The 53,273-nt window shown below is 38.9% G+C and overlaps 1 protein-coding gene and 1 long non-coding RNA gene across 6 annotated transcripts; one reads left to right on the top strand and one right to left on the bottom strand.

Annotated features, from left to right (window-relative positions):
* Nucleotides 1–10,322: 10,322 nt before the first annotated feature.
* On the bottom strand, nt 10,323–52,317 carry mical2a (microtubule associated monooxygenase, calponin and LIM domain containing 2a). Of its 5 annotated transcripts, XM_088077585.1 has the most exons (24): nt 52,161–52,317; nt 42,112–42,480; nt 35,993–36,200; nt 34,911–35,027; nt 33,632–33,733; nt 31,240–31,395; nt 30,856–30,956; nt 30,016–30,273; nt 29,738–29,853; nt 29,027–29,153; nt 28,849–28,939; nt 27,103–27,250; nt 25,394–25,593; nt 23,838–23,941; nt 23,556–23,624; nt 23,332–23,466; nt 22,867–22,971; nt 20,906–21,160; nt 19,273–19,380; nt 15,970–16,150; nt 15,774–15,850; nt 15,594–15,690; nt 13,697–13,770; nt 10,323–10,580 (listed from the first exon to the last, which is right to left on the bottom strand). In XM_088077585.1, the coding sequence occupies exons 2-23, from the start codon at nt 42,370–42,372 to the stop codon at nt 13,739–13,741; spliced, it is 3,048 nt and encodes a 1,015-aa protein (XP_087933711.1). In that variant the 5' UTR covers nt 42,373–42,480; nt 52,161–52,317; the 3' UTR covers nt 10,323–10,580; nt 13,697–13,738. The 5 variants fall into 5 exon arrangements, with proteins under 5 accessions (XP_087933711.1, XP_042344122.2, XP_042344199.2 ...); XM_042488188.2 differs by lacking the exons at nt 10,323–10,580; nt 13,697–13,770 and having other exon boundaries at nt 13,807–15,690; XM_042488265.2 differs by lacking the exons at nt 10,323–10,580; nt 13,697–13,770; nt 22,867–22,971 and having other exon boundaries at nt 13,807–15,690.
* LOC121944762 (uncharacterized) lies at nt 32,281–35,006 on the top strand. Its single transcript, XR_006105925.2, has 3 exons — nt 32,281–32,512; nt 33,639–33,763; nt 34,602–35,006. It is a non-coding gene; the product is annotated as an uncharacterized LOC121944762 (long non-coding RNA).
* Nucleotides 52,318–53,273: the final 956 nt, after the last annotated feature.

Genomic DNA, 53,273 nt, shown 5'->3' on the forward strand with positions numbered 1-53,273 from the left:
AGATAAGAGAAAAACATCTTATCTTCACAGTTCACAAATTGTTGCCACGTGCAAAAATAAGTTTCACATTTGAAGAACTTTATAATGCATTATTATCATATAATCAAACTTAGATTATGTTTTGGAGTAATTATGATGAATGAATTATTGAATTTCAGGACTAAAGAAATACACTTGATCCAGTGATCCCAATCATTGTAATTTTAGTGACTGTGCGTCCCTCTACTGACCAGTGCTGGAATGTAACTAAGTATATTTACTGAAGTGCTTCCGCACAAATTTGAGGAACTTTTAGTTTACTTGAGTATTTTAAACTCATGTTATTTTCAAATTCTACTCCATTAAACTTCAGAGGGAAATATTACACTTTTTACTCAACTAAAATAATTTGATAACTTACTAGTTTGTTTACATCTTATTTTTTTTAGATAAGAAAATTAATCAGCAACTATTATTGTAATTGATTAAATTATTTTTCATGCAAAAAAAAAGCTTCTCATATATGTATGCAGACTTTTTCTTTTAGATCTTTTAATTATTTGACTAATTAATTACATGTTTTACTAAACACAAGAGTACTTTTACTTTTAATACTTCAATACATTTCCCTGATGGTACTTACATACTTTCACTTAAGTAGTCTTTTAATTCAGTTCGTACTTTTAGTACTTTGGCTATGTATAGGATCTGAATACGTCCTCCATCACTGCTGCTGACACAGCAAATGTTTTGACATTGCTTGGTTTTTGAATTTCCTTTAACACCGGTACTGACACTCTAGAAAATCACATTTACTTAAGGCTGATTAAACAGTACATCAGTTTTACTACTGTTAAAGTTTTTCTTCTCACAGCCTTTGTTTGGTGCCATCTCTCCGGTCTCTGCACACAACACAAAACCTGCCCTTTTGTGAGCAAGTGGGATTCATCACTGAGCACACCTGGGTAAGAGCAGATTTGGATTGTTTAAAAATGTCTGGTGCATCTGGAGTTTACTTCCCTTATATTTTCTCTGACCAGAAAATTAAGAGAATTTAAGAGAATGTTGCTTCATGAGGCCGGTTGTCTGCAGTGGTAGTTGAGGGGGTGGCTCTACTACTAGGATGGGATGGTTACCAAGGAGGAAGTGGGTATACTCTGAAAGTACAATATGAAATCCTGGTGTCATGATGCAGCTTCATTTTGGTCGCCATGGTAACCCATGCTGTATTTGTACCAGTTTACGAGGATCTGATCAACACATTAAACATCCCACTTCCCAACCAGTCAACTCTGGAATTTTTGAATCACCATTCCTTCATGTTCCTAATATTAAAACAAATTATTGCCCTCGCATAAAAGTGAAGACTAATGAACCGGATTGCAGTGAACTCAAATTGTCTCGTCGCACACAAAGCCTGTTGGCAGTGTGCCATGCTCTCAGACTTGCCCTCCACTCTGGTCACTAAGCAGAGTTCCATTCAAAAGCAGGTAGGTCTATAGTTGACCATCAATGGTCCTAATGAATGAAAATTACTGTTGCATGGAGCATTGTGCAGAAATGTACAACAGTGACTGGTTCAGTGTGTAGCCGATCATGTTCAATATGTCATCACTGCAGACTTTTTAAATATGTGGTGATAGCAAAACTGTATTTTTGTACAATTAATGAAATGAGAAATTCACACACAGTTAGAGTCAATATATATTTCATTTTCTGCGGATTAGAGGTCCATTTTTATGTGAGTTCATGTAGAATTTGGGACACTTTCTCATAGATTACCAAGAAAAGCACCTAAAATTCTACTTTAAATGTTAATTTAGACATGGGTGCAGCCAGGGATTTCAGGGCCCTATGAAAAGATATTACTCTGGGTCCGACTACGACAGGCCACATGAATCCCGCGCAAAAACAGCAACTACACCTTCAGAACTGGATCAACCCATTAAAAAAAAACCCCAAAAAAGTAAGCACATTAAAATATAAAAATATTATAAATATAAATATCAAAAAATCTGTTAATGATGGTATGTTAATAAATTTCTTTTGAAAAAAAAATCCTACTGTTCCAATAATTTTAGGGCCTACACTAAAAACACTAAAAATGTCTGTAATAATACAAGGTGGCACACAATAGCATAACTCATAATTTTCAGGCACCTTGTAGCCTAAAAAATATGCTCTTTTGTTCCATTTAACCTGAATACATTAAGTACTCACTCAAAGGCCTTTCCCACACAAGTTAAGTGTATTTTGTTGTTATACTCGTATTATTTTCACTGTAGTACTCTTAGTACCAAAAAGAGAAAATCAACATGCAACTTAGCTTTTGCAAATTTTCATGCAAATTGTGGGGCCACCGCTGACCATGATTTTTCTTTATCTCTTTGCTCTGCCCAGTACCTGCTATAAGAGAATGATCAAAATGAAAGTTTCATTCAAAGCACATTTGTAATAATACAAAAACATATTCAGTGACTGGCTGCTAATATTTAGAGAGCCTAAGATGTAAAATCTTATTCGTCCCATTTTACCTTATGTACCTGACTTGTCTCAAAAGTACATTTTTATAGGCTATCTGCTGATTTTGTACAGAATTGGTTAGTTTGGAAAGATGCCACAAGAAGCTTTTTGGGTATGGGTTAGTGGTCTTATTTTATTCTGTTTTTAGTTCTTTAATTTATTTTTAATTCATATATGTGATTCTTCTAATGCTTTACTTTTAGCATTATCATTTATTTGAATTTTAACACATTTTTGGCAGTTCTGATTCACGTCTTTGTGTTTTTTTCTATTGGTTTATTCTTCATCTTAATTACTATTAATGGATTTTATCCACTTTTATGGTCAGTTGCTGGCTTTGTGTTATGCCTGTAACTCCTGCCTTTGACATTATGCAGCACATTGTGCTTCCCCCTGGAGTGAAATGTGATGTATATCAATAAAGTTTTGCCTATTTGCTTTTTGCTCCAGCATGTAAATTTGAAGTTCTAAGTATCATTGTATTTTTTGTTTGAGAATTAACTGTAAATATGTTAATAAAGCTATTCTACCTCAAATGACACATGTTGATACAAAGTACCCAAGAAAATATTCTACATGCTGTTACAAGCACGTATATACACATACATTATTTTTTTGTAGAGGTTACTTGATTAATTTAAATTCTAACAAAATCCTCACAATTGCACTTTTGAATGTTTCAATGCTACAGCCATTTGGGTGTTTTATTTGTCACAGTTTTAAACAGTTTGCATACCTGCTAGTCGCCTACAAATCTCTTTATCTCTGCGGCAGCTCAGTTGTCTATTCAACAGAAGACTCTGCCAGTAGGACACAGACATTAAAGACAGATTATTGCATAACCAATGTTTAAAATGTGATTATAACCAGATGTGCACGCAGATTATATCTGAGGCAGAGGATTTTGTGATATCACACAGATGCATGCTTTTAGAACAGAGCTTTATGTCCTGCCATCAAAGAGAATCAGCACACCATCAAATTTCTGCCATCTGGCAAAAATTAGTTGGATCTACAGTACGATACAGTCCTCCTGCAGAAATGGCGGTTTTAGCTGCTACTTGTAAACGTTTATAATAAAGAATTTAAAAGATTTGAAAAGATTGTAAAATATCATTTCTGGCAAACAATCTCAGCAGTGAAATAAATGTAATTTTAAATAAAGAGGAGCATTGCAAACAACAAACATGCATGTTCAAAGAGCACTGACGATAGTCTAACGTCTGGTAAAGTCTCCTGTTCTGAGGGCTCAGCACAAATCAATAACAAACACATACGAGTTCCTGAACCTCTAATAGACATAAACTACTCCTCCTCAGTGTCGGCCCCGACAAGCTTACCTTTCTGTGGGTGTTTTTCTTAACTGCTGCCAGAACTGCTGTTGTCCTCTATAAAGGACAGACAGGGCCATGGTCTTAGCATGTGCAGAAAGGCTTATTTGATATGAATACAGAGGTATATAAAGGCAGATACAGGAGTGTAATTACACCTAATGGCTGGAAATGCTCCTGTTCAAGACATCTTGGTGTATGATGTCTGATTATGGGTGATCATTTTCTGCTTTTTCGTGAAAAAGCACAGCTCCTAGGTCCTTGGCTGTACTGATGATAGTGGTTCAGAACAATGGGCTATTGAAGTGCATTGTCACCATCCCAGCTTAAATGTCAGAGGATAAGGCTGGCAAGAAATCCAGGGCTCAATTTATAGTAGCATGCTCAACCAAAACTAAGACCACCTGGTATGATGCTATGAACTGGAACAACCCTTCAACTCCATCACACACACACACACACACACACACAAAAACATATATATATATATATATATATATATATATATATATATATATATATATATATATATATATATATATATATATATATATATATATATATATATATATACACACACACACATATACATACACATATACATACATGTGTGTGTGTAAAAAGAAAAGAAAAAATCAGTCAATCAACGATATTGTCAATGCATTTGATGAGTCATCGAAACTCATCAAATACTACTAAGTAGGGACTAATTAGGAAAATGCAGAACAAATGGGCCTTTCTGAGCAATGCCCTCCACCTTCACTCGACACTCAGTATTTTACTCTATAATCAGACATACACTCACCACTCTCCCACCAGGTAATCATTGACTGATTTGTCATAACAAGAAAAGCACAGATGAAGCTAATAAAATTAACGATGATCACCGAGCAGGCAGTGAGACTGCACGCAGCTCTGCAACTGACTCACCTACATGTAAAGGCAGTACATCAAAGGAAGACTGGAAAGTGTGTAGCCTAAAATGCACCAAACAATCCCTAAGTGTTAATATTATCAACTAGCGCTGTGTTTTCCTGCTTTGACATGTTAAAATGTCTGGAGTGAAACAAAAAATCTACATAACAATTAAGGGTTTTTTTGCCATAGATTGTCTGTGACCCTGTACCATTTCAGAGCCTGTTATTCCCTCTCTTACCTGCAGTTGTCTACTGATTTTCACCTTAAAGGCCTTTTTTTCACAGATGACAGTTTGACTTGTCACAGTTTGAAAAGCAAAGTTGAATTTATGATGATTAAATAAATGATGGCTGAATTTAGCTGCTGTGATTTTGGGTGCCTGTCTGGTATTATGCAAGCTTGCTCACTGTCACTGTCATTGTCACTGGAGCACTGGCTAACGTCATCAGTAGTGTCATCAGCAACACCTGTGCTTTTGACAAGTCAAAACCTGCACCTGCACACCATGTTTTCAATCACTTAATCAGCTCCACAGCATGCAGGTGCTTATACAGTACTATCATTAACTGTGTTTACATGGGACTCTTCCACTGACTTTAAATCAGAATGTGAACTCAATCCATATAAAAAGTGTCTTGTGTAAACACACATAATTTTAAAAGAAATGTGTCATCTAAACTCCTTTACGATCACTGAAAATCTATTCACTTTGTGCACAAGCTCACTCACTTGAATTCATGTTCTTGAATTAAAAATACTCTCCAGGAAAGATGCAACACTCTCACTGTCACTGTATTTATTTGTAAGTGTTCCATTTTCCTGACGGGTGCATCTTTCCTAGGGAAACCATCTTTAAATAGGTAGTTTTGACAACAGTAGTGTACCCTTATAAAATTGTTGCTGCAGCACAGCTTATAATAGTTTCAAACACTAAAGCAAAGTGCAATTTCAAAACTTGGTGGAGTGCATTTGATGTGTTACACATCCACTTAGACCTGCAGAAAGCTGGATTCCACAACTACCTGGGACACTGGCAAGAGCGATAAAACAAATGATTCCCTTTTTGATCACAGAGGGTTGACCAAAAAAGCCAGAAGTAAACAAAGAGGTCTAGAGAGGTAGAAATGCAGACTTTTCTGCCTGAGGAAGAGGCGTGCTTGTGCAGCTCGTGCCCCTCATAGAGCCCACTGCTGAAAATCTTTGTCTTTTTTAATCAAAAGCCTCCTGAAGTAAAAGTCATTAAGGGGTGCACAACAGATTACTTTATATTTTTATTTATTTTATTGAGTTATAAATTCAAACTATTGAGTGTACATACTAAGTTCAACTATTCTTTGTTGTGTATTTTACAGTTTATTTTTCTTCTTCTTCTTTTACTTCTTCTTGTATTCACCATTATTTCTAATAAAAGCAAAATAGTAGAACATCTGTTAGTCGATGCTGCTGAAACATCTCATGTGTGATGGTTTTATGTAAATAAAAAATGTAAAAATATGTATAGATGGGCTATATTGACATTTACCTTTTAAGTCCCTAAATTACCTGTATAAGGAATAGCATTAAAGTAATCATCTGTGACATTTTCCAACTGATTTACCAGAGCAGTTATTTAAGCTTTACCAATTTCATGAGAGCTTTTGATTGAGTTGTTCCCTACATGTATGTGTTTTCAGGAAGAAATCCTCCTTAAATGCCATGTGTTTAACAAGAAGAGTGTTTTCATGGTTCTGTGTCACAATTTGTACTTTCAGTGTTTTTGTGGGGGTTTTTTTTCCAGTTGCCATTTTCAGACTCCTCCCTCTCACACACTGGTTTCCAGACATTTCAAACATTGCCAGACCTACAGCACATACACTATCTCTCTTCATGATGTTTCAAAGAGGTCTGGCCAAACTCAGTGTCACTCTGAGATATCTGAATGAAATTATCCAGACTGCTTTGAATTGAACCAATGAGAATTGTCAATGGCATGCTTAGTAATCCTCTTAAAGGTCCAGTGTGTAGGATTTAGGGGCATCTACTGGCAGAAATGGTCTATAGTATTTATAAAAATGTGTTATTTAGATTCTAATCACCTTAAAATAAGAATCATTGTGTTTTTGATATCTAGAATGAGGGATCAGGTCCTCATCTAAGGAGATTGTCATGCTGCACTGTCATGTTTCTACAGTAACGCGGGACAAACCACAACACTGGCTCTAGAAAGGTCCATTTGCAGGGCGCCTGGTGACTCAGTGGATAGAGTGGCGCCCCATGTGCAGAAGCTGCATCCTCCCCGCAGCAGCCGTGGGTTCAAGTCCAGCTCTGGGTCTTTGCTGCATTTCTCTCCCTTTCACACTCAGACTGTTCTGTCAATTAAAGTAAATAAAGCCTAAAAAATCATCTTTTTTTTTTTTTTAAAAAAAAAGAAAGGTCCATTTGGATTCTCATATCAGCCACCGTGGCTCTGTTACTAGCCTTGCACACAGGAGAAGTTTAAGTTCTTCAGCCTCTGCTGGATGTCTCTAAATGCTACCACTGTTTGTGCTCTTTCTTAAAACTAACCAGTAACTTAATGCTAAGTACATAAAATCATTGTGTGGGGCGCTAATTCGTATGATATCTATTGTATGTGGATATATGTTGACCTCACACTAAAGGGTCAGAATACCCAAACGATAAAATATAGGTAATATACATTTTCACAGCTATATAGTGTCTGCCCATAGATATGCCTCTAAGATTACATCCCAGTATAATAGAAGTGAACTGAATTTGTTATGTAAAAATAAAATATTATAATTAAAACACAAAAGGAAAAGGAAGGACATTATGAATATTCAACACTATTAAGGGGCTGTGCACAAAAGCAATCATAGAAAAAAATGTTTTAGAAACTTTATCTGACAATCTGAGGCACTGTCACAACATTACATCCAAATTAGCAGCATATTTAACATGAACGGACAAGCTGCAGACTCCATTTGAGCAGCTTCGTGAAATTTTGGGGATAAGGGCAAAAATTTAAAACATTTTTTTTTTGCTTGTATTGAAGGTTGTCATGTTTGAACTTCCTGATTTGCTTTTCAAAAAAATGCAATTACAAATGTTTGTATTATGCTCTGAGCACCGGCTAAGTTCAGAAAAGGCGGCATACAATGTGTTCAAGGATCTCAAACATCAACAACATTCTTCCACTTATTAAAATGTACACTGCAGATTTTAAGAAGTGATTGCTGAATACTTTGTAGCATATTTGCACATTTGGAGTGATGAAATTTGAAATCCGCCGCTGAGAAAGAATTTCTGTATTTTGTCAAAAATCTAATATCAATGAATATCAGTTAGGTAGATTAAAAATAGACAAAAATAAAACTTTGCATCTAAACTTGCTGTAGGTAAGAGCAATCAACGTCTCTCAATTTCATAACTTTCAAATATGAAAAAGTGGAAAACTGGAATGTAATATGAGTGTTATGTCGCTTGCTGTTTTAGGTTCCTTTTTAGTGATCTTATGAAACTCTACAGTCTTATGGGGACTTACATATATATATCTCTGTTTTCCTCAACTTAGCAACAAAATACACAGCAGGACTTTTTCTGCCCTGTGATTATGATCAAAGACATTAAAAAAATTAAAAAATGAAAACACATTTCCCCTGTTGCTGCTGTCTGGTCAAACAGATCGCTCCAGGAGCTCGTTGCAGACAGAGAGGAGCCTCTCAGACCGGCAGATTTACCACACTGAGGAACTTCACTGTACGGCACTGTTTCTTTCATCTGTCCAGCAGGGCCTTAAATGTATTTCTCTGTGTCCTGTTATTTACTGTGAGATGGACTGATACGCTCTGAGTGGTTTGTTACATGAGAATTATAAGATAGAGAATGACATCGGCTGCCATTATTTCTTTTCGTATATTTGTCAAAAGGAAACAGGGAGCTTGTTCATCAGCTGTGATGCTCTGTTATGTGTGGAGCCTGTTTCTCCAGGCATTTTTTTTTTACCATGTTTGCTTGCCATTGCCATTGTCATGTCATTTAGCAGCACTTTTTAATAGCCTTACTGCAAATTATTGTAAATATGGGAAATAAAAATTGCCTTAAATTACGGCTGTTTATTACATTTTTCTCTTCAGAGGAAATGTTCAAATAGAATATAGATTATTTACTCCAGCAGTCTCCTCTCTTTGGGAGATTTGTGTTTGACAGTTTAAAAGGACAATTTGTGTGAAAGCGCTAAAATAATGCCATTATATTTTTAGATTCATCTCATCCCAGCTTTTCTATTTTTTCATAAACTTTCGCAGCTTCTGTAATTTCAATGCAATTTCAGGCTTTGATTGCTCTGTTGCTTGAATGCTAATCATTGTTACTGTATAACCTGTTTTCTATTCTGCTCTTTTTGCATTTAAGGAAAGGTTATTTAATAATAAACGGAGAGAAATGAAAAAGATGCAAGATGGCAGTAAACAGGTGGCACTCCACAAGAGATGCACACACGACAAAGTGCAGGGACTTCTGCCTCTGCAGGTTTTATAAAATCTGACCTCACATCGCTGCACCACAGTTCTGCGGGGAAAAACTAAAAACAAAAATATTCTGTGCCATTATGACTGGGGATATATTGTTAGGAATTAGTCAGAGTGCCAGCTTTGTAACCAATTTTTCTCTCAAAAATAATTTAAATATTTAGAGAATGTCTGTCCATCATGTTGTAAATACACTTTGTATCCACAGAATCATTTTTGATGGATGACAATTAGATTTGCAAACAATGTCTGCGATCCTTCAAATATCTCCCTCAGCAAGTCAAATAAATATTCCTGCTAATTACAACATCCATTGACATTTTCCGAATTCTTAACATAGAACCACCAGTTTTATTGTACTGCAGTAATTTTTATTTAATCAAATAATCATGTGCAACCCTTTCAATCCTTCTTCTGTGGACTGACAATACTTACAACCTGCAATCGTTGAATTTTTGGCCTCTTATGGGCAGCAGAACTATTCTGATCCAGGTGATATTTCTCTGCAGGCTCATTCAGTGAAGACTTGCATATTTTTTTTTCATTGTCGTTTGATGTCGTTTGTTATCATGACGTTTTGATTATTGCTGCTTTAAAGATTGGAGGTCAATATCTGCTCACTGAAAGAGATGTGAGGGCATTCATGAGTTAAGTTGTGCCTTCATGAATCTTGGGACAGAAACCATCAAAGGTTCTGCACGGCTACCTGCAGGTCTGTTGAAGTCTAGTGTACTCTCTGTGGATGTAGCTGTGAACCTCTTCTTTAGTCAGGTACCTTACCAAAGTACAGTGGCCTTGATATATTTATTCATTTTTTAATTATTTTATTTTGTGGATTAAGAGGCAAGTTTTTAGTTGTGTTGGTCAAGCTCGGCCAGAAAGATTTTTCTGTGCAATCTTTTCTGTTAAAGATTAAACTGCCAAAAAAAATTCAAAAAAAAAATTTGAAGAAACAGAAACCAGTCTGATAAACAGGCAAACTGTGTTCAGTAACAGATGTCAGCTCTGAGTTACTTTTTTGTAGAATGGCATAGAAGATTATAGGAAATAAATCTGACCCATCTTAAAATCATTCAATATATTAAAGTATTTTGTCATTTCCAAACAAAGTCAGACATCAGTTAACAACACATACATTTCATAAGAAAAAGGCAATCCAGCTCAAACACACACACACACACACACACACACACAACATTTCTAACACACTTTCAAGGAGTCAACATTAATTATTAACAATTTTATACACCAGCTTCATCAAAAATTAATCTTAACTCTCAGTCCTCTGTGGGTGAAGTAACAGCTCACTTTACGGCAGATTCTGAATGAAAAACAAGAAATAAACACTGTAAATCTGTGCATCACTGCAGACATGCACACTCCTGACCAAGAGCACAGCTTTTGTTTAAACATTAAAGGGGGAAACATATGAAATTGGGGGCGTCCTTCGCCAAAAATAATTAATAATAATAATGATAATAACTTTATTTATATAGCACCTTAAAAAACACAGTTTACAATAAACCCCAGAGTTAATAAAACAATCGAAGTTAGTCAATAATGCCAAACAAAGGTCAGACAAGAGTTAAAGCAGAATTAAATAGGAGATTCGAGGCACAAATGTAATTGAAATATACAGTAACAAAAAAGGCAGTAGACACAGAACACTGATAATAATATTTAGAAGAAAAAGTAGAAGAAGAAGAAGAAGACGGGCAGAATAGAAGATAAGTAAAAAGATAAAGTACAAGCTGAATTTAAAAGACAAAAATTAAAAGACAGATTTTGAGCCCATAATTACCTGCTTCACTCTTTATGCAGCAATTTGTGCATATTCTGCATCAATTCATAGTATAAGTATCTTATATTACATATTGAGGAGGACATATCATATATAAGAAGTTATTTTCCAAGCTCATTCAGATCATTTTATGCATATCTTTGAATTGTTCAGGATGTCTAAGATGTAACATTTAATACTAAAAGTATTGTGAATTCATGAAAATGTTAAGAGCATATAAGAAGAGAAACTTATTCAGGCAGATGATTCTAAAATCATCATTAAAAACAGATTGGTCTTTAGATTTAATTGGATAAATAGACAAATATCTTTTTGTGGAGCCAGTCTCCTAACTATATAAAATGATGTTTTGGCCTCAACATTTGCTTCGAGATTTTCAAATGTAGAGTATACAAGGACATATTGTAACATTCACATTTTGTGATCATACAACAAGCGTTCAAAGGCTAAAAACCTCTTAAGTATTGCCAAAAGAGTTAGATTTTATGTTGCAAATTGAGGGACAAGAAGAGCAGAGGAACAAAAGAGATGTATCGGTATATCTGTAAGTGTCGAGCTGACAAAGGAACAACACAGCGTAGAGGAGATCATTCATTAGTGAAGGTATGTGTCAGTTTGCTGTAGAGTGTCAAAGAGTAGAGCTAAATGAGCATTTTGGTGAATAAACAGGAGCTTCTGGTTTACATTTTGCTTTCCGCTAAACATTACAGGCAAAAATGATTGAAAATATGCACCCAGGTGTCTTCACCTTTGACTTGAACAACATTGAGGAGATGACTGGAATAACTTCTGTATTTATTACAGTTCACTGGCACAGTCATCCACTGTGATGGATTTGGTGTTTACATATCTCTACACCTTTTATTATTATCATTATTTACAGTAACAATAGAGGGAGCAGAAGTCACAATAGAAATATTAAATGGTGGACATCGTCTTTTCAAAAGTGTAATTAACCTTCAATATTTACTCTCAAAGCAAAGAGAGTGCAGAAGTTTCAACAGAATATAAGCTGGTTTTGTGGAGTCAAGGACTTTTTAAGAGTCATGTATCACAGCAAATGTCTCAAGTCAATGGAAGTTCAGTCCTCTAAGTGCATCCCTGAACAGTTTCTTACAACACGCAGATACTTTTCCATTTAAGTTTCTTAAGAGAAGAAAGAAAAATGCCACTAATGTGTTGTAGAAACCAGGTATTTATCATTCTGTTGTGCAGAGAAATAATAAAGTTATAGAGGCCAATGCACATACTGAAAGAGAACGTCTCTCTAAATGGTGCCATAATCATCCTCTGTATGGAAACATTAAGTGGTCCGTTGCTGTTATTGTCAGATCATCCTGAAAATGTGACTGCACAAATAAAAGAATTCTTAACCTTTATTCATCCGGGCTGTTGTGAAAGAGACCAATGCTCTCTTTTTCTCTGTTACAAGGTGAGATTGACAGCACAGCCAACAACATTAGTTTGTTTTTATTTAATGTTCAGGGTCTTAGAAGAGAACGCCACCGAGTCAGCCTGATACTCCTACAACGCTGACGGAGTCACGATGAAGAGAAGGGATCAGCATCGAAGCAGCAGAACCAGAGATACGGTCTTTTTTTATTCCACACGTTCTCCTTCCTTGGCCAAAACCTGATGCCTATATTACCCACAATACATCTTGACCGCCGACAGTTTGGAGATTTAGGTTTGTGAAATACTTAAAGTGGCTAGGCCAGTAGCCTCAGCAGCCTCAGATGAGTGCAAACTACAGAGGTCTGATAAGTTCACTTTTTTTCACAGACCCGGTGTCACACCTCCGCACTAAGAGCTGCATTTTGAGCATAGTCTAAAGGTTTAATGCAACTAGCTTCACATATAAAGTAGTAGACAAAGTAAGTTCTTCTCAAGACCTGTAAATAGACTTTAATGTGTGAAATCAGTTGAGCCCTCTTTTAAAACTCATCTTTGGCTCTTTTGACATCATTACATCATCATTCAACATTATATTGGTAAACCGTTGAATCTGACAGCTGAATATTGACGCTGGAAACAGAAGCTGACAAAATCTCCCCAGTTGCAGCACTTTAAGGACCCCTCATTCATGGTGGCTTTAAGCCTCAAAGTGTATTATTGAACTTGAAATCATAGTTTCTTTAAGTGCTTATTGGAAGGTCTCTGAGAAATGAAAATTTGAACGTCTACAAAACCATGTCAGTGTGCAGCTCCATCTGCTGAGGAAGGTCAGCTGCAAAACATCTACTGAATGTACCTGTGTTGGTTCATACGTATAGAACATGTCAGTCAATTGGTATTTCATGCTGAATTTGATTTGAAAAGTTGATCATTGAGAAGAAAATTGTGAAAGCGCAAAAGAGTCTGGAATAAAACATTTTACCTTCCTTTCATATTGATACTTTCATAACAATGAAGCTGAACTGCAATTTCATTCCATTCACTAAATAACTAACAAAATAGCTCTTTAACCAGGCGTAGTTAGTACCAGTTCATTCCATAGTTTAGTGTCACTTCAAACATTTTTAATCAATTCAGCGATGTTAAGTCATTTCAGACACTTTGGGTCAGTTATTTATCATAAGTATCTACAGCCACATCGCAGTTATGACACATGACCACGTGACCATGCAGGTGATCACCTTTAAAACCATCCAGCTGGCTCACACACTTCATAAAAGGCTTCAGCTGAGCGAGAGGAAAAGAGAAAAATGATCTAAAACACAGAGAGCATACAGACACAAATAACAGCTGTGAGCGCAAAAGTAGAAAATGTTTATGAAAACAAAGCAAAATACTGACATTCATAATGAAGATGATGTTGGCACCATTACACATGTTACAGTGTCCATGATCGTCACTTGTCACACAGATGTAAGAAATTAATGTTACACAAGTCCAGTCAGTGTGTATGAGTACAGGTCTTTGGCATTTTAACACACTGTAAACCAGCTCATACGACATGCAGCAGATTCAGTAATTCAACATGAAAAATTAGTTATCTGACAACAAAACAAACACCATCTTGCATGTCCAGCACATCATGCTGTAAACACCTACACAAAATAATGCCTAAAGTCTTTGCACAAATATGTAATAAAGAAAAACACTCTGAAAGTCTCTAAAGTTCTTCATGAGCATCATTAGATCGTGTATCTGAATAGAAGGCAACTATGTGGCTTCCAGTCAAAGAGGCCTGCAGCTGATCTTCCAACAACATGCTTAAAAATTACAGCAAGAGTGGCGAGCACATTCAAACACATCACAGCATGCTCACCAGCTTCTATTGTCTACAGTAAATCAGAAAATAGTCCATCAGTCTAATATTTAAAACATAATTATATGTAATGTTATGTTATGTAATGTAATGTTAAAAACTGAAGGGGTGGTGCGTCTCATTTTGCCTTCCTGGTTTTTCTGAGAGTCAACAGTAGATGGCAGCAAAGTAGAACTAAATACTGAGAGGAAAACTCACCAGACCAGAGAGATTCTTTGGCGTTATTTATACCAATAAAAACTGCTTGTGAAAGTAAACTAAATGGTATAAAAAGATAATAAGCAAATTGTTTATGTGTGTAAAACACACATACTTGCATATAAATATATATAAGAAGAAAAAAACATATGGCAGGAGCACAGCATAGTCAAAGAAAACCTGTCTGTGTTCAGCGTTAACGCGAGAAAAGTCTTTTATAGTGTGACAGTTTACTGCTGCGTCGACGAGGCAGTTCCCAAAAATAAAGTGCATCAAGTTAGTCAGTCATAACCTGAGTTAAGAAATTTTAACTACAGGATCTATTTTCCAAGACAGTTTGTAAAAGGTTGAGTTCTACAGCAACGATGATTTCAGCAGTCTCAAGCCTTTAATGCACTGACTGTGGCCTGTTTTATCTGCATTCAATTATTTAAAATCTATTTAACTTATTAACTAACCCTACAAATAATCAAACCCACTGCAAAAATATTTGGTGTAGCTTTCATTACTCCCCTGTAGTAAATTGAAAAAAGTTGCGTGCGCAACCTACAGTGTCTCTTCTTTGGCTGATGCACATGTATATCCACGACACTGACAGCAGTATCATCGTAAAAGGCAAGTAAACAGTACAAAGGTGCTTGTGCACAGCTACAAATGATATTATGATGAGAACAGTCCTGCTAATGTGCGCCTCAGCCACATTTAATGGCATTTGGAGTCATGTTCAAATATTAACAGCTGGGGTCTGCTGAGTGTTTAGATGAGCCTGTGTCCTATTTGCTCCTGCAGCCACAGCAGCAGAGGCTGCAGAGAGCTGGGCCCATCAGGCACAGCCTCTGTGTACATCTGCACCAGCACCTCTTGCAAAACAAGCAGCAGGGGCAAGCTCATGCTCAGTAGCTCATACAGGAATGCATAATCCTGGGCATTGTCCCTCAGGTGGCCGGCGAGGGCCTGTGCTGTACTACGCACATGGTGGGACAGATACCAGGGGGCGTTACACACAGCACGAGTCACACTAAGGGGCCAGCTCAGGTGTTTCCTCATGAACGAGCTGAAGGTACCTGCTGAGGATTGACTCTGCAGGTCTTCCGTGCTGCTGGACTCGGAGCTCTGTCCGTCACTAGCACATTGCTCCTGAACTTCAGCTCCATAACGGTTCTAAGAGAGAGGAAAGAGTTAGAGATCCTACAGTAATTATTGTCAGAATAAGATGGATACTGTTTGACATGCAAATTACTCACTGAGCGTAGAGATAAATTCCTCCGTAGGTTTGTCCCATTGTTGCGTTGATCAAAATGAAGTTTGCAGTACAATTTCCCTGCAAGATGACCACACACGTCAGAACAAAGAAGCAAATTAAATACTGGAATCTGCTCTGTTTGAAAAAAAAAAAAGAAAATCCAATACAGACGAGAGCTGATATTCAATGACACATACCACGTTCAGAGTCGAAGGCATGTGCTCCTTGTCGCAGGGCGGAGTTGCAAGTTGAACAGCGAAAACATTCCCTGTGGAAGAACAGACCCTCTGCACAGACCCTCTCCACCATATAAACACGCCTCTCGCATGAATGACACTTGTCACCTGATGGTAGGAACGCCCTTCTTACTGAGCCGCCCTGAAACAGAATACAGGCAGAATTATGATGAAAAAAAGTGAGGAAGGCTCCTAATGTCACACACCCTGCCATGACCAATTTTTAAACATCACTAATCTCTTTCTATTCAATTATTATTTCCCAATACTTATTATTTTTACAACTAGCAGTATATCTACATACTACTTCTATATTTAAAGTAGCACATTTAGTGGGATTCAGTGACATCTACCTGTGAGGATGCAGACTACAACCAGCAAAAACGTCTCCTGATTAGATTTTTTTAGGTGTTGATTGTTTAGTAGGTTTTTTCCATGAGCTAAATTATCTGCAGGTCTCTACCTCCCAAAAACAAATCTGTCGTCTCTCTCGTCACAGAGGGGCTAACTACTGTTACTGACACAAAAATGCGACTGACCCTATCTAGACCTTGTGTTTGATTCGTCCGTTCTGGGCCACTGTACAAACACGGTGGACTCCATGGACGAGGACCTGCTACCGATGCAGATATAAACGGCTCATTCTAAAGTAACAAAACCACAATTCTTACTTATTTCGAGGTGATTATACTCAATATATTATATTCCATTTCTGCACATATATCCCCCTAAATCCTAAATACTTCACCTTTAAATGCTTTCAACATTAACGTAATATCACTGAAACAGTTATCAGACACATTCACGAATTTAACACCTATTGCTGGCTTTTAACGTTTTACAAAATGCAAACTATTTTTAACCATTTAATGAACAAAAACAATTCCTCAAAATATTCATTCATAAGAATGCCTCTGTGAATATTTGATATTTTGAATCTAGTTTTATCTCACCACTATTGTTTAATTTTACTCAAGTTGAGTTTCAATTTAAAGTCTACTTGCTAGTTTTTTAAAGCTAGAAAGTAGAGCTTAAGTTAAGATTTTGGTTTTCTAGATCAAGAATAAACTTTTGTGTTATTTTGTCAGGTCACATAACGTTTTGCTAGAAATTTAAACTGTGTTGAGTTAGTTACTCTCTGAGGTGTTGGCATGCTCAATAAAAACACGGGTAGTATTACATGCAGGAAGAGTGAAGCGGAGTGTAAGATGAGGAACACACAATCATTTTAATGAATGCTTTCCTTGTCAATGTCACATCCTGAATGTCCGATTGCTCAAATATCATCTTTGGGATATTGTGAGGGAAAGTTGCGGTGAGAACTGTATGGCACTCTGTGTCACCTTAAAGCCTACAGCCTCATTTGCAACTGTTCACTAACATTCACCCAAGAGGAAAAGACAATTAAGGAAAACAAGCTGAATCATTTTAGAGTGGAGATAATCACAAGGTTATATGGATAAACAGAAAGTTTACCATGTCTAAACAGTATCCCCATTTGCCCTCTAGGAATCAAATGTGATTCAAACATTGTGTACCAGGAGTTGTTCCTTTGTATTAAACATGTGTAAGGCCTACTATAACATCTGGCTGTTAAGTTGGAGCAGGCTGTTTGGGATGGGTGGGGCAGAGAAACCCACAAAGTGCCACCACAAAAAAACACACTTCTCGTCTGTGAGGATTGCTGCTAATTAAAAGCACAAGGGGCAGAAACAGCAGTTAAAAGCAGAGCTTTCATGCAAAGCAGCAGTCCTTTAGCATAAATCTGTCTATTTTAATTAAGCAGATACATGACAACAATGTAAATCTTAGGCTATGATGCTTTTTCTTTTAAGCTTTTTTAGAACAGGCCCTCTGTGAGCTGCCTTTGGGATGAATATGATACAGTATATCCAGCCTTCACTACTGTAACAAACACAATATCACAAACATGAACTCTTTTTTTCATGAGGTACACCTAATGCTGGTAAATTTCATTCTGTTATACTGACTGACAGGTGTTACAGCAGCCGATGTGCAAAACATGTTCACAAACAGCTGCTTATTTATACATCAGCAGTTCTGGAGAAACATTATTCAGTTGGGGTTGTGTTTCTGGTCACCCGATGAACTCAAGTCCAATATTCACTCTCTTTTAGCTCAGTATTTGGCAAATGGCAACCTCCAGGGCTAAAAAATAAATGAAAGAAGCCAATATGCACGTGCCAAACACTGCAGTTCCTTGGAGGGCCACTTGAGGCTGGCTCAAATAGCAAGTTGATCCCCACAGAAACCCATGTTAAAATGCCCAACTTTACAGAAGAAATTAACGTGTTTACAGCTTGGTACTAAATACGATTCTGGTCTCTATAACCAATTTCAACATTGATGACAATTGTAGGGGGCCGAATTCTTATATACCTCATCCATCCATATGTTATAAAGGTTTAAAGTTCTGCAGAATTAAGGGCAGGCCACTTTGACTGACTGGCTGTCTGCAAGGCGTCACCAGTCAGATCCATATATATCTCATCAATATATGGTCACTTCAGGCTCCAAAAATCCAAGGTGGTGTTAGCCAAAATATCAAACTCAAGGCTTTAAATCAGGAGTCCACAAACCGTAAATATCACATGTGCTACATGATGTAGATTATTTCATAGTCTTTGGTTTTTGGTCTCTACCCACTCCTGAGGGAAATATCTGTCTCTTAAGATGCTAAATGCTCCACTATGTTCACCAGCAAGTTGATGACTTTGTTTGTCTGCTGTTTGGTGCTGAGCAGGTAGTACACAGTGGATTTTATACAGCTTTTTAACTGAAAATAGCTGCCTGTTGCGGCTAGACTTTAAGTGATGCTATAAGTGGGTTGAGAGCGAACCATTCCAGTGAAGTTGTGGTCCAGACGGCCAAACAATGAGCTGAAACTCCCTAAAATGCTCAGTGAAAACTAGGGGAGCTGCAGATTCAGGTGATAATGCTGTGTAGGTTTATCATTATGAGCTACCCCTTTCATATCACCACATTGTTTTCACAATGCATTCTAAAAATAATATTATATCCGCTTTCACGTCCAATGAAAAAAGGCATTGAAATGTAATGACAGATATACATAGGTGCAGGAAATTCTAAGTGTAAAAAGTAATCTATGGTGTACCAAACAGGAGATGCAAGAGAAAACTGGCTGCATGCAGCAATTGTAATCCCAAACATGACGTGTTTTCACATGCAAATAAACACATTGTGAAGGGAAGGTAGACGTCACACACCGAGCTTGAGACCAACCTTTAGTGCAGCAGAGCTGTCTGCTGAGAACAACCCACTCAGGTGAACAGCCTTTTCCTTTATACTCTTTGCTTGAAACTCTCTAGCCTGTTGGGTCTGAGCTTTTTTCTGTGTGGTGACACAGAGCACAGGAACAAAGGAAAAGCTGTCAGTCTGGCCTCCTCAGCACTTTGAGACACATTCTCCCACCAACAAATGTGGAGCTTTCTGCGTGTGGACATAATGAGGTAGACTAATAACCATTTAATAAGCACTACACGGTTAAATGATGAAAGGCCTCTCTGTTCTACTTTCCCAATAAGAAGCAGGATTTGACAGCAAAGTGTGTATTGTCGTGAGGAGGACAATAACGCCGCTGTGTGGAACGAAGGCTGCCTTATTACATTAATTTCACACCCCACTTGATGTGGTTACTCATACTGTACAAGAGCAGAAGGCTGAGACAGACACAAAGACCTGGCACAGAAATCAGAGACAAGAATGTCGGTTTGACCAAAAAAAAAAAACCCAAAAAAGTTTATGTTAATAACTCACTATTATGTAGGCTTAACCTCTAATGCTTAAGGGAGTCAAAGCACAATAATTAAAAGGATTATCATTAAATATAAGATTATTTTAAAAGAATGCTATGTTCAAAGTAGTTTTATGTACACACACAGATATCCGCCTCTTTTAACCTAACCCTACCGACGATTATATTTCCTGAAATATCCCTAATATCCCTAAATTCTCAAAACAGGTGAAACTGCATTTGATGCTATAACATCTCGCAAATCACCATTTTTATACATTAAAAACATCTCCCACACACTTTCAAAGACAAAATTTCAAAACTTTTACATGACTTTTCAACGACCGGTACTAAAACAAAAACTCTTGACCTACTTGCCCGGCGTTTTATCAGACATATCAGATTCAAACTCTGTTCAAACATATTTTCAGCTAGCTGGCACACATGGAGAGAGAGATAAATATTAGGAGAAAATGAAGAAACACTGTCACATACCTACGAATACCAGAGCGCCGTTACACCGACAGCTACAGACAATATGGTAGGTTATCTATGGAAGATTACTGCAACTATTCTATTTAACACAACAAAAGTCCATAACTTTTCCAAAAGTTTCAGTGATTTTTACTAATTCCCTGACTCCCAGGCCTGGAAAAAGTGAACATGAAATTCCATGACTTTCATGTTTGACCGTGGGAACCTTGCTCAGTTCTACACTGAATAACTTGATCAGGTGAATAGTTTTGCAGTGTAAATCTGAGCCGCCGCAGGTCGGCTTTTGGCAAATCTGAATAATCAAAATAGCTTATTTGCTGCTGCCCAGCTCTGGCCAGCTCTTTCCACACGGACTCAGACTGACCAATAATCCGTCTGTGTGCCTGTCTCAGCTCATGACCAGCTCTGTAGGCCTGCTCTTGCCATTTTCGTCAGGCTGGATAATTTAGGGGCTGACTTCACCAACTGACTACACATTACACAAGCCTAAATGTATAATCAGGGTGTAATATATAATCAACGTTCACTCTGGGGCCTTTTTGGGTATCAGAACATGCACAAGGGTTTGAGAAAGAAGACAAAGAAGAAAACAGAAGCTAGAGATATGAAGGAGGAGATAGTGATCACCTCACAGACGTGTTCATCCACCTCCCTGAGGCGCTGGAGGACTCTCTGCATGAAATGGATTGCTGAGTGGCAGGAAGGAGTAGAAGCAGGGGGGTCTGCGCTCTCCGGCTGAGGTTGGGGCTTCGCCTCAGCGTGCGTTTGATCAACATGTCTGAGCTTCACTACAGAAAATGGATGCTGGGACTGAGGCTGGGGTTTGGGCAGAGTCTTTGGAGGCACTAAGTGCGCTGCTGCTTTTCTTATGCTCATTTCAAACTGAAAGGAATAATATACAGTAGTGCACATGTGAGCGGTGGTTTCACTCCTCATCAACCAACCAAACTGTTAAGCTTGAATTTATTTATCCTATTTCATTCACAAAGAGGCTGCAGATCATTTAAAGAACCATACAGGTGGTTTTATACGTTTCAGCTCATTAACTTCAAATCACAAGTTCTTTACAACACTGCCAAACATTTTCAAAGCATAGCGCAAGTTTTTCGAGGCGTTAGTCACGCCAGCACGGCATGAAAATCAACTTGAATAGGTAATCCATTACAATGATGTCTGCTTTATGTTTTGCCAGAGTTATGTAATCATCACATGGTATTACAATTGCACGAAGGCTGTTTTTAAAACTGTCTTCTAGGGCCAGTCTGACATCTGACAGCAGCAAGTCAGCAGCCAACAGCTAAATGAGAGAAACTGTTAAATTCACATAATCCTTTTTCTGACACTTATGTTTGCTTTTTGTTTGTTTTGGGGGTATGATTTTCCAAAAGCTAATTAGCTCATGAATACACTCTGACTTCAGCAACTGTAAAGCTCTTGATAGTAAGATGTTTTTTGTCTGGTTTGTTAAAATTAATGGGCAAAATATATAAGTATTTTTTGTATGAGTTTCTTATTACTGGACATAGTTAAGTCTATACAAAAAATGCAAAAAAAATCTGTGTTTTTCCGACGCTGCTTGTTGCGGAGAGGCTGCTAACTGTGGTTGCCGATGCAAAAATGTCAATGGCCCTATTTAGAGCCAGTGTTCGGTTTGTCTGTTTTGGGCTACTGTGGAAACATAGTGATTTAACAGGACATGTAAATATAAACGGCTCATTCTGAGGTAACAAAAAACACAACAATTCTTATTTTCAGGTGGTTACACACTTAAGAAAACATACCTATTAGATTCTATTCAATTTCTGACAATTTGTCCCTCTAAATCCTGCACACTTAAACTTCAAGCTGTGAATTTAGGATTCAGTAAGATTTCCACTGACAAATTGCAAGTGCATATTTTTCATAAAGGAATCATCACCATTGTTTGAATATGTTACCAGTAAAATCTTATCCATTAAAAACTTTCATGTCATCTTTTTTCAAAATTTAATGTGAATTATTTTGAGTTTTTAAAAATTAAAATCTAAACTGCTGTCTAAACATAAGGCATGACTTCACCTCTAAAGGGGCAGCGGTGACATAAACTGCAAACTGAGGGAAGTCAGAAATCAAAATATTAATGTAAAAGACTTGCAGCATAGTTTTCATTGTTTACAGGACTGATGTATAACTGTGTATTCTTATTTGTGATTTGTCTTTGGGGCATTCGTTGTAGTTTGACCTAGATTCTAGTTTTATGTTTAATTGTAATAACACATGAAGGAGTCACATCCAGTCCGTTTCTGATGTGAAATGACGGTCTAAATCTGCCAGGAGTTTGTAAAACCACCAGTGTGGCTATTTAAATATCCAAAAACATCTAAAAAGAATAATAACTTATATTTTAGGTATTTTATATCATTTGAGCTTAACACATAGGTGGTGTATGCTTTGACTGACTACCATACATATGTCTTGGGACAGCAGCACAGAATTAGCATGCAAATAACCTTCTACTAATATGAAGTTTTACAGACTGTCACTAACTGTAAAGACTGTTTAAATGCTTTTGGGTACTGTTTAACTGACGTCTGACGGCTCCAGACTACCTGAATCTCAGGAGGAGGTCTAGGTGGGACCGGAGGCCTGAATTTAATGTGCACACTCTCAGCCAGTTCAAGAGTTTTCAGCGGGAAGGACGACTCACAGTCTGACTGAGATTTTACAGAAAGGTTAGGAAGACAGTTAATTAAAAGGCACAGGAGCAGAAAAGGCTGAAAAGATCAAATGCTGGAAACAACAGACAACAGAAGACTTCATAGCATTAGCAAAAGGAAAGTTTTGTCAGATTAAAGCCACAGACCACAGTCAGAGCTCCAGCTCACAAAAAGGGAAATTTAAAACATATTTATGAGCCATGAAAAAGAAGGCAAACAGCCATTTTAACTATGTGCAGGAAGGAAAGATGTACAAAGCAATTGTCTGTAGATAAATACATAAATACAGTATATACTTACTTAGAGCCTTAAAGTGCGATAGTGTGAACCGTAGTCTAATAACAGTAAGATTCTTACCTGTGTTTTCCGCATGGTGTAGCTCGGTGTGCTCTCAAACTTGGCCAGCAACTGAGTAGCCATTGAGCGCACTTTGTTTTCCTTGGGCTCTCGGTCCTCTCGCACTGCTGAGCCATTACTCGACACATTGGTGGCCTACAGAGAGACAGACATGACCCTACTATGTCAACAGACTTTTTAATATAGTTATTACATTTGAAATTATAGGTAGTGTAACAACGAACCTCCTCCAAATAACAGAATTTTCGCCTCCTTTTGTAGATGGGATCTGTACCGTCTGACTTCTTTTCATCCTGAAAGTGGATGAAAGTGGAGCAAAAAAAAGACTGAATGTCCAACAGCCAAAAAAAGAGGAGTTTCCAGCCATACGTGGCTGGAGAAAATCTCATATGGCTGTTGAATACAGTATATTGGCATTTATAACTCATTTAATTGACATGCTGTATGTATATAAAATAAAACCCACGTGAAATGGAAAAAAAAGAAGAATATCAGATTTAAGTTACCTTTGGTACCCGTTTTCTGGGTAGTGCAAGATTGAGCACATTATTATTACTTCTGACGTCCTTAGATGGATAATCTTCATTGTTTTCATCCACTCCTCTGGGTCCTGAAGTAATACACATGGCTGCATTAGAGTTTTCATAGTTTTTACAGTGCACAGACACAAATGTCAGATAATATCAATAATTAATGACCATACAGATGAGTAAAGTTATATGAGTGGTCTGGAAAAAAAAAGTGACTGTATTTGTGTAGAAAAATGTTCCACTAAAATAAATAAAGCCTTATTAAATCACTCAGCTGCATGTCAGAGAAAGGTAAATGGTTGACATTAAATAAAACAACATTTTATAGGTAAGCATTAAATATCTCCACAGTAGAGACAGGCAGCTGTCTTTATGTTGTCAAAACTCTCAGACTACGCAGCTCTAGTACACATTCCTCTCGTGCCACAATAGTGGACTAACAGGACGGCACTACACACACATTTTTACAGAAAACCAAATGAAATTTAATACATTCTTTCTCAGAGGAATTCATGTTTTTTTGTGGTTGTTTGTACATTTTTTAATCATACAATACAGCGAAGAAGATGAAGACCAGAAACAATGAAGAAGACAAAAAATGTTTATTAACAGCAGACATCATCAGTGTCTATTGAAGACAGAAACAGAATACAGCAGAGGAAAGAAAATTCAAGTCCAGTCGAGCAGAGCTGAGTCGAATATTAAGTAAAGTAGAATCAAATCGATTAGGAGTCGAATTGAGGGTAGAAAAGTACATTTGAGTTGTAGCTAGTCAAGTCGAATAGAGAAGAGCAGCGTAAAGTGAAGTACAATAGAAAAAGGTCGAGTCATGTCAGGTAGAGTATTGGGGAGTGCAGAGTAGAATAGAGTAGATCACATTTAAGTGCAGTGAAGTATAGTAATGTAAAGTAGAGCAGAGTGGAGTAAAGAATTGTAATGTTAGAGTTAAGAAGAGTAGAATTATTTAAATTAGGGAAAAGCAAAGTAAAAAAGAATACATTAGAGTAGAATGGACTAATGTAGAGTCATGCAGAGTAGAACAGAGTACAGAAGAGTTGTGTAAAGTGAAATAGAGTAGAGCACATTAGAGGACAGTGAAGTAGAGTAATATAAAGTAAAGCAAAGTAGAATGGAGTAGTGTGGAGCAGAGAAGTGTAGTGCAATGTAGAGTTGACTAATGCAGGGTAGAGTAGAGTAGAGTAGAGTAGAGTAGAGTAGAGTAGAGTAGAGTAGAGTAGAGTAGAGTAGAACAGAGTGAAGTAATGTAGATTAAAAAAGAGTATGGTGGTGTACATCAGAATAGAATAGCGTAAAGCACAGTAGAGCAGAGTAAAGTAGAGCAGAGCAGAGCAGAGCGGAGTAGAGTAGAGTAGGGTAGAGAAGAGTAAAATAGAGTGGAGTAGAATAGGGTAGAGTAGAGTAGAGTACTGTAGATTAGAAAGAGAAGGGTGGTATGCAGCAGAATAGAATAGTGTAAAGCACAGTAGAGCAGAGCAGAGTACAGTAGAGTACAGTACAGCAGAACAAAGTACCTGAGGCAGGTAGAGGTGTGCCTCGGAACAGCTCGTAGAACTTGGACAGGTAGGTGATCATCCTGGTTTTATCCAGCTCCTGGTCGACACTCAGCTCCTTCGCAGATGTGAATGATCGGATTCCAAATTCACGCTCACTGATGTCAAAAGCCAGCTGGAGATTTGCTGAGTGGTCTTCCTCGTTTAACGAGTCAAAATCTCTGATGGAAAAAGACAGTAATGGTGGCTTGAGTAGGAGGAAGGTAATAAAAAGAGATTCAGAGTATGTATGTCATGGCAAAGCAGCTGGGAAAATTATACAGTGACTGTGTCAGCCTACAGTAAGGTTTCAGTTTTCATTGTGAAACCATTTACTTCTGTCTGTTTCTGGTTTCCCATGATCTCTCTACAACGCATGCACACAGACATTTTCATTCCACATTGTTTCTTAAGTGCAGACTTTCCAGTATCCCAACCATTTAAGATGCCCCGAATAAAGACAGTAGGGTTTGTTACAGAGATTCTTAAAAGGATTATTTCCTGACTTTGATTTCGTGTTGGTGTCCCTTGATTGATACTGAGCAGTGTAAGATAATACGCACACTGATATGCAAACAGTTATCGTCAGCACAATGGAATGACTTTACACAAGAACGTATCTTATTCAACCGCTTTTCACTGCTGCAGAAGAACTTGTTTCTCATATTGCAGGAGAAAATAGCAGCACATTACCTCTTATGGGAGGAAAAAAAACAACAGCTGTGACGTCTCTGCCTACACTGACAGTGTGCAGACACCATGAGAAATAATGTAAAGAAGGGGGCAGTAACCTAGCAGCAGCACACACAAACTTTGGTGTTATTATGTCAGTACAGAGGCTCGCTCTTTCTTCCTTTTCTTCGAACCTGTTCAACCCTCTGCAGTCGGCTCTGCTGACAGGCATGCATATGGAGGAGGGAAGGGGGAAAAATGCCAGTGGTTCCTGGAAACTTACAGGACCACATGAAATCGTAGTGGCATGTGGCAGGGTATGAAGGCAGTAATTAAAGAGTGAGAGGATATAATTAGATTTGTAAATGTACTAATCTACAGTTGCATTGGCTAATTCCATGCTGTGCAAGGCAGTCTAACCATAAAAAGTGGAAACTAAGGTACAGTTTGTTTTTTTAAGGAGGATTTTGTCCTTTAAGTGGATACTAAAGTACACAAAGTCCCGCATGAGTCGTTTTTCTTCACAACTCTAGATCAACAGACAGGAAGGACTGTTGTTTACACTTAAATACTATTTAATAATCGTATTTGTTGAGGATCCACTCTAATACAGATGACGGATTTATTTCAATTGAGCTGATTATCTCACTGACAAAATGCCCTTGGTAAAACTGTGTGAAATGTACACAGTGTACACTCTAAAAACCCCCTCTGTTTGCACACTATGGTATCAGCTAACTTTACGTAAAGAACAGCTATGTATGAGGTCTTCTTCACGGCTATATGCAAACTAAAAAGGGCTGCATGTTTTAAAAGTTGTGAGGAGGTGGAGAACACACAGATCACAGAGCTGCTCTCATACCAGGCATATTTAACACATACATATCAAATGAATTTCCTCACTCGTTACAGTGAATGCATATGTGCATGAAATACTATAAAGACATAACATAACAAGGCTGTTTAAGATGCAAAGATACAAAGCTGCAGGCTGATATTATCTGATGTGTGTTACTTACATCAGCTGAGGTTTGAACCTATGGATGAGGGCGCAGAGGGCGATGCCACTTCTCCAAGAAGACGTCAAGTCTGTAATCATCACATTCCTGTAGCCCTCGGTCTGTTTCTGGCACCAGGTAAGAAGCCTCGCCGGTCTGATCTCTGACTCTACAAACAGAAACAAGTAAGATCTGTCAATAAAACATTGCAATTCCGCAAATAACTTCTTGCATTTATATAGGCTGTGTTATAAAATCTCCCTGTTAGACTCAGGAAGTTTAGGCTGAAGAGGGCCAACACATGGTGTGTCAGTAAATAAGGTCACAAATGGTACTGAGGTATGTGCTCATCTTTGTTGTTTTTGTCTGGACATGTACATCCTTGCTGCCTTTGATGAGTGCCTTAAGTTATATCAGTTGAATCAGCTCAGCATGTAGAGCTTCCTTGCTGTTAGTTCCCTGTGCAAACACGATCCCATTTTGAACTATGCAGCACTATAATTAAAAGAGCTCTCTATGACATTCAGAGAGTCTGATTCAGGTTGTTTGCACACAGTTCTCAACATGATAGTGGCTGAGTCAGAATATAGGCGCTACGCTTCCACAGTGACGCTGTCCTGATGATTGCAGTAACCACCAGGTGCAGCATCACTGTACAGAGCCATTTCACAAAACCTTTCATCTGCCCGGCCCCGCTGGTTGCTTGTTTTTGTGGGTTTCCATCCTACAATCCCCCTACTATGGGAAAATAAGCAGTATACCGCTGCAGCTTAATGGGCTGTCTTAATATGAGCACCATTTGAATTCCTGAAATCGTCATGCCCTCTCCTCACAGCGCTAGTTTGGTCCACATCGCAGGTATCCCAGCTGCATGCTCTCTGCAGAAAATCAGTCACTTCCCATACAAAAAGAAAGGGACTGAATTTTGTCACCAGTCCTATCGTGCACAGTGAGGCTGCGCCGTGAGCACAGTGCATAGCTGATGCAGTAAGCTAGCCAGTGGGATACACACATAGGGCTTCATATGCACTATCATGCACCTGCAGCCAGACCACTTTACTGCAACAATGAACAGAGGAGCTGAGGTGCTCAGTAGCCTGATTGGTAGAGTGGGCGCCCCATGTACAGAAGCTAAGTCCTCGCCGCAGCGACCGTGGGTTCGATTCCAAACTTGGCACTTTGCTGCATATCACCTCCTCTTTCTCCCCCTTTCATGCTTAGACTGTCCTATCTAATAAAGTAAAAAGCCCAAAAAATAATCTTAAAAAAAAAAAAATAGTAGCTCAGATTACAACACATACGGAGAGGGAGCATGACTGCATTCTCTGCTCAGGACGCCATCACTCCACTATATCTTTACATTGTAAATCCTTGTTTGCTGCTATATCAATGTTCTGCATGTTGCATGCAGAACATTTAAATGTTATAAATGAGGATTAGTGTTAATGTTTTGCCACAAATACATTTTATCAGGATACCCTCATCCTGTTTGCACTTCAAAAAATATTTCTTGGAGAATAAAAAACAGGTTATTTTAAACGGGGACATAAAGAAATGTAACTTTGAGAGTGAGATAATTGACTGTTCAAAGTTCTGTGTTGTTCATATGAGGATCTTTTCAAAGTAACATAGTGGAAACCCTTAACAATCACTGAGATAACTACTCAAAATAATCTAAAGAACTAGGTCAGCATCACATCATTGCTTTGAAGGATAGATCCTCTCATGACAACAACACAAGAATCTGTCGATTCCAGTTGGACTTGCCTCGTCTGCAGAGATTGACGGGTCGACGTATGGTTGCAGCACGCTCCAGAGAGCAGGGATTCAGCTCTGCACTGATGTACAAGTGACGCACCTAAAACAGGAAGCAAACTTCGTATATATGACAGGAATGGACAGAAAGTAAGGATCTTTTATCGTCAAAGTGAGTACTCCGTATAACCTGGTGTGGCCTGACACAGGAGGAGTTGAGATTGGGGTATCGAGTCCCAGGGTCTATGGTGTACTGGTCAAAGTTTTTGGCAATGTTTTCAGGTGTTGTCTGTGGAAGCAGCCTGTAAATACTCTCCCTATAGAAACACAGTGCAAAATACATTGTTATTTTTTCACTTTACAGGGTTCACACACATTTTCATGGATTATTTTAAAAAATGTTTTCTTGTCTAACTTGCCTTGCATTTTTCAAACATATCAGATTTGAAACTTCATTCAAACATGATGTCAGCTAGCTGGCATACATGAAAAGAGAGAGGGACTTTGGGGAAAAACTTAACAATCGTACGTGATGGTAAACGAAATGTCAGACATCAATGCATATTAGAGCAAAGTTACGTCAGCAGCTACAGAAAATACATTTTCCGTTACGTTACATGTCATGGAAGGCTATCCACGGAAGATTACTGTAACAATTTCATGACAGACAACAAAATTCCATGACTTTTCCAAAACTTTAAATAACTTTTTGTAATTCCATGACTTTTCCAGGCCTGGACAATGTGATTTTAAAATTAATACATTAAATTCCATGTTTCAGGTTTTCCATGACTGCGAGAACAAAAACTTTAACATCGTAGAGCTTATTTATGCTGTGAGTGTCTAAATACTTACGGAATCACATAAATATCTGCGTGTGTGTGTGTGTGTGTGTGTGTACCTCTCTGCCAGCACTTCCAGAGCTGTCCGACCCTGAGCCCAGCTCTTTACCATCCAGGCCGTGTCAAAGGCAGCCAGGAAGCCTCTGGCACAACCGGTCCCCATTGGCCAGAATGGCTAAACACGTGAAAAGAAAACATGAAGACATCAATATAACTGTGTGTCAGCATACGTGAGGATGAGTTGTCTAAAAGCTGATTTTTCAGGCTCCTCAACACCCTGCTACCATCCCACATTCACCTGAACCTATTTGACTTGACACATCTTGCCCTTCCTTACCTCTAGCAGACTGTCGCCAACCAGTGCTACCAGCAGCTGGTGTCCAAATCTCTCCCTGACCAGAGCAGCGTTCTCAGAGGCGTACATGCTTGTAAAGTCAAACATTGCTACATCTGGCTGCCCGCTGTGGTTCATGGCAAAATCCAGCGTGGGAAGTTGGTAGTTGGTGCCAAAGTCAGCAGCCTCACGGGCGTAGCACAGAAGAGCTTCCTGGTTGACATTTTCACTGCTCAACAACATCTGGGTGTCTACATAATCCTGTTGAACAGAAGCAAGACAGTCAGTAGACGTTTACACAGAGTAAGACTACAGTTTAGCATTTCTAAAAGACCAAGATTACTGTCTTTATGATCTGTTCCCTTAGAGAGTTTCTGTTAGCAACGCTGCACACAGAAATGAAATAAAAGCTTGACTGTACATCATAATGGATAAGATAATGAAAAGTATGACTACAGAATCATGCGTTCAACTTTGTCTTCCCATCTCTTCCTCTCTCCTTATGTATACACAAACTCATGCTAAACAACACACCCGCACAAAACTCCCTTTTCCTACCCTGTAACCATTATGGCTTATTCTTCAATCTGAAGTGGCTTTTTATTATTATCATTATTATTATTATTAATAATTATTATTTTTGTTTAATTTTTAAAATTTTCATTCATCCAAAATTAAGTAGAGTTAATATTTACTGTAGGGCTGTTGCATTTGAGTGAATTATGTTGTAGTGTTTCATGATTTCGATTCCTTGTTGTCATGTTAAATTAGCAGTTAAAAACACATTTTCAAAAAGGTGAAATGAAAATACACAATGGATCTCTGAACACATGTTCTGCTTACATTTATGACGACTCCCTTGTCCAGCAGGCTCTGTTTCTTGGCAGTCATAACAAAGTAATGCGTGTTGTCCTTGTAGTACACAATGTTCTCCAGATCAATACCTGCAACACATTTTATGGTTTGAGAATGGCAGTTTTTTAATGCACCAGTGGGTCGTCAAATTGTTATTGAGGACATTTGTACTTAGCGAAGAAATTCATTCATTTAACCCAGACCACAATCTTTTTCCTAAACCTAACCAAGAGAAGACTTTCTGGCAGAAAGCCTGAGGCAGACTTCTCTCGACAGCCTTGTGGAGTGACTGTCTCAAACCCATCAGTGTCTAATTCATCTTTGTGCCAGTTAACACCGCAGTGAGGCAGTCTGACTGCGCTTCTCTCCCACCTGTCTCCTCTTTGAGGTCCAGGAAGAACTTCTGGTTGAAGATAAAGGCCACACCGCTGATCTCCTCTACTTTGGCCTCTGCAGTGGTATTCCTGTTGATGAAGTTAGCTGTGATGGCGATCGCCAGCTTCCCCCTGAACTCCTTCCTTTTGAAACCTGAGAAAGAAAAGCACAAAGTCAGATAAAGGATGAAACAGAGAAACAAGGGGGGAAAAATACTTTCATCTTTCCAAACAAACCAGTCCTATCGACCTGTCTGTTATAACCAAAGGAAATCTAGCCTTAAACCATAATTACATGGCAGTTATTTTAGGATAAGAGGCAGCTTACCAAGGTAAGCCTTTATATAGCCGAGGGAACAAAAGCCGTGGATTGTAAAAAGCACCATGAATTTGATGCTATCATCAAAGTTAAATGCCCTTTTCTTAATTAACCTTCAGAGCTGCAACTATAGCAGTGAAGAGCCACTTGTATAATTTTCATACCATAGAACAACTTTCATTTTATTAAGAATTTAATTAAATTAGTATTCAATGGATCTTACTCTATGCAACACTGAACCGGAAAAATAGTTCTTTTGACAACTGTCTACTTCAGATATTTGGAAAAAACAAAACAGGGACAAAGGACACAAAATTCAGGGGTTCTCTCAATGTTAACTCTATAATTAATTAAGGTTATACATTTTAGTGGTAGTTTTTCAAATAAACTTTTCAAACCGGCAAGAACTCATGAAAAATGTCACTAATTCTGAAGCTGTGAGGTGAAGCAAGGAAAAATAAAATGGATTGGTTGCTTACAACAAATTGATGTTTGATGTAGTGAGCATACTTTCTGGGGGCAGAGGTAAAACATCTGAACTTGTGTCACAACTACTCCATACCGTTCCTCCCCTCTGCGTCTTTGTCTGTAGAGTACATCTGATTATATATAACTCTGTGTTACTGTAGCTATAAAGCAGGCTGACTGCAGGGAAAAATTATTCTCCCCAGGCTCCATCATAATTGAAGAATGAGCTAAATATCTCATTCTGCCCCAAAATGTCCTTTTTAGGAATAAGCATCTGATGTGAATTGGTTGTTAGATGACAGCATTTTTAGGAGAGAGACCGAAACAGTGAGATAGAGAGATGGCGAGAGTCCAGCATGAATGCATCAGCTGCTGCACCGAGCCCGAGCTCTGTTCTATTTCTGTACAGAGTTTAAGGGTTTCATTTATAACCATTCCCACTGGGAGAGATCCATGGATTCATACAAGTGCAAATTTACAAAAGGTGAGTTTTATTTATTGCTCCGTAACGCGGTACAAGTTCTTCAAAGTGAGAGTTCAGGGACACTATGCAATAAACAGGAGGTGTGCTAGGTTTTATCCGAGTTAAGCTAATAACTCTAAAACATCAATTCTTGTAGTTCACAATAATGCAAACACATGGAAATGAAATATGGTTACTATATTATTAAAAAGATGAAATGAAGCATTTGCATTGTGTGAGTCTTTTAAAGGGAACCCCTTATGCTTTACTGTATTTTGTGTCTTATTTATACTGTTAAAATGACGGATGTTCATATTAAATGTGGCCAAAGTTTCAAATAATAAGGTAAACTTATGTAAAAGTAATCCCTGTGTTTAAAAATCTCAGACTTCAGGCCGTTCTGCATACTCTTTTTCAAATGTTTTTGTTTTTCCTTAACTCTGGCTGCAGGATGTCAGATTGTGCCAGATTTCTTTATATGGTCGTCTGCTCCAGGCACGTTACTGCAAGTGTTATCTAACGTGGCATACACTGCTACATGAAGCTACATGCTAAAGTCAGGGAAATGTGATATTGATTGCCAATGTGGTAAATTTTTCCCGGATTTCAGATCATATTCATGTTGGAACATGTTCTGTTGTTCTAAGAAGCTTTTATTGGTGATTGTTATGTCGTTACTAGATGCAATGACGGTGCAGAGATGCCAAGATACAGCAGACCTATAAACACTGATCAATCAGAGCAGAATGGGCTTTTTAAGGACAGGGTCTTAAAGAGCCTCAGACAATAGGTCAATACAGGAATAACAGCCGAGGCTGTGTGAGGAAAATTGAGTGGTTTTTTTTCAATAATTAACCAAACATGTTCTAGAAGAAACTCAAAATACAAGTCTGAACCTTAAAATAAGCAAAATAGGTTGTCATGGTATTGGAGCTCTTTGTTTCAAGAAACTTGTACATTTGAGAGTGACAGTGTAATCCTTCGCATTGAATATTGTTGGTGGGAAAACATACACTCAGGTCACAGATTGCTCCTCCTTTGCTCAGACACAGGTAACTTTATATCGTACTTTGTGAACAAGTTGAAATACATCCTTGAGGCATCTATACTGTTCACTCCTTTTGTTTGCCATCTTCTCACCTTCCAGAGTATTCCTGCGTCCGTCCGCCCCCACCACGACATCAAAATCAAAGTTAGCCACGGGGTGATCAGCCGGTCGGATTGCAGCCCTCCACCCAAGCCCTGGGAGACAGAGATGAGGACAGATATAGAGTAAGACGCATAAAATAAATCCTGGGAACATTCCCTTTTGCTGTACTCCAAATAACAATCAGCACATAGAATGACAGGAGATAGATATTTGTATTTTTGCTAAAGGACACTTCAGCAGTGTCTCAGTTAAGACATTCTGTCATCTGCTGTGCTTGAACGTTTCTAAATTTGTCACTACAGAGAAAAACATATTGGCACACTTGAACACTGTAACATGTAAGTTCACTGAAAAAATGCAGAAACAATATGGCTTTTCATGTCACACTTTAAAAAGTAATGTTTTAAAAAAGTCTGACTGACAAACACAACATTGTCTCAGATTTAATATTAGCTATTTGAAGTATGAGGTGTGAATGATGCAGGAGTGAGAGACCGCACAGTAAAAGCTAGGCAGTTTGTTGTGCAATATCACCATGTGGAAAATGTACTCCATGATGTCAAGGACACAGCTAAGTCCGTCACAGCAGAACAGGACGGATAAGTTTGTGTCTAAATTTAGGCTAGGCTCTTGTTGTTATCAGTGTATAGATATTACAGCTGAGGAGACAACACCTGACAACAGTGCGGTCTTAATTTTCTTCTGGAGAGTCAAGAGTTCAATGTGAAGTGCTGAATGTCAAAAAAAAAATAATGACATGAGAGTAAAAGATACTAGCACAACATTTTGTTTTAAGCAAAGGGAACAATGGGTATTTACTGGTAATAATGTGACAGGTGCACACTTGAGCACTAACAGGAAAGTTGGGCAACATACTTGACCTCTGTTAACCTCATATAAATAGGATGAAAAACTAAATCAGTGCCAATGTTTGTCTCCTGTTTATGGGCGGCTGTCAAGGAAATTAAATACTGCAGGAGGAGAAGTCCCTTGCTGTCTGACCAGCCTGGAAGCAGAGCGCCAAACTACAGAATGGGAGAGTAAACACAGATCTTCCAGTAAGCTACGCAGGATCTGTGTAACAAACTGACAGATGCAGCTTTACACATTATTAAACTTTTCAGCCTCATTCTACTTCACGTCCCAGTTTTATTGTTTCCAGCTGCTCAAATCTCCTCATCTTCCCAAAGCTTGCAGATCATAAAACAACTGTCAGTGGGTGAAAATAAAAGCGCTGTTAATCTATTGTTTGGACGTGTGGACGGATACCTTCATTTTCCTGATCCTCTGGAGGTTCCAGCAGCTTGACAAACTCCACATTGATGTGGAACTCAACTGCAACAATCAGGGCGACCTTCAGCAGGACCAGCTGCAGCTTCTGAATGCCTGGTAGACACAGAAACACACATTAGTGTTTGGATACAGATGTAAAACACTGCCAGACTTTGTGTTTAGTGTTATGTTGTCTTGACACTGCAGCGGAAAGCCAGAGCTCCACTGCTCTCCTGTATCTTTGTTAAGGCTTTTCCTCTTGTGGCTATGTTGAAAAGATTAAAAACAATCAAAGCTCAAGTGATGTGCAAATAAATAACAGGGTCAATAAATTATATCTAAAAATTCTATATTTCATTTATACTATTGTACAGTTTTAAAACTTTCGTAATTGAAATACTTCTTCTTCTTCCCGCATCCATTATATTCTCTTTGAAATGGAATCAGTCAGTCAAGTTTATTTATGCTCCACTGAACATAACAATTACACAAAACATGGATAAGCTTAAAAAAACAAGTAAAATTACACACAAAACACAAACATGCATCAAAAGTTGTTGTTCATTATTGATGCAAAGTTTTCGTAAAATTTTAAGCTATTTACAGGGAAGCTGTAACATTTAGCAAAGAGAAATATGCAAATAAAAAGCAAAATAATCTACGATCAGCATCAGAAATAGTTATTGTGTCACATTACAGCAGCTCTCATACATAAGCAAAGAGAAATTATACAAAACACAGAAAATAGAAAAATAAGAAGTATGTATAAATATGTCTATTATGGGAAGCCCAGTAGCTCACCTGGTAAAGCAGGTACCCCAAATGCAAAGGCTATGTCCTTACCGCAGCAGCCGTGGGCTCACTTCTAACCCACAGCCCTTCGCTGCATGTCATACCCGCTCTTTCCCCCTTTCAAGCTATACCTTTCCTATCTAATAAAGGCCAAAAAAAGCCCGCCTACCCCCAAAAACTGCAAGACCATGATTTTTTAACTCTAATATTGAATATATCGTTGACTAGATGATTTTAGTCTTTAATAAGATGCAGCATGTTTTGCTTCTGTGGATTCAGATACTCACTGATGTGATCTATGGCGCCAGCACAGAATTTGCCATAAAACTTTTTGGCCCCGAGGCCCCGCAGGTCATGAATGGTGTAAGGCCAAAGGTGCAACACGTTGTTCCTGGAGAAGGAGTCTCTCTTCTCGATTACCACTGCTTTGGCACCCATCAAAGCTAGCTCGATGGCTGTCCGCAGGCCGCAGGGGCCTCCTCCGATGATGAGGCACTAAATAAGAGAGAATGACAAATTGGCCTCATTACTTACACAAGGCACAGAGATCTGCCCTACATCAGGAAGACATCTGTATTCACACACAACTGAGAGTTTTCCTGCAGAGGAGGGCAGATGAAAAATGGTTTAGGTCCTGCGTGTTTATTAACATACCAGGGAGCATTATAACATCTACATAGATCATGAGAGGGAGAAGCACTTTCTGCACCACTGGAGCATTTAGCGGCTGAGTGTCTCACTTGAGGACACTTCAGGACAGACACTGACTCTGAGGATCACTCAAGACTTAAGATGACACCCACAGGCCACCATGTGTGCGCAAGCATTGTTGGTAAAACAAAAGAAACATGAAGCGGAACATTTATCAGGAAACTGCCAAGACAAATATTTGAAAACATCAACTGAAAACCATTAAAACAAGCTTTACATATCCAAGGTGTTATTCATGCATCAACCTCACCCAAAAATGCATGAAGTCAGTTCACTGAGGTTACAGCGTCTGTCTGAGAATGTGCGGCTCAAACATGACATCATGCTCTTGAATGATAGATGAAAGAAGTGACGCATGTGTGCTGGCAAGCTGGATCTTCTCTCCTTCTAAACATGTTGAGAGGCATTACGGGAGATGTGTGTGTCTTTTATTCTTGTGGCATTTAATCCAGAGTCAAACCACTTCTGAGGGTGTCTCCTGCTGTGCTCAACAAGGTGGACAGTCTCCTGTCTCGATAGCCCCACCAAATTAGCACTGAAAATATCTTTCTTTCTTTCACCTATGCAGGACTGACTTCAGTCTGACAGCACAAAGAGCTACCACTGTTCGGCCTCGAAATCACAGCAGCATGAAGACAGAGGTTTGCAACATATTTGGACACTAAGACTTATTTATTGCTATCCTGTGTGTCCTCAAACAGGATAACACAAAGTGAGGATAGTGCGATGAGGTGCCGCCCACCAATATCTGTTCTCTCAGACAATCAGACTGGCTGCTGTTTACAGAGCACCAAGTGCCAACTGACCAAAATCCCAAATCATACCTTAAATGGCTCTCTGCATCTCCTCCAAAAACAAGATGATTGGGGTTTTAGTCATTCCATATCTTCCCTCTGCGAGTGTGTGGTTAAACTTTGCGGTGGCATCACCGGGGATGTGAGTTATGAGGAACAAAGTGTGTCATCATGTTGCCTGAGGTTATCAGGATGACGTATTCTCAGGTGTGAAGTGCACACAGGTGGTGGAAGCGCAGTCTGGACAAGCCTGCCTGCTGGCCATGTTTTTTTTTTAACTTAACAAAGGGTAAGTATTTACACAGCCAGACAGCCATAGACAGAGATGAGAGAATGCTGACAACGTCATTTATGTGCACAGCACTAACTCAGTTTATTCAGATGGACCCTCACAATGTGTACTTTTTAATCTAAACTCATACATCTGCTTTCATCTGTCTATCAGCAGTAACAGGCTCTTTGTTTAAACCCGTTTCCATTTGCTGATATATGATTCCAGATATGAGGCTTTTCCTGATGCTGCGCTCCACATCTGTTGAGTCAGGACACACACACTTCCTTTCAGCTTCCCACTTGTGACCTCGCTCTCATCCCGGCTCCACCACACCCCGGTCACATTCGCCCCCTGCCTTATTAATGAACCCTATCTGTCAATCAGAGTGTCACTGTTCACTTTTCTTATTTCAGCAGACAGTGTAATTAAAATAAGGAGCTCTTTTACTATTACAGCATCTTAATTTGAATGTTCGACGTAAGCAGCAACCTCTGGGTCTGATAAATGAAGCTAGTGCCGAAGTGCCAAAAAAACTGTAGTTCCTCAAATGACCACATGAGGCTGGCTCCAGAAGCAAGTCACTCCCAAGACATCCCCATGTTAAAATGGCCAATTATACAGCAGAAATAAACATGTTTACAGCCTGGTACAAAACAGCCTGGTTTTAGTCTCTATAGCAAATTTCAGCATTTATGACAGATGTACAGTGAATTTTTATACAACTCATCCGTTTAGATTTTATTAAGGCTTAAAGATTTGCATAATTAAGGGAGTGGTCGCTTTGAGTGACAGGTTTTCTGACAGGTTTTCTGTGGATAGTGTCTTCAGTTCAATCAGATCCATCCTGCACTCCAACACAGCTCCAGTTCAATTCAATACAATTTTATTATTATCAATTTGTGTTGCAGCAAGTGCTAAAACAATAAAAAGACATAACATGGTCACTTCCGGTTAAAAAAAAACCCCCAAAAAAACAAGATGGCAGCGGCCGAAATGGCAAACTACAGGCTTCAAAATAGGCATCCATATACCAGTGTGTAATGTCATGATAGCCATGGTGAGGATGCTGCAGCTGCAATTTACCATTATTTTTGATATTGATTAATATGATCATTATAATGGCCCCTAATCTCAAGGTGATGAGAGGTCTTCATATTATCTATTTTTAGTTCAACCAGCAGCCAAAACCCCAGAAATATTTTGTTAACTATCGTATTTAACAAAGAAAAGTGGCAAATATTCACATTTTAGAGGCATTTTTGCTTAAAATACTACTTACATGACAGTTTTTGATACAATTTCTGCCAATGGACTAATTGATTAATTGGCTAATCATTTCAGCTCTACAGGGCACAGAAACAATATCATCCCAAACGTGAAACACAGTTGTGTTGTGAAACTGCAGGCCATTTGATAAAGCATGACAACATTTTACTTAAGGCTGTCATCTGTACAGCAAACTGAATCTAGGGTTTAACATGGATCTGAGGTGGTGGAAGGTGGAGGTGAAAGTTTAAGTAAGTCAGTCATCAAATCAGTAAATTTAAATGAGACTATTTATTTTAATTGCACTTCATCAGTCTAATAAAGAAGCGTCATTGTTTTAGGGTTAAAAGCGCACAAAGCTCTGACGAAGTGTGCTGAGAATGATTCACAACATCACATCACAGATTGTAAAAAAAAAGGTCAATTTGGAATATCTTTGTGCACAGTGAAACTTTACGAGGAAGACACGCACTGTGGTTACATGTCAGTGTCACAGCAGCCGGCCATAAAACACGAATGACATCACATCCTTGAAAGATTGCTGCTACAGCGGGAATATGAAGACAAGGCGCAGAGTGATATCACATCTGTCACTGTTAAAGAGCTGAGTCGCCATAAAACCACGAGTCGTCACCTTGTGATTCTCCCAGGGAGAGGAAGAAGTGGCGATCACGTAAAGGTCTGTCCTGTGAGTGATTAAAATAGGCTTTATGCTGCACTTGTGCCATACGTGTGTGGAAATCAGTAAGCCACCGATTAAATCTCTGGTATTTAGAGCAAAAATGCACTATCATAAATGTACAATAAGTTAGTGTTTTAATAATGCACACAATGCACTCTTTTTTACATCTGGTTTACTACTTTGCTTCAGTACCACCCTTCATTTTACAACAAAACCCTGTGGATTGTAAGAAATAAAAAAATGTGCCCTAAACATTTTTGTTCAGAGGTTTAGGGGAGTCACACTTTCCTCAAACCGTTACCTTCTTTCTTCTTTCCTATTTTGGTGTTGGCTTAAATCACATAGAACCTGTAAAAGTGAGCTCACACTGAAGCATTTAAAACACACTTTAATAACAATCTGGGCCTGGCTCCAACCTTTACGGAAGAGCCCATAAAGAGCAGAGCACACCCGCAGAACAACTGGGGCCAAATAATCATAGTTGCTGAGTGATGCTGTCTGTTTCTCTGCACAATAAAAACACTCTTTCAAGCTGGAGGCAGCTGATGCCTGAAAGGTAATCACACTCCTCCAGGTTTTCATACTTTCCCCCATCGCCTTTACTGCCAAGTCTGCCCCCCACCACCAACACCACACACCCTGACATGCTTCCATTGTCCTCATTGCTGTTATCTCTTCATAATTCAATCCAGCAATGGCTCCTCTATAGCTCTCTTCTTATATGTGTTTGAGGAATTTATCTTTTGTCTTTAATTTGCTGAATGTGATTGGCTGTTTGTGTTATGTGACAGCAGGGTTAGATGATGAAGTGCACGTTTGTCGAGGTGTTTTTTCATCTGTGTCTTTATGAAAATTATTTGTTTACGTGAACATCTGTTTCTCGTTTTGTTTGATGTATAGTGTGTACGTCTCTTAGCTGAATTATAGCATTTTTACTATTTGTATGGCTAAATACATACACATGTGGTGGGTACACTGATGGTTCAGTGACGCATTTGTCAGCGATATAATGTTACATGATGTTTGTATTTCATTCTGTGCAGCTTTTGTCACGGAGCACCTGTCTGAGAGCAACAGAACGAGTGCAAAGCAACGTATATCTCTTTAATTTCCTGTCCGGTGCGTTGGGAGCTTTTGCAGTGAAAAAGTGAGTGTTGTACTGTAGCTGGGGGTCTGTGTCTGGACAGGTGAAGGTTTTAAACACTCTACTGTGTACTTTAACAGACAGAGTGCTGATTGTTTCAAACAAAAATAAACAAAAACCTTATGATATTTTTAGACCTTTTGGATACACATTCCCAGGATTTCAGGCTTAAAAAGACCATGACCGTTTTATCTGTGCGGACTGTTTTCAAAAGCATATTGCACATGATAAAAATAAACTTGAACAAACATCCTTGAGATAGATAACCCATCACAGTGAACATTTAATCAGATTTAACGGTTCTGGCAGGATTACTGCAGTTACAACAGTTTGAGAAATCCTTATTTCATAGCTAGTGGAAACAAAGACGTATCAGCTGTCATGATTTGATTGTTGGCTGCATTTATAAGCTTCAGGGTTCCTAATGTTTAAGGTTGGTTTAGTTTAAGACTTTCAAAAACTTTTTTAAAAGCCACTAGGAATGAAATTTAAGAACATTTTTACAATAACAAAAACTGTAGAATAAAAATGCTGACTGACCTCAATTATGGTTAGGGATTATTTTGCCCCATGCTTATTATACCTTAAAGCATGCCTTTTTTGGGGAAATACCTACCATTTGTGGGCAGGTTTCGGTTTGATTTTGTGTTTCTCACTCTGTGTGTGGGATTGCACTCCCCTGATTCCTATGCTAAGTTCAGAAAAACGTTTTTCACAAAATACACCAAATTTCGTATGAATTACCTTGTACTGGTTTCTGCTACAAAATCTTGGTTAATTAGTCAATTTTCATTAAATTTGCACTTCCACGTGTTATCAAGGGTGCAGTAGCTAGCTAGCAAACGGTGGATCTCTGCTCTGTGCATTCTGACCGGAAACAACGTCAACGACCAGTGTTGTTTGTACCACTATCCTTATCTGCTTAACGATAATGCGAAAGGTATTCAGTCATTTAAAAAAAAAATATATATACATATACACATATTTTGGGACTTTAAAAATCGATGCCAGACAGAATGACTTTTGAAAGCGTGATTTAAGACATATTAATACAAGTTAAGTTCTTATTTTTGGATTAATGAATTCAATGCCTTATAAGACTTTTTAAGAATATGCAGGAACCCTGAGCTGAAGCGTGTTGCTGAACAAGTAAGAACATTGTGAAAGGGTGATGTGTGTTGCATCTTCTATTGAAAGGGCGGCCGTTAGAAAGTGGACTCCAAAGTCTGGGATAGTGGAAGACCCCTGAATGCATCACCAAAGAGACTTTTTAAAATAGCTGTGGGACCGCACAAAAATAACAAAACTTTGATAAAACAGTGCACATTTAGTCTATGTGAACTGAGATGAATCATCTCAGCATACTGAAAATGCTCTCATACCAACCCAAAAAGAAAACCAAGTAGGAGATGAATCTAAAAATGCCCAGCAGTAACAAAAATATATATAGGTATTTAATAGGTGAAACAAGTAAAATGCTTAAATTTAAATATATCTTGTACATTACAGCTGTACAAAGATATCATTAATTTTACCTTGGTGCCGACGCAGGCTTGGCCTTTCTTGTACTCCTTATGGGACATCCTCTTGTCGAGCTTACTCCACAGTGCTTTGGCTTTCCAGGAGGTCACCTTCGCCTTCAGGCTGCTGTAGAAGGTGTCATTGTCTGCGGGGTCGAGGTCCAGCTTCCTACAGAGGATATTGAAGGCCTGGAGGGTTCCCTTACAGGTCGAAGCCTGCACAAAGTTTTCAAACAGCTTCCCCACATTATCCCTCTCCTCCTCCGTCTCTCCCATCGTCCCTGCTGCAGTAGATGGTTTGGTGTGCTGAGGCTCCTGCTTACTTCAGCAGTCTCTGCCAGATGTGGCTACACCCTCGGTTTGGCCCGCACCGTCATGCCCAGTCTGAGGAGGCAAGACACACAGGAGTCTGATGTCATCTCATGGCATAATGTCTCTTACAGATGTTTTAGGCATTTGATGTTCTGCATAGTCTATTATTAGCCTGATAAAATTAGTTTCATTACATAACTTAAATTCATTTAAATGGTTTAAGGATAAGAATGTTTAAGTACTTTATGATGATAACAGCTGTATTCAATCTTCTACATGACGCAAGCTTACATTACCAAAAGACACTTGGTAGCAGTCCTCATTAAGAGTCAAGATCTAAGTCAGCATGCATTTTGAAACACTTACACCAACACTGACGAGATACCATCCCAAGTCAAGACAAGGCTGTGAGATAAATACTAGAGAGAATTAAAATGAGTCAGCATGTTGTCGTCACACAACATTTGAGCATATACACTATATACTTGTGCTTTATAGAGGCATAACCACATGGGTCTATAAAAAGGAGTTGTTTGTGGTTCTTCATACTACGTACTGGTTCAACAGAGAACCAAACTTTTCATCAGCTTCAGAGTTCACAGAACCAAACTGGTGAACTGTCAACATGAGATATTTACCGTGGTCAAATAAGCAAAACTGCGCTGTGTTGTTACAAAATACCAAGACTTTACTTAAACAGTAGCATTTATGGGTGCTGTATATTTTTGGAGTAGAGTATTGAGTTTTAAGCGATGTATTATTTTTTAATTATTAAGTCGTCTACAAGTATGGCATCCTTGCTTTTACCTCACCCATCTCTGAAATCTGCCTTTATTGTGATCTCAGCTACACACCTGTAAAGTTTTGTGTGCTAGGGGCGTTAAGTGGGGGCCAATGGCCTCTTCCCTATTTCCTAACCCTCTACTTCCAGCCCGCTTGCTTGAACCATACCCATCTTTGTTCTTGACCTTTATTTTGATCTCAACTACACACCTGTAAAGTTACATGACTCTATCTTACATGGTTGCAATGTTATCACGCTGACAAAATCTGTCCACAGACAGACAAACACCTGGCAAAACAGCTTCTGCGGTAGCTCCTGCTACACTTGGTGTCACCTGGACCACATTTGCCACAAGGACTCAAACACACACACACACACACAGACTCACGAGGTGAAAGCAATACCAGCTGTTGCAACATTGTCACGGCTGGTAATCAACACTATACATGCTACATTTGCTATAAACAGAATGCATACGTAAAAATACTATTATTAAGCCCTCACTGACAAACAGCTGAATGTACCTGCTGACAGTTCTATGTGTCGCAATTAAATATAAACAATATCTATTAGCTTGCACATGGATAAGGTGGTTTCCCTATTATTGCAACCTGCAGGGAATGCTAACCTCTCATTCCTGGTGTGCAGCACTGACCATGGATGAGTAGACCGGAAAAGTATTTGTCTTGTGGTATTTTTCATTCCAGCTCAAAAGCAGACAATGTTTTCAGCAGTAAAAAGAGAGGTCTTTGAAACGTATGCTAATCCAAGCTCATGCTAACACACACTGATTGCCTATGATTGGGTATGCATGCTTAATGGTCCACCTCCTACTGAGGTTTATGCATTAGTGTGCTTACATATGAACCTGCGTGTGAAATACTTGGTTACTAAAACACCCACTTGTGTCAGAATAGAGCTGAACTGACAGAATTAAATACAATACAGTTTTCTCTTTCTTCCAATCAACCATCAAGTATTTTGAAAATCATGCCAGAAAATCTGTGCCAGAACTCAACATCAAAGCAAAATGTGGAAATTTTCTGCATTAAGCATGCATGTGCTCAGTCGGGCGGAGACCGCAGCTTCTGTGAGTTTTGGGAGAAGTTTGCCTTTGATATTTTAATGTCCCATGGAGCAGGATGGGCAGGGTTAGAGGAGAGGTCAGGCTGACTGTGCAGGACTCTAAACAGCCCCCCACAGTAATCCACTATTACTGTCACACCCCGCCCCTGGGCCTCAGGTGGCGGCGTGACTCTACCATGAAACTGCTCATAGAGAGCTGTAGCCTGGGACAATAAACCAACGCAAAAGTTACTCAATATATACAACGGCCATTCAGTCTTGGGTCGCAACATATTTGACTGTGATTTAAATGTGGTGAAATTTTGAATGTTGCTCCGACAGCAAGAGCTTTGTTTGTCATTTGCACAATATCCTGTTTGGCTGCATCCTGTTTTCAGAGAAAGATGCAGGCAGAGAAAGGAACACCAACCAGCCTGTAGAAATAATGTACACTCAGGTGACCCTCAGACTGCTTGACATACCTTTTTAGCATAAAAAAAAACCCTGTCCTGTGGACAAATACTCTGGACCCCCGAGGCCTATCAGTGCAGACATTCAGCCTCAAACTCAGAGAGCTGACATTCCTTTGCCACGTGCCCAAAAGAGCTCTGAACTGCTCCATCAGCATGAGTCCAACACTGTGCTCGCCCTCTCACTAACTCCACCAGCCAGGTAATCACAGGTCCACCTCCATAGATTTTTGGAGAGGAATTCACCCTGATTGTCAGTGAGTGACGAGTGATGACTGAGACAGGCATGATATATGATGCAGGTGCTTTAATCTTTCATGCATGGCAGCAGACTGTGATGGGAAAATTGCTGTGTATTCTAGCATGTGGTATGTGGAGTGTTTGGGGCCTACATTATATCTTCTATGCAGCGAAGTAATTTGTTTTGACGGTTGAGTTTAAAATTTGAGGAAGCGAGACGTGTATTTCAGGCCGAAAAAGAATAAAAATATAGTGTGCAAAAGCAAACTTGCATTTTCATAACTGCTGTTTGTGGCTGTCTTTTCACAAGAACAGCTAATAATAATTTTACGTTGACATCATTTTATTCTAAGCTTTGGCTAGCATTCAACAATCTCTTGAGCCTTTGGTGGAAAGTTCAAATAAAGACATGTTGACTGCACTTATGCTTTCACGTTTCAGTGCGAGTAGAGTGGTTAAAAAAAAGGCACAACTATTGGAACCATCTGCTGTACGAGTCTGCGAGGACTAATGAAAAGGTACCACTTACTGTCTTCATAGCCAAGTCAACACTCAAACTGCATTGTCTCAGACAAGAGTCCAATGACTTCACCATCTCAGTCTGACAGAATGGAAAGTCACTTGTGGGCAGTGGGCAGACTGAACAAACCCACAGAAAGGCTGTAAAAATACAACTAATGACAGACGAAGCGGAAAGAATACACACACACACACACCATACATCACCACCAAACTATATAATGCTTAAGAGGATCAGAGAGTTTAATAGCGAGCAGGTTTTGGTCTTCTGTCTGTTAACAAAATGATCTGATTGAGTGAAAGCGACTGTGGCTAATTCAGAGAGAGAAGAGCAGAGCTTAATTTTATAGTAAGGAGCTTGGGGTTTATACAGTGATATCTGTAGTTTATTTGATTTAACAAATAAAGCACTTCTATCTCCTCATACTTTACGTATCATTTTACTGTTATTTATGTTATTACTTTACTGTATTGTAGCATATTATCCAAGGAGAAAAGTGTATGTAACTTGAGTGGTACAAAGTCATAGGATGGATCTGCGACTGTATATATTGAAATAAAAGCACTGCTCTGTGTTTGAGAGACATAGCAAGCTATCAGTTTCCAGTATGATAGAGGGGGAATGTTAGGAATGTAAAAAATGTACCTGTCACACCTGGATGGCAAAAAGAAAGAAAAAAACAAAACATGCACAAGTACTCTTTTATACACATACACACATCCTCTCACATTCTTGCAACATACAAAGTTCTTATAATATTAAAAAGTTTCTTTTTCAAATACTTATGCAACGCTTCATTAGTAGTCTGCAACGCCAAGAGCCAGACAGGGAACAAATAATTCGATTTTAAGTCTCATCAGTCACTTTTTTACCACAGTGAAGGGTCATCATGACATATATGAGTGACATATATCAGGTTTTGACCACACCGGCAATACTTTGTTGAATTGGATTCTTGTCACAGAATAATTAATTTAATACATTTACATGTACAGTACTCAGTGTCATTTTCATACAGTCAAGTCTTCTATTGAGGTTTATGAATGAAGCTTCAGATATTTGTTGTTGCATTTTATGACACAATCACCCTAAAAAAATCATCACAAATACTCAAACAGAATCCCCATTTTGAATAAAGTGATACATCTGATTAAATTTTTTTATTAATAAATCATAATTCTTTAAAGATTAAATGTAACTTATGATGTTGTTAGATTGTTGCTAAACAGCCTGTAAATACAGGTGCATGCCCTCCAGTGTGTTTGGTAAGTCAGAGAGCAAACCATTTTTTTGTTTCTTTGTTTGGTTGGTTGGATTTTTAATTGCAGTGAAAATGTTGGTTTTGAAAGGCTACACTGCAACAGATATGGACTGAAGCAGAATATTTGGTTAGATAAGAACTTGATATTTTTGTTGGATGTTGGAAATGTTTGAATCACACAAGCGCCACTACTGGAATCTAATTCTACAAATAGTACAATACTAATAATATTAGTAATAATATTAGTGTAGCCTTATCTTTATCTGCAACTTTGCAGAAATGCTGTGTTTAAATAGAAAGAAAAGTCATGCAAAGAAAATAAGCTGTGCAGCGTTCAAATAATGATTTAGAATTTGATTGTCAACTTTATGAATGAAGCTTCAAACTATTCAGCACAGCCCTAGTATTTGACCACCCTAAATGTGATTATGTGTTTGCCAGAGCTATTTGCAATAGCCAGTCCTATTTAAAGCATACAGTATAACTGTTACAGTGACAAAACTGTAAAGACTAAGCGTCAGACCAGTGACGTAATGTTTTCATTTGTTTTTACAGAGCACATAGCTTCGGGCTATCAGAATACAATAGGAAGCTGACAACACAAGGAAAACATTTGGGAGTGCTGGGAAATGCACATACTGTAGTGTAGCCAGCCAGCAACCGTAATTACAGACTGGACTGAAGAAAACCAGGAAGGAACCCTCCGTAGGCCCGATAAGCAGGCAGTGTGCTTCAGAAAACACTGCACTCATGTGGACTTCAGACCGCCGGCTCTGCCCTTCACCAGGCCCCAGAGCTCCACAGCATTATCTCAGCTCTCTGAAATCTGGCTGCGTGTTCAGGCAGTGGTGCCAAAACAAAAGATCTGTCACGAGCAAGGTAGAAACACTGGCATAAGGCAGTAAATGTCAGTCAACTTCAGAGGAGAAAACTGTCCATTTACACAAACAGGAGCAGGCTTGTGAAGCTTCAGGGCTGCTGTCTGTAGGCTCGTCTGGCCCACGAGGCGTGTTCACCACATGGCTCCCTTGGAGAATGATTTAACTGGACCTACTGAGCACAAACTAATGCCTGCCCAGTTACTGACACAAGCAATTCACTGGTGCAATTATTCTGAGCCCAACTTTACATTCTCATGTGCTATAATTAATTAGTCTACTGAATTTGTTATAATTTACAATGAGTGTGCCCAATGTTATGAAATACAGAAAAACTGACAAAGAAAAGCCATCAGAACTTAACAAACTAGTGAACATACTCCTAAAATGTATTAAGCATAAACTACAAGGTGAAGACAAGTTGCAAACTGCCTGACACTGAGGGTCAAAGGTCAGTGTGTGTCTTTCATTCATGCATGTCACAGGAGGGGCACAGTGAAGGTTTACATGGCGGTATTACTCCCTGGCAGAAATAGCAGATTCAGTAAAGCCAGGCTCAGAATAGACAAGTGTCATGTTGCAGAAGAAAACAGCACATGACTCAAAAAGATATCAACAGGGCCAGACTCTGTAAACAAGAGACCCTGTAAACAAGTCTACATCAGACGAACACTAAAAATGTGCAAAGTTCAAATCAATAACAGGCAGGGGTCAACTGTGTTAAACTGCATCAGGACTGAAGCTTCTCACAAGACTTAAAAACAACTGGACACTACTGACTTGCTGCAACACCAGGAGTGTTTTGGTATGAATCATGAATCTGAGTGAAGCTACGAAACAGATCAGATGCCTTATTTTACATTTCAAAAAGCTCAGAGTGCTGCCGCAAAGTGCGTGAGCTCCCTCAGACACCTCCCATGCAAACTCTTCCTGTGGAGTGTGTCTGGTTTCCTGTCCAGATCAAAGCACAGAGGAGAGCTGCCTCTGTAAAATTCCACCTCTGTGATTTTAAAGCATGACTAAGATACGTTTAAAACCCCTTTTCGGTGTGCTTCTGTCCCTGACCAGATGGAATGGGTTAATGATATCCTGTGGTGAGGTTACCACAGCAAAGTTTCCTTGTGCCTCCTACAGTGGCTCCATCTTTAAGTAAGCTATTGATTCAGCTGTGATGTGTCCCAGCATATCTAAGAGGTGGCAACATAAATTTATATTCTTTAATACTGCTGTGTATGGGCTAGCAGAGAATACAGAACATGTCCTCCCTATGTCCGAAATTTCCTATCTATTCTTTGTGGCTAGTGCCTGGATTCATGTGTCCATTTTTATGTCGTGGAACAAGGAAGGAAACATATTGCAGAGAGGAAGGAGAAAGTTTACGACACCTCCCCGGCAATATTGAGCACAGGCTTCCACTCACAGTTAGTCTATCAGGCTGCTTGAAACATTGTTTTCATCCACAGCATGACGTCTTCACATATCTTTATTATGTTCGTCTGTTTACTGATTCATTCATTCACTGGGACTTTTATCCACTGATTTATCTGTTGAATTGTTTGATCTATGTTTCTCTTTAAATACTATATATATATTTGTTATTTCTAAAATTAAAATGTTAAGTATCTAGCCTTAATAATTGCATCTGATAGTATACATTTTATCTTTACGTCTATGCAAAAAGCTTACAACAACTCTGCAACTCTATGCAAAAATGCCACAGTAAGAGCAGCTTAAAGACTAAAGTAATCATTAAAGGTCCAGTGTGTACAATTTAGGGGCATCTATTTGCATAAATGGTACATAATATTCATCATTCATCACCTAAAAGTAAAAGTCCTTGTGTTTTTGTTTATATCTACAAACGCAGTGGCCCCAGGATCCCAGGAAGTGTGCTGAACTTTGAAGTCAAATTTCACAGTGGACAAACAGTGAAATTATCCATCACATGATACCACTGGGCCCAAGAAGACTTTTTCCCAGACGTATATCGGGAACAGTATATAAATTCTAATAGCACTCCTAATTAATAGTTCATTTCCAAAAGTGTATTTGCGGTGGACCACCACAATGCAAATGAATGTGTGGGAAACCCTGGAAAGCCTAGAAAAGCCACAAGATTAAATCATTTTATTCCCATTCAAGTTAATGGAGCCCTAAACTGGAGGTTTCTAGTACCAACATGGACCCAATAATACAGAAGTAGCACTAAGCATCCATCCAGCGTCATACCAACACCGTATCTAGCTCTCTTAAACATTCCTGAGTGGTCCTCTTCTATGGAGTCTGCCATGTTGTTCTACAGTGACCCTGAACAGACAAATCAAACACTAGCTCTAGATAGGGCCATTTGCGTTTTTGCAATGGACACTGTTCTCCTATACGCTCGGCACACTGAAGGAATTTTACTTGTGCAGCCTCACTGCTACATGCCACTAAATTCTTCACACTGGACCTTAAAAAACACTAATACCTTACAGGTGAGAAGTCCTGCATGCAGTATGTAATATTCAATCATGAAGAGGTAGTCAACATCATTTTTAGACTTTCCATGAGCATCATCATAATGTAGGCCTTCGTTTTGCTGCCTGATTGGAAGGACCTGTGCAGCTTTGTGAAATGCTGTTTTTATCTCCGCACACTGTTGTTAAGTCAAACTCCAGTAAAGCTGGTAATTACAAACTAAAAATGAAAAGCTGGCACAAGAATTTTCAGTTGTCAGCCACTGAAGCAGTGTTTAAGCCTATCATGCTAAGAGGGTTTTTTCCAATACATTTTGGCAACAGTCAAAGAACAGTTTGAAAAATGTGGAAGTACGTATGTAAATGTCAACAGAAGTTCTTTGTTACACCAGTTCCTCTGTGTGTCACAGTGCAGACCAGGACATACATTTGTTCATACAGCTCTGACAAAACGCCTTGTGATTTTAAGATGTTTGTATGTTCTCTCAAAGCTCAAAGGTAACTGTATTTATTAAAAGAAAGAGAACATGTATCTGTAATCACTGAGCCTGTACAGAACATACGCCTTGCAGCTATTTCACAGAAAACACAAGACCGTTTGATAAAGCAAGTGCCAAAACACTACTTATCTTATTGAGCATTGCATTGTTTATGGTGTTGCTCCATAAATTTCAATCATAGCACATGAACGATTCAAAAAGGGCTTACTGAGAGGGAAATTCCTGCAAGAGGAACGTTGAAGTTTACGCACAGAGAGCTTGTTAATCACCAGGAACATAAATCACACGAACCATCACTGTCTGGTCCAGATGCTATATGTATGAACACTGTTTCAATGTTAGCACGTTCACTGGCACAGCCACATCTTCAACGATCTTAAAGTACACAGGAAATGATTACTCACACAGCATGGGAAGGAGAAATACCACTGTTTGTATGACTCTGTTGACCCTCCCTAAATATGTTGCTGAACTAATTCTGAATCATCTTGCAAAACACATGAATCATACCAGACTGAGGGCTCATGCCAAATGTAGAAACGTGAAAGCTTTTTTTGCCTCATTGGCCCAAATTTGAATCTGACTGTTTTTTCCTGCTTCATCAGGAATGCGGTGCCCAAAGTTCAGCTGTGAATTTGATCGGCAGCAGTAGCTGCATATTAACTTGTAGCCACAGGAGAAAACACTGACAGTCGCAGTTTCTGTCACTCACTAAGCTTCATTCAGTGAGCCAACAGTTCATCCTGTCAACACCACACCTTTCTTCATTATGCAGTTTGCTGCATCACAACCCTGAAGACAGACTGAGTGCTATTTACAGTGTGGAAGCTGCTGAGCAGGTGGAGTTAAGAAAGGCTGAAAAGAGTTAAAGAGAGAGAAGAGTTCATTAACTTTTCCTAAAAGGACAGCTTTAAGTTAATGGTGGGATTTAAAACAAAATAAACCCAGATGAGGAATGATTGTAACCTGGATTTACCTATTTCTCTCCTTGAACTTCCAACTAGAAAAGCTTTAAGTCCACTTTTTACTTTGTTTGCACAGTATGAAAAGCAGCTGCAGTCACCCAGAAGTGATTTATGCTCAAAAGTGATTCATGACTTTGACATCAGCATAAGAAAAATGCAGATTGCGCAAGCGGAGATAACCTTTTTGTTATCAGAGACAAGCCCAGATGTCTGACTCCTCTCAGACTGCGTTCAATCACCGCGATCACAATAAAACGCCAGGTTTAGCACGTGTTCATTAAAGTCCAAACTCACCAGAAACACACTTACTTACAGTTACAGCCAAATGGCAGCACGACAAACCAACATCATCTCACTCAACTTCCTAAATTAAACCAATGTAATGCCCATTGGCAGTTCATACAGTAAACCATGGGCTAAAACTTTTATTATTGCCTAACCTTTAATGCAGCCTGGTTGTCACACTCCAGCCCTTGTCAAACTTGCTACTGGAGCACAGGTTACATTTTCAAACAAGGAAAACAGCACTTCTGTCAGGTGTCTAAGCCCACCACCACCCACTTATTTGAAAAAGACACAAAACCTCAAGGTGTCAAACAAAATAACTTACCTCATATCTCAACCCAACTCTTCTTCCCTCCCGGTGTTTTAGGTGAGACGCGGTGCTGGGCTGCTGTGTGAAGTTTGTCGGTCCTCAGTCAGCCTGACAGGCAGCAGTTTCTCTGTGCAGCTGAGTCCAGCGTTTGAGGGCGGGGCTGCAAAATCAGACACATCCCTGAGCGGCTACTGTGGCTGCAGCTGTTTCATCAAAACGATCCAGACTCACTCATGCCAAAGACATATTTCACGACGAGACCGACCACCCGCCGTCTGATGATGGCCTCCCCACGCGAATACATGACTTATTACACAGCAGGTTAGATTTATGGGGTCGGACTGAATCTAGGTGGGCTGCAAATAGAAGATATAAAAGATAAATCATTAAATAACCTACTTAAAATTATGTCACTTGAAGGCAGGAAACTAAACTTTCAAGGTTAGGATGATAGCTCCAGTATAAGCAAATTAAAAGCAAATATATGAGAGAAAACTTAACTCCTATAGGTCTGAAATCTACACTTTGCACGAGACCAGGTGGGCGCCCACGCCCCGCACCACAGCTGGTTACATATTACACATTTAGCGAGTCAGCAGACCCCGTAAACTACGCAGCACATGGACACAACTGTGAAACAAACACTGCAAACGTGTGCACGCAATGTAGAGTCCCACTGCTCATACATGCTGTGGGCCTATTCACTATAAAAGCAAATGACGCCATCCTGTGGCCAGACTATGAAACTACAGTCACAGGAACTCAGGGTTCAAAGGTCCATTTCATCCATATGACAATATATTTTCTCACTTACCCAGAGAGTGGCCATGCAAATTGTCGTAATGTGCTGTTTGTCCTAGTATTTATTAAATAAATGTTCATTCTTTTTTTGCAGAATTGAATTGTGTTTGTGGGGCTCATTGCAAAATGATGCGCGCTAATGTCTGAACACTTTTGAAGATGGTTTTTGCAGACTTTGTCTTTGCCTGGAGGTTGTTCCAATAAACACTGCTCAGTTATTAGTACTGGGTAGCACATTTTTAATATTTAGCATTTTCTCATCACTCAGTGACTCAGTAATGTAACCCAGAGCTCAATTTGAACGAGAATAGGACAGAGCTAGTGTAA

The sequence above is a fragment of the Plectropomus leopardus genome, chromosome 1 (assembly GCF_026936395.1).
Source record: "Plectropomus leopardus strain MGB_pleo_1.0 chromosome 1, ASM2693639v1, whole genome shotgun sequence".
In the NCBI taxonomy this organism is placed as follows: domain Eukaryota; kingdom Metazoa; phylum Chordata; class Actinopteri; order Perciformes; family Serranidae; genus Plectropomus; species Plectropomus leopardus.

Excerpts from the sequence above, each read along its gene's own strand:
- mical2a (XM_042488188.2), bottom strand. The coding sequence starts at position 42,372 with ATGGGAGAGACGGAGGAGGAGAGGGATAATGTGGGGAAGCTGTTTGAA. Across the intron at positions 23,467-23,555 it reads AATTCTGTTATTTGGAGGAG|GCCACCAATGTGTCGAGTAA; the intron begins GTTCGTTGTTAC and ends GTCTCTCTGTAG. Across the intron at positions 22,972-23,331 it reads ACACCATGCGGAAAACACAG|TCAGACTGTGAGTCGTCCTT; the intron begins GTAAGAATCTTA and ends GTAAAATCTCAG.